This window comes from Cenococcum geophilum, assembly GCF_001692895.1.
Source record: "Cenococcum geophilum 1.58 unplaced genomic scaffold K441scaffold_31, whole genome shotgun sequence".
Classification (NCBI taxonomy): Eukaryota; Fungi; Ascomycota; class Dothideomycetes; order Gloniales; family Gloniaceae; genus Cenococcum; species Cenococcum geophilum.
In genome coordinates, this window is record NW_027137589.1 from 464,813 (window position 1) to 536,901 (window position 72,089).

General features: G+C 37.6%; 9 protein-coding genes across 9 annotated transcripts; 3 read left to right on the forward strand and 6 right to left on the reverse strand.

Annotated features, from left to right (window-relative positions):
* Positions 1 to 34,638: 34,638 nt before the first annotated feature.
* K441DRAFT_569670 (uncharacterized protein) lies at positions 34,639 to 34,905 on the reverse strand (the record flags this gene model as incomplete). Its single annotated transcript, XM_067643875.1, has 1 exon — positions 34,639 to 34,905. A coding segment is annotated over one exon (267 nt), but the record flags the coding sequence as incomplete, so codon positions are not given.
* Positions 34,906 to 34,913: 8 nt separating this feature from the next.
* Positions 34,914 to 35,851, reverse strand: K441DRAFT_175418 (uncharacterized protein). Its single transcript, XM_067640340.1, has one exon. The coding sequence runs from the start codon at positions 35,425 to 35,427 to the stop codon at positions 34,948 to 34,950; it is 480 nt and encodes a 159-aa protein (XP_067502096.1). The 5' UTR covers positions 35,428 to 35,851; the 3' UTR covers positions 34,914 to 34,947.
* Positions 35,637 to 37,053, reverse strand: K441DRAFT_569412 (uncharacterized protein; the record flags this gene model as incomplete). Its single annotated transcript, XM_067643862.1, has 4 exons — positions 35,637 to 35,801; positions 35,868 to 36,150; positions 36,200 to 36,687; positions 36,748 to 37,053. 4 exons carry the CDS (start codon positions 37,051 to 37,053, stop codon positions 35,637 to 35,639), a joined length of 1,242 nt encoding a protein of 413 aa, XP_067502097.1.
* A 3,379-nt stretch (positions 37,054 to 40,432) lies between these two features.
* Positions 40,433 to 40,717, reverse strand: K441DRAFT_726329 (uncharacterized protein; the record flags this gene model as incomplete). Its single annotated transcript, XM_067654142.1, is given in 2 exon segments — positions 40,433 to 40,615; positions 40,628 to 40,717. Coding segments are annotated over 2 exon segments (273 nt in total), but the record flags the coding sequence as incomplete, so codon positions are not given.
* Positions 40,718 to 42,557: 1,840 nt separating this feature from the next.
* On the forward strand, positions 42,558 to 44,210 carry K441DRAFT_662696 (uncharacterized protein). Its single transcript, XM_067649083.1, has 2 exons — positions 42,558 to 43,076; positions 43,131 to 44,210. Exons 1-2 carry the CDS (start codon positions 42,794 to 42,796, stop codon positions 43,835 to 43,837), a joined length of 990 nt encoding a protein of 329 aa, XP_067502099.1. The 5' UTR covers positions 42,558 to 42,793; the 3' UTR covers positions 43,838 to 44,210.
* A 1,009-nt stretch (positions 44,211 to 45,219) lies between these two features.
* On the reverse strand, positions 45,220 to 45,384 carry K441DRAFT_570017 (uncharacterized protein; the record flags this gene model as incomplete). Its single annotated transcript, XM_067643891.1, has 1 exon — positions 45,220 to 45,384. A coding segment is annotated over one exon (165 nt), but the record flags the coding sequence as incomplete, so codon positions are not given.
* Positions 45,385 to 45,602: 218 nt separating this feature from the next.
* K441DRAFT_726332 (uncharacterized protein) lies at positions 45,603 to 47,105 on the forward strand (the record flags this gene model as incomplete). Its single annotated transcript, XM_067654143.1, has 4 exons — positions 45,603 to 45,760; positions 45,862 to 46,011; positions 46,059 to 46,315; positions 46,440 to 47,105. 4 exons carry the CDS (start codon positions 45,603 to 45,605, stop codon positions 46,808 to 46,810), a joined length of 936 nt encoding a protein of 311 aa, XP_067502101.1. The 3' UTR covers positions 46,811 to 47,105.
* K441DRAFT_662698 (uncharacterized protein) lies at positions 46,345 to 47,348 on the forward strand. The gene has a single exon (XM_067649084.1). The coding sequence runs from the start codon at positions 46,826 to 46,828 to the stop codon at positions 47,084 to 47,086; it is 261 nt and encodes an 86-aa protein (XP_067502102.1). The 5' UTR covers positions 46,345 to 46,825; the 3' UTR covers positions 47,087 to 47,348.
* K441DRAFT_662699 (MFS general substrate transporter) lies at positions 47,331 to 49,034 on the reverse strand. The gene is made up of 2 exons (XM_067649085.1): positions 48,120 to 49,034; positions 47,331 to 48,045 (listed from the first exon to the last, which is right to left on the reverse strand). The coding sequence occupies exons 1-2, from the start codon at positions 48,937 to 48,939 to the stop codon at positions 47,411 to 47,413; spliced, it is 1,455 nt and encodes a 484-aa protein (XP_067502103.1). The 5' UTR covers positions 48,940 to 49,034; the 3' UTR covers positions 47,331 to 47,410.
* Positions 49,035 to 72,089: the final 23,055 nt, after the last annotated feature.

Below are 72,089 nucleotides of genomic sequence, written 5' to 3' on the forward strand. Positions count from 1 at the left end.
GGGTAGCCGGCTACTAGTAGATTATATACATGTTTAAGGAGCTTAAGCTTAAGTTTGTCGTGGTTAGGTATAACTAGGCGGTTATAGTAGTATAAGCGGTCTCTACAAGTTTCGCATTTACTTAGAGAGATTCTTTTAGAGCGTCTAACGCTATCTTAAATTAGCTTAAGCGTCTCTTAGATAAACTCGTTATTTAGGTATTCATTAATTATAATCTGTTTAATTAATTAATTAGTTATTTTAAGGACGTATACCGTAAGATCTTTGGTGGGAGGGTTGAATAGTTTAGGACGAAGTAGGGTCTAATTTCGGTAAGAGCGTGCTTTTTCCAATGCTGGCGCGTCTTGTGAGCGTTAAGTTAGGGCATTAAGCTTCTGACCTTAAACGCCTGGATAGTACGTAATTAAGAATTGGAAATAAGACAGGTATTCTAACTAGCGGGCCTGTTAATGACTTAACTGCTTTATGGTCGTGAAGTACTATAGACTCTTATAGTTGCTAAGGACCTTAATTGGAAATCTAGCGCCTTCTAGTTTAGGTCGCCATTATTTAAAATATTTAATAATAGCTAGCAATTCCTTATCGTAGATCTCGTAGTTATATTTAGCTGGACTTAGTTATTTTAAGAAGTATGCTATAGGGTATAATACTCTATTCTCGTTATATTGAGACAGAATACCTCTAGTAACGTAGTTAGATAAATTAGCTTCTATAACACTTATTTGGTTTAGGTTAAAGTGTTATAGTATAGGCGCGGTAGTAAATATAACCTTTAGATAAGTAAAGGCCTTTTTATATTCCTTATTAAAGATAAAGGCTTTATCCTTTTAGGTTAAAGCTATAAGGGGCGAGACTAGGGCGGAGAAGTTATTAATAAACTATTAGTAGAAATTGGCAAATCCTATAAACGCTCTTATATCCTTAACGTTCTTAGGTTCCTACCAGTTTATAATTACTTTAACTTTCTTTAGGTCTATTTGTATACCGTTTATAAAAATAAGGAGTCTAAGGTATAGGACTTCCGTTTTATAGAACTCGCATTTATCTATATCTAATTATAGACTAGCTCCGTATAGGGCTTATAGAATAAGGTTAACGTGTTTCCAATATTTAGTTAGGTTATTACTGTATATTAGGATGTTATTAATATAAGCAGTATAGAAGATGTCCAGGTAGGGACGTAGGGTGTTATTTATATAATGTTGGAACAAGCTCGGGGCATTTATAAGGCTAAATAGCGTTACTAAATATTTAAATAATCTATACTGAGTACGGAATGTAGTAAGCTATTTATCTCCTTTTGCTATATAGAGGCGGTTAAATGCAGAGATAATATTAAGCTTTGTATAGTAGCGAGCCTTACTTAGTTAGTTTAGTATCTCCTGTATTAATAGGATCGGATATCGGTTCTTAACGGTAACAGTGTTAAGAGCTTAGTAGTTTACGTAGAAGTATAGACCGCCGCTAGGTTTCTTAACGAAGATTACTAGTATAGCTATAGGCAACAAGCTTGCTTTAATAAATCCTTTGCTTAGGTTTTTATCTAGATACTTCCGTAGTACTTAGAGTTTGTTTTAGGATATCCCGTATAGGGGCCTAAATCTAGGCTGCTTTTCGTCTTTAAGTACAATCTTATGGTTGTATAATTGGTGTTTTAGTAGCTTATCGGCTTCCTTCCGTAAGAATGCCTCTAGGCGGTTATAGTACTCTACTAGTACCTTTATAGCAGGGTTAGTATGCTTCTTCGGTGCTAAAGCCTTTTTAATATTAGCTATAGTAACAGCAAAGATCGTATATTTAGGTTTCTTAGCAAGTTATACTAATAGAGTAGCTCTAATTATATAGATATCTAGGGTGCCGAGCTTGCTTAGATTGTCTATAGTTTCTTATTTAGGTTCGAGTTCGGTATTAGGTATAGAGTTAGTATTAGATTTAGGTTTAGGTTCTTTAAGAATCCTTTTTATAGTAGAATACTAGTCCTTCTAGTATTTTCGCATATTAAGCTTAAGCTTCTACTTAGCTTAGGGCGGTATAGTGCTTAGTAATAGCTTATGGAGTTTAGTAGAGTTTTCGGATCCTTAGTGGATATCAGTGGAATTCTTATATTAGTAGAATTCGGTAGAATTCCTAGGTTGGTAGAATCTGGTAAATTCCTTAGGTATAGGGTAGATAGTCGTAGAAATTTTAAACTGGTAGATCCTAATAGATTTTTTAGATTTTAGTTCTAGGTCTAAGTAATAAGTAATAAGGCACTTCTACTTATAATAGGAGGCGGTAAATAGAAGCTTAAGGTTATTTTAGTTAATAGTTACCTTATATAGCTTTATCTAGGGCTATTTAAGAATTACTAGGTGACCTAGGGTAGTAACAAAAAGCTTAATTAGTTCTTTGTGGTTTAGGTATTAGAGTCTTAGGGCTACTATATAGGTAATATAGCCTAAGACGGTGCGTTTACTATTAAATCTAAATACGTTAATATGCCGGTTAAGGGGGGTTAGGGTAAAACTATTATCTTATATAAAGACCTTGTTAATAAATCCTATGCCGCTAGCTCCTATATTAATTAGGATTTAAGTATTAGCCTATTAACTATTCTACTAAAGACAATAGTTAACGGTTATACTACGATCCTAAGAGTTAGAGTTTGTGACATCTAAAGCATTTAATAAGATCCTAAGGCGGAGCCGTCTTAGAGAGCGACTTAACTCTAGGATATGCCTTTTAGTGGTAAGCAGGAAGGGGTTCCTATAGAACGTTAGTTATAGCTTTACCCTTATAAGTAGTACTTACTAGACACGGGGCTAGAACTAGGTAAAGATTAGGGGCAGTAACCGGAAGATTAATGCGGTAAATAGTTGCTAGTATTAGCCGTTCGTAAATCGTTTTAGGGCGTAGATAAGGGGACGAGATAATATTTCAAGATATAGTCCTTACTTCCGCACTTAAAGTAGAGGCCTAGCTTAATGCGTCTTTCTTATTTAGGGGACTCTAGTAGGGCGTACTCTAGGGATTTAGTGTTAATATCCATGGCGTCGGGGTGCTTAGGCTAAGATAACTTAGTGGACGTTTATGGGGCTGTTATATTGTATTAAGAAGCGTGTTTTAGTGTTAGGCGTAGTATATCATTATACCGTTTATTAACGACGTTTACGCAGGCGTTAAGGGCTCCTAGTAGGTCTACGCCTATTAAGGAGGTTTTTAGTTTAGGGCTTAAAGATTTAATAAGGCTGTTAATTAGTGCGGAGTTATTCTAGCCTATTTCCCTTGCGTAATGGTTAAATTTGGAGAAGTATACTAGGAAATTTTTTGTTCCTTAAGCTATGTAATTTATCTTTCTCTAAGTAGTAGCTTAGCGGTTTGGGTTACTGTATAAGGCTTTAAGAAATATAACTAGGCTTTATACTAAGGTTGGCTAAAGAGGTTTAATAAGGTTAGCTGCCTCTCCTCCTAGTTAACTTAGGGCGTAATAGAGTTAGTTAGCTTTGGTTAGGTAACGGTTAGCGTTACCAATTAGCTTATTTTTAAGCTGGCTTAGGAATAATTAGAGTTTTTATTGTTTACTAGTAAATACTAGGGGATCTAGTAGTTATTTGGATCGTTTTAGTATAGTAGTTAGTTTAAGGTGGACAGCTGCTATAGGTTTGGGGCTTATATTCCGCGTGTTTATCTCTAAAGATGGTATTCGGTCTTAAGGCTTTAACGTAGGCATTTTAAGTATGCGGATTTCTTCTTAGAGGTCCTCAATTAATCGCTAGTATTGTGCTTCTTGTTTGGCTTATCGTTAATTTAAAGTAGCTTAGTTTTGTGCGAGAGTATCTATAGAAGACTTCTATATTTCTGCTAGTTATTCTTAGAGTGTGGATATAATATTGGTGGCCGTAATAGAGGCTTCGGGGTCGTTCTGCATTTTAGAGGTGGTATATAAAGTTAACATAACGTAGTGTTACGGAGTAAGTAGAAGCGGCGATAATATATAGCGAGGTAGATATTATTAAGCTATGTATATAAACTGTATAAGAAGTTAAGACGTTATATAAGGAAAGAAGGTAAGGAAATGGGAAGAAAGGGTATATATTATTAGCTTAGTTGCTTAGTTAATACGTATACAGAGTAGAATAGGATTCTAGCAGTAGTCTTGGCAGAACTTAGTAGGATTTAGTAAAACTTGGCGGAATATAGTAGGATTTAGTGAACTTGGCAGAATATAGCAGAATATGGCAGATTGCTGTTAGGTTGCCGCAGATTGCTATTAAATTGCCGTTTTAAGGTCGGTGGAAATAGGTGGACGTATATAAGGTGTTACGGGAGTGTCCTATAACACTAATATAGCTGTAATAGGATTCCCGCTATAACTCTATTAGAAGCGTCCGTTTCTAATATTAATTTAAGGTTTAGGTTATAGTAATAAAGGATTATAGAAAAGACAAGCCGCTTTTTTAACTCTTTAAAGGCTTTTATATAGTCACTATTAAAGATAAAGGGCGTATCTTTCTGAGTAAGTTATATAAGAGGCTTAGCTATAACTTTATAGTTATGGATAAACTAGTAGTAGAAGTTATAAAACCTAAGGAAGGACTAGATCCCTTTTATAGTATAAGGGGGTTTCTAGTTACGGATTGCTTTAACCTTTTTAGGATTAACTTTAATTCTTTTTATAGTAATAATAAACCTAAGGTACTTTATACGTTTTACTCCAAATTTATATTTCTTAATATTAACTTATAAGCCTACGTTCCGTAGTCTCTTTAGGACCTTCTTTATATAAACTTTATACTTAAGTTCGTTGTTTAAGTATATAAGGATATTATCTAGGTATACTGTGTAGAATTTATTAAAATAGTTAAAAAGGATATCGTTTATATACCTTTAGTATATAACTAGCCCATTTATTAATCTAAAAGGAAGGACTTTATATTTATAGGACCTATAATAGGTACGGAATATTATTAAAATTTTAGATATAGGGTCTATCCTAATTTAGTAGAAAGTTTAGCGGATATTAAGTTTAGTAAAGATTTTTACCTAGCTTAGACGTATAAGGGTCTCGTTAATTAAAGAAATAGGATACTAATCCTTTTAAGTAATAGCGTTTAGCTTTTAATAGTTAATACAAAAATAAAGGCCTCTATTAGGCTTTTTTATAAATAGAATAGGGGAAGTAAAAGGGGCTTAGCTTAGCTCGATAAACCCTTTATTAAGGTTCTTAATTAAGTACTACTTTATTACTTTTAGCTTATCCGTTAATTATTAGTATAAAGGGCTATATTCTAGCGAGTTATTAGCTTCTAATTAAATCTTATAATTATACGTCTAGTAGGGAGGTAACTTATCTAAAGCCGCTCTTAAGAATGCATTTTTATATCCCGTATAAATAGTAGGGAGGAGGCGTTTAACTAGTTCCTTATTAGTTTCCTTAGCTGGCCTTTCTTCCCTCTTATTAATAATCTAGTTAATTTCGTATAAGCTAGTTATAAAAACCTCGTTGTCCCTCCTATATATATTAAAGTAGAATACTATAGCGCTGATTGCCGCGATATCTACTATAGGGGGGTTATGTAATAATGGGGGTATATAGGACCTTAAGGGCTTCTGGGGTAAAGGCGTTATTATTACTCCTTTTAGCTTCTATCGCATCTTTTAGAGGTTATCTATAAGCTTTGCAGTGCGAAGAATTAAATAAACGACTTGATTGTAAATGTAGCTCTAGAGGCTCTATATATACACAAAGAAGGTAGAAGTAATGGGGTAATAGATAGCTGAAATAGGAACGGTAATCTGCCACCAATATTGATCTACAACCACTATATTGGGTGGCGTTAACGCCATCTCGGAGCCTTCCAAGCGGTGATCTTATGTCTTAACGCAGTGTCGGTAGTTAGTTACACACCCCCCTAGATTTAACGGTGTAGTTAAAGCTATAGAACATAAAATAAGGGCAGAAGCTATACCAAAATAGGAAATTTAGATACAATTTAAGAGTAGCAAAGGGTAGGGTAATTAAAATAGTATATTACGAATATTGCAAATATTACGGATATCGCGGACATTATAAATGGAGTTAATTGATCTAATGTCAAATATCCACCAAATTTAGTTACTTTATCTATGCCTCATACTTTTAACGGGGTAAGATCTTAGTAAGGCCATCGGTAAGCATCTTGTCTATAGGGACCTATTAGACGTCAATTTTTTTGACTTAGACTTCCTATCTCAGCCAGTGCTGATAGACGTCAATATATTAAAGCTTGGTGTTAAGCTTTAGTATATCCTATCTTAGGAGTCGTACAGTCTATATATTGTCGCAGAGTACGGTAAAATCGCGTTCTAAATTAAAGCCTATTGCTTTAAAGAATCGTTACCACTAGATAATTTTAACGGCAGTAGTAGATAGGGAGAGAAGCTCTGCTTTAGTAGTTAAATAAGTAACTAATCGTTATAAGGTAGCTTTCTAATTAATTAGTCCTCCGAATAGCATAAATAGGTACCCCTAAAAGCTCCATTTAGTCTCCTTATCGTCTATAAATACTATATTAAATGCTCCGTAAAAGGTAATATCTTCTCCTTTTAGGTTTCTGTAATAGACATATACTCTAAAGGCTTCGCTAGAGTATTTAATAGCTATTAATTTTGTTCCAAGGCAGTAGGAAATAGCTTGGTTTACTACATTAAGGTGTTCTTAATTTAGATTAGTAAGAAATTCAGCCAGCTTAGAATGCGTCTTAGTAATATTAGGTCTTCTAAATATAGCTAGGTGTGTAAGAGAACCAACCTATTACTAATAGGCTAGTGTTCTTTAAGGGTTCGTCTGCTAGTTAGACGGAATTAGTTTAGCAGGTAGTAGAGATTTAGGAAATCTTCCTAGTTAAATATTAAATTAATTAGCTATCCTTTTAATATAGGAATCTTAGCAGAGCCAGAGCTTTTAATTTGGTCAATCTTATTCAATTCAAATTCCTAGAAACCACTATAGGTCTCCTAGTATACAGATCTTGTATTAGTGCAGCAATTTTACTTTAAATTCTTTAAGTCTTAAAAGGTCCTTTTTAGCAAATAGGACAGCAATATTATCTACATAGAAGAAGACAATAAGTCGTCCGTTAGTAAATAGGTAGTTAGTACCTAGTACTAGTTCTAATCTAAATTTAGCTAGTATATTAGTAAGCTCTTTATACCAAAGTAGTAATAAGATTTTTAATCTATATAGCGCCATAAGTAGCTTTAGGACATATCCGTTTTAATTAAATCCTTCTAGGCAGTAGCAGTAGATTAGTTTACTAAGCTTAGCGTTTATAAATGCATTTATAGCGTCATACTATTGAATTTCTAGGTCGAATGCGGCTGCTATAGCTATAAGAGCACGGAATATTTAAGCAGCTAGGGTTACTGCATAGGTCTCTTCCTCTATAATCTATAGGTCTCCGCGGACATATAGTCGAGCTTTAAGCTTTTAAAGATAACCGTTACTGTTAAGCTTATATTTAAAGACCCATTTTAGTAAAAGGATCTGCTCGTTACCTACTTCTACTTTTAGTACAGTCTTAAATGTCCCTTAGCGTTTTAGGTTGTTATATTCTTTTTCTATAGCCTTTTAAAAGCTAGTAGTCAAAGGGTACTTTTTTAGATCTTTAAGATGCTTTAGTTTAGGAGGAAGGTTGTCCTAATATAAAGATAAGGATCTAGTTCGGTCGATGTCCTTTACTAGTCCTATAGCAAATCCAGCGTAGTAACCAAATAGGGTAGATAGATTAGTTAGTGCTGCTGTATACGCTTAACATTAAATTCATTTTAATCCTTCTGGTAGGATAAGGTCGGCAGAAGGTTTAGCTAAGACTTCATTAGCTTATAGAGCTGTATTAATTGCTCTATTAAATAGTTCTAAAGAGCTTAGCTAAATTAGAATTGTTTCAATTATATCTAGGATATCGTCTTAAAGTCCTTATAGTAAGGTATTCGATTCTGGTAAATCTAAAGATACCGTTCTGCTAGGTGTTAGTAACTGCTTAGTATCCTTTATACAAAGCTTTGCTAAATCATTTGATTTAAATGTAGTCGTTTAATCTATACCTAAGGTAGATCTTTAAGGGTCCAGATTAACTGTATATAGGATTGATTCATCCTTAGATTCGTCCTTATGTAGAGGTTCTAGTAGACTAATCGTCTAAAGGGTGTCTTCTAATGCTTCCCTTAGTAGGTAGTTAATGTTTTAACCCTTGGGGTTATAGAACGAGGTCTCGTTAAATATAACGTCTTTGGTTTAAATAACCTTACAGAGACTTAGAATCCAAATTCAATAGATATTAGTTAAATTGTAGCTAACTAGGTGTCTAATTAATACACAAGGAGCTAGTTTATCTCCCCTTTTACTTTATTTGTCTAGTGTATAGGTTTTGCAGCCATATACGTGTATATAGGTAAGTAACGGTGGCTTACCGTAGGCAATCTTATATAGAGTTTTCCATCCTAGTTACTTATTTAGGGTTTAATTAAGTGCATAGCTAGCAGCAAGAAAAGCCTCTAGTCCTAAAGATAGGGGTAAGGATACTTCTAGCTACATAGCCCTTAATTAATCCATAAGGGTTCGTCTAGATTATTTAGCTCCGCTATTTTATTCTTCTATATACGGGGCTCGGTATTTAAAAGTAATGCCTTTGTCTACGCACTATATATTTAAGGTGTCTCCTATTTATTTAAAAGCTCGTTTATTATCACTCCAGAAGAAGATTACGTCTTAATAGAATTATATTTTAATTAAACGGTGGGTCTTACGGATAGTAGGTAGGACGGTAGCTTTATCCTTATTTTTAGCGGTAAATATAAAATTAAATTTGGAATACGTGTAATAGAAGTATATTACGTATCTATCGCCATTATACCCTAGTTCTCTAAGGGTAATAATATTAAATACTACCCGCTCAAATGGTTAAGTGGCTGGAAATTTATATTATCGTCTTTAAGAGATCTGCTGCGTATGCTTTGCTAATAAGTAGACTTCACATTCGATTTTAAGCGGTACTCATTCGTCGATTAGCTCTTTAAGCTCTGCGCTATTAACATGCTTAGGAAGCTGCTTAATAGCGTTAGGTCCTATATGGCCAAGTATTTTATGCCATTTTATAGCTATAGCTCTGACTAGTTTACGGGCTATTTTGCTTAGTTAATGTCTTCTTAATAAGAAGGTTGATTGAGTTGTTAAATCTAGGGTATTTATAGGCTCTTAGTGCATTAGTGCCTAGTAGCCCCCTAGTTGTTTCGTATAGCATACTATTTCGCTAGTAGCTAGACGGTATAGCAAGTTTCATCCTAAGTTAAAATGGATATCGTTATCTATAGCCCTTAATAGTGCTACAATATTTATAAATATAGTAGGTACTAATGCTATATAGGATAGCTTCATTTTTAAGCTCCCAGTAGGTATATTAATAGTAATCGTTACTATTCCATAAGCCTGTATCTTTTTATAATTTCCACCAGTAATTAGGTAGTCGTCTTCTACAGCTAGGTAGGAGAAGGTAAAGTCTTCTTAGTTATTATAAATGTGGGTATCTACACCAGGGTTAAGTATCCAGGTGTTCTAGAGTTTAAATTAAGTTTGGCTAGTACTAAACACGGCAGTATAACTAGTTGGGGTTTTAGAAGGTAGGGTTTTAGAATTAAAATTAATTATAGATTCTTTCTTCTTTACTTCCTTTTCTCTTTTTAAGATAAGGTTAATAATGCGTTTAATCTAAGGCGTAAATAAGATTACTTTTTCTACTTTCTTTTAGATGTCTAGGTTTAGTTTCTATCCTTAAGGGCGCTTCTACTTAACAATATAGTAACAGCTACTAAATCGATATTTAAAGCCGCATATGCATTCTTTATTCCATTTTAAATCTAAATTAAAATTACTATTAAAATCTAAATTAGAATTAGAATTGCCTAGGGTTGTAAAGGCAGAGTTATTAACAGGGGTAGCTAAGGATGCTGCTTACTGCATGCGGTAGTGCTCCTTAAATTCCTTAATAAGATTAATAATAGATAGTACAGCTTTATCCTTATGTTCCTTATAGATAAGGTCTACTTTTAGAGCTCCTATAAAGCTAGAAGAGATAGATTTAATAGCTTAAATAAAGTTATAGTATGGCCTAAATCCTTATATATCTAGTAGCTTTAATTACTCCGCAAGCTTATAGACATTCCGCTAGTTATTTAACCATTTATTAATGCTCTGCTTTTTATTATAGACTTTTAAAGCCGTATACTAATTTAGGATATCTTGTTTTTAACCTAAGGTAGTAGGGGCTAGTGCAGTCTTAAGTGCTTAAAGCCATTCGTATACCGTATTAAGGTCGTTAATAAGTAGAAGGTAGGCTACCGATGTAGTGCGAATAATATAGTTACTAATATCGTTTATAGCCCGTTTTTGCTTCTTGTATATATAAAGATCGTCTTTATATTTAACATAGAGCTGGTTATATGCGGTAAGTTAACTTAGGTCTAGCTTTACTATTAATATAGCCGTAGGTAGTATATCCCTTAGTGTAGGACGACTTAGTTATACTAGCTTTAGACGCTTGCCTTTTTTAAATAGGTTAATATGCTCCTATACCTCGTTAGTTTTAGCTATGTCTTGGATAATAAAGAACCACTATATCCAATTAGAAGGCTAGTTAAGGATTAGGTTAACTTTTAATTTGCTCATAGTTGTCATTTTTAGGATTTAATAGGTTAGGCAGGGTCTAATTAGCGTCTTGGCAAAACCCTTATTTTAATGTTTTAAACTTTTGATTTAATTCGTTAGTTTGTTTGTTAGTCGGGTACGTACGTTAATAGGGGTCGATTGTCCGTTCGTTTAATAGGTAAAGAAGCTTAAGACACTGCAAAGGTAGAAGTAATGACTTCTTGAATAAGGTAGTAGATTAATTGGTTAGTAGGTGGTGCAATCCAGGCTTATAACTGTAAGCTTTGCAGTGCGAAGAATTAAATAAACGACTTAATTGTGAATGTAGCTCTAAAGGCTCTATATATATACAAAGAAGGTAGAAGTAATGGGGTAATAGATAGCTGAAATGGGAACGGTAATCTGCCACCAATATTGATCTACAACCACTATATTGGGTGGCGTTGACGCTATCTTGGAGCCTTCTAAGCGGTGATCTTGTGTCTCAACGCAGTGTTGGTAGTCGGTTACATTATCTCTTATATTCTATTAGTATATTCTCTTCTATATTAGTTAAATCTATATAACTTAGATATTATCTATATTACTATCTATTCTACTACTATATATAGAGTCTTTATTAACCGTAGCGCTCTAGGGGAGTATCTTTATTAGTATAAAAGAGTTCCTTCCGGCCTTATAATAGGTATCTTCTTAAGTAAAGGCTAGGTCGCGGTCTCTAACATCCTACTAATAGGTAGGGTCAGCCCTTACAGCTAGTGTTTTACGGTTAGTTTAGATTTCCCTAATAAAGGAAGGTAATTTTAGTCTATCCTCTAGCTAGACAAATTGTCTTTATTATATATTTAGCCAAATATTAAAATAGGACATCTATTTTCGGCTAAGGATTATATTATAAGACCCTAGGTCTAGGATGCAAAAGGGGATACTATACTAGCGTCGTCCGTTAAAAGCGATATATAACTTTAGGATATAGGTAGCCGGCTTACTATCCTAACCGTTATATTCTCTTACTTAAATAGGCTTCTCTAGTCTAGTGGCTTTTATATTTAGAAACTTAGCACCGTTATTTATATAGGTAGTATTTATAAAGGCAAAGCTATAAGGCAGTATTGCTAGGGTGTACGGTAGGGAGCAAGCAAGCCGAGCATAAGTCACATAGGGAGTCGATAGAAGAGGACGATATAGTAATGAGGGTAGGCAATAGCCTAAGTACTGAGACGAACCGATGAGGAGGGAAGGGCTACAAGCCTGAGGTGCTTATAAGGAGGTGCCAAGGGCTAGCCGAAGGCTAGCCTTAGCGACCCCTAAGAGCCCCTAGGCGATGCAGCCGAGTAAGGGCCAAAATAACCCTTACATTACCCCCCCCTTAGTTAGGGCTGGCCCCCAGCCCGTATACCCAATAGATTGATTTCTATGTATAGAAAAATGAGCAGCGTCGAAGCTTTGCTTATATAGGGAAGTAGGAAATAGGGAGCCAAGCAGCCTCGATAAAAACCTTAACCTATAACCAAAACCCAGTGGGAAAAAAGGTCTAATTTAGGAAGGAAAAGAGCGTCTGCTAGTAGGTAAGACTTGATCGTATACGATCAGTCTTGGAGACAATCGCCTATAATTAAGTCTCAACAGCTCTATGGCTGATAGCCAGATAGTCTCTACTTGGAGCCGGCTTGATCACGTAGGATCTTTAAGCTGCTGCCATTCTCTTGGGTAAGCTATAGCTCTTGATGCAAGCTGGAGCTCTTAGAGCGACTAAAGCCTTATAGAGAGATCGCGTATGATCTTTAAGCCGTAGCTCTAGGAGACAACCGCCTGCGGTTTAGTCTCGGCAGCCTTTTAGCTGATTGGGCCGTAGCCCTTAGTTGCATTTAATCTGGAAGAAAGGGTAGTAGCTATAACTTTAAAAACTAGCCGTTAGTTCTTCGGATAGCCATTAAATAGCAATCGGATAGCCTCTAGGGTAGCTACATCTAGGGTAACTAAGCCTAGAGTATTGCAAGCTAGCGCAAATCGTGTATGATCCCCATCGCATACGACACCCCCTTAACTCCTACTAGAAAGCCTTCGGATAGCAATCGAATTACCTTCGGGTCGCCGTTGGGGCAGAGCTGCACCGCTGCACAACTGATCGTATGCAAGTATACCAATCGCCTTTGGAGATAATCGCGTACGATCTGAATAGCCCTGACCTTTGGCCAGGTAGCTACCGTCTTCCTTGTCTCCTAATCCGTATCTATCCAACCGTAATATGCGGATGCGATCTGCCAGACGTCTTGCTGGTGTAGCTGCTCTGCAGCATACGCGATCGTCCTAGGAAGGTAGAGGACCTGATCCGTATTCCAACACCGTTATGCGGATGCAATCTGCCAGGCGTCTGCTGGTGTACCTGCTGTGTCGCAGTGAACGTGATCGTCCTAGGTAAAAATGGAGGATCGTGAAATTGCTCGAGGGCGAAGCCCTCGGCTTGCTGCGGGCTACCACCCGGAAGGGTGTAGGATCGGTTCGAATGTGAGGCAGTATTGCCAGGGTGTACGGTAGGGAGCAGGCAAGCCNAGCATGAGTCACATAGGGAGTCGATGGAAGAGGACGATATGGTAATAAGGGTAGGCAATAGCCTGAGTACTGAGACGAACCGATGAGGAGGGAAGGGCTGCAAGCCCGAGGTGCTTATAAGGAGGTGCCAAGGGCTAGCCGAAGGCTAGCCTTGGCGACCCCTGAGAGCCCCTAGGCGATGCAGCCGAGTAAGGGCCAAAATAACCCTTACAAAAGCTATTTACTCTAGTATTAATAAGGGTAGTTATATTAATATTATATCTATTTTAAGATACTATATATAGAACCGTAAAGTATTTCCTACCTATTAACTAACTTAAATTAATCTCTTTAAGATTAATAGGGTACCCTAGGGGGGAGTCTTTCCCTAGGGTTCTTTTTTTCCTGACTTATTAGATGTCTTTTCTTCCTCTATCTCCTTAATATTACCTATATCCTTTAGCTCTAGGCAAAATAAGGCGAAGTAACTATCTTTATCGCAGTTATAGCATATAACCATAGCAGGGTTAATTAGAGTATTACAGCGATTGCTAGTTAAGGGCGTAGTATATAGTAGGTTAGGCGAGGCTTATAGATATATAGTAGTAACCGCTTTTAGAGTAGGGACCGTAATAGCTTATCTTCCTACTCTAGCTTCTATAGGTGTAGTTAACGGGTTCTAGGGTCGCTTTTACTAATTAGGGCGGGCGTTAATTTGCTTTAGTTTTAAATTTAATAATAGGCAATAAGCCGTAGGTCTTTTATAGTTTAGTAGGTCGTCTAAGGTTACTATAATCTTCTCTTACAGCCTAATTATTAGTTTATTATATAGGTCCAATTAGTAATTTTTAAAGGGGACTTAGCCTTTTTCTATAAGGTATAGGAATTAAGTCTAGAATTTAGCAAAGGGTTAGTTTGGTTTTATTATTAGGCAATTATAGTTATACTAGGTATCCTATACTTTGTTTAGGTTAACGTAAATAGCAGCTAGGTGCTATAGCATCTTATTAATAGATATAAATTAGATAGAGGAATTGTCCTTAAACTTGGCTTAAAGGTGCTATTAGGCGTCCCCTATGGTTCGACTAAAGAGGTAGAGCATTTTGGCTTCTTTAGAAAGGAAATATTTATAATTAACGCGGAGCTTTCCTTGTACTTAAATTCTCTAATTCTTAAAAGTAGGGTTTATCCCATTAGATAGTAGTTAGGGGTTAAGGAGCTTAACGGACTTTAATTACTTTATTATTATATCCGTACTCTCTAGTATATTATATTTAGTTAAGTAAATAGGACGACTAAGACTTTTAGAAGGGGGAGCTAAGCTGCTTTATAGGGCTATAAGGCTATCTAGGATCTCTTATAGGGTCTCCTATATACTTTAAGCTTAGAGACAGTTAGCTTCCTAATTAGCCGTTAAGGCACGAATCTGTTTATATACATCTATAATATTATTATTATTTTTAATTTCGGATCCCAATTAAATCTTATATTCTTCTTAGGTTAGGGCAGCTCTTTTAAATAAGCTTGCTTTAGGTGCCATTATTAGCTTCCTAAGGTTTATTAGTATCGCATGCTTTGGTTTTAATTCTAGGGGTATAGGTCCAGTCCTATTTAGCTAATAGAGTGGGATATTATAAGGGCCTTTCTAGGTAGTATAGAGTTGTTTTAGTGTCTAAGTATAGCGCGTTAACGCGTCGTTACAGACGAAGTTTCTTTTAGGGTGGGATATTATTAAGGCCTTCCTAGGCAGTGTAGGGTAAGCTTAGTATAATATAACGGCTCGTATAAATGCCTCTAAACTAAAGCTTATAGAATGCTATCTTATAAAGATACTAAGCTAAGGAGAAGAGGATAGGTGTGTGTAGAAGGTAGAGATGTAATATATACGCGTTATAACGCCAAGTCCTTAGCCAAACCCCTAACTAGGCTCCCTATCTAGGTTACGCGTTATAGTGCCGTAATAATAATAATGCTAGCCGTAAATATATAGCTGTTACTAAACTTAAAAACCTATAATAACGGAACTAAGACTTTACTAGCTTCTTTTTAGAATTTTTAGGCCTTATTAGTGAGCTAGACTAGAATAAAGCCGCTAAAGTTACTGCCCTTTAATAAGCTATTTTGGATAAGATTAGAGCCTAGTTAGTAGGTAGAGAATTGCTAAAAGACCTATCCAAATTTGCTATAATATATTAACGAATTAATAAGGACCTTTAATATAATAAATAGACTTATTCTCTAAAGCTAACTATACCTTATATTTAAAACTCTACGAAACTAGTATATACCCTAAAGCGCGATCCGTCTCTAAGACCTAAAAGCCTTATATATAATCCTATAGACCTTAATGCTACCTAATTCTATATACCCTTAGGAACTAATAAATAAAGAACTTAAACTGTAAATAGAGAATGCTTTAGATATAGTAAAAAGGGATATATTTAAAGGAATTATTAAACTTACCCTTTTAAAAAGGTCCGCCGTAGTTCCTCCTAATCCTTAAATTATACTTAGTCGCCGTAAAGTATTTTGCCTTTAATTAACTTAAAAAACGAATCGTCTTAGGGCTAAGTTACGCCTTAGGATAGAAAATAGAAGAGTATAAGTGTCTAGGCTTTTTTAGCGCTAACATATAATACAACTCCCTTAATATACTTAGCAAAATTTAAATATTAAAAAAAATAGAAGGAAGTATAAATCCTAATAGATAGCGGAGCTACTAGTATAGGCTTTATTAATATAAACTATATAAAAACTTAACGCCTAAATTTAAAGAAACTTAATAAGCCCTAAGGCCTATAAGGCTTTAATGGTAAACCCTTAATATATAGCAAACTAATGTACTACGCTCTTATAAAAATGTGGATAGGTAAATACCTTAAATACGTTTCCCTACATCAGGATTTTTTTTTTTGGGCACGTTGTTGCAAACGAAAATCGGGGTCAGCAAAACCTGCGTAAGTCGCAATTTTGGCAATTTGCGGCGATTTGCAGCAATTTGCTACAAACACATAGGCTACCTATGCACGCGCCTGCCCTATCTATGTGTTTGTAGCAAATTGCTGCAAATTACCAAAATTGCGACTTACGCAGGTTTTGCAGACCCCGATTTTCGCTTGCAACAACGTGCCTAAGGAAGAAATTCCTGATGCAGAGGCTCTGCACGAGGCTCTACACGGGGCTCTGCACGAGGCTTTACACAAAGCTCTGCACGAAGCTCTGCACGAAGCTCTACACGAAGCTCTATACAAAGCTCTGCGCGAAGCTCTACACGAAGCTTTGCACGAGGCTCTACACGAGGCTCTACACAAAGCTCTGCGTACAGAGGCTCTGCACGAGGCTCTACACGAAGTTCTGCACGAATTCGTGCACGAAGCTCTGCACGAAGCTCTACACGAAGCTCTACACGAAGCTTTGCACGATGCTCTACACGAAGCTCTGCACGAAGCTTTATACGAAGCTTTGCACGAGGCTCTACACGAGGCTCTACACAAAGCTCTGCGTACAGAGGCTCTGCACAAGGCTCTACACGAAGCTCTGTACGAAGCTCTGCACGAAGCTCTACACAAAGCTCTACACAAAGCTCTACACGAAGCTTTGCACGATGCTCTACACAAAGCTCTGCGTACAGAGGCTCTACACGAAGCTCTACACGAAGCTCTGCACGAAGCTCTGCACGAAGCTTTATACGAAGCTTTGCACGAGGCTCTACACGAGGCTCTACACGAGGCTCTACACAAAGCTCTGCGTACAGAGGCTCTGCACAAGGCTCACACGAAGCTCTGTACGAAGCTCTGCACGAAGCTCTTACACAAAGCTCTGCACAAAAGCTCTATATGAAGCTCTACACGAAGCTCTGCATAAAGCTCTACGAAGCTCTACACGAAGCTCTTATATATAGAGGCTCTGCCACCGAGGCTCTGCGCAAAGCCTCTACACGAGGCTCTGCGCGAAGCTCTGCATACGGAGGCTCTACACGAAGCTCTACACAAAGCCTTTGTGTGCGCCGCGACACACTACTATCGGTCCCCGCTATATTCCCGATAGCCTCTACACGTGCCTCTGCCAAGTATACCCCCTATATACACCTAGGTAGCCACCTCATTTTTACCCTTCCTTTAATCCTCCCTACCTAGGAAGACACCAGAACGACAGCCAGCAGACGACCGTCGCCAGAGCTAGACGACCGTCAGAGCTAGACGGACCGTCAGAGCCAGACGACCGTCGTCAGAGCCAGACAACTGTCGCCGGAGCCAGATGACCGTCGCCAGAGCTGGACGACCGTCATCAGAGCCAGACGACGTCGTCAGAGCTAGACGACCGTCGCCGGAGCCAGATGACCGTCGCCAGAGCTGGACGACCGTCGCCGGAGCCAGATGACCGTCGCCAGAGCTAGACGACCGTCAGAGCCAGACGACCGTCGTCAGAGCTAGACGACCGTCGTTAGAGCTAGACGACCGTCGTCAGAGCTGGACGACCGTCGCCGTCGCCAGATAACCGTCGCCAGAGCTAGACGACCGTCGTCATCGCCACACGACCGTCGCCAGAGCCACACGACAACCGTTCAAACGACCAGCCAGCGAACACGATAAACGATTCAATCGATCGATCGAATCAAGGTGACATAGACAGGTAGGCACAGACAGGTAGGCACAGATAGGTAGGCATAGACGGGTAGGTATAGACAGACAAACAGGTAGGTAGGTAGGCAAGCAGGCAGGTAGGCAGGCAGGTAGGCAGGCAGGTAGGNAGGCAGGCAGGCAGGCAGGTAGGTAGGCAGATGATTTAGAGCCTCCGCGAGAGGCTTCCCCCTTAACGCCTAAAGTAGATAGCTCTACATTTTATATAGTTATAATATAAATATATTTAAAAGTATACTACAGAAATCTATGGAAATATGTGATAATTTGGTTATTATATAATATAATTATAATTTATATAGTTGCAATTTGTACAGTTTTTACAATTTGTACAATTTGTACAGTTTGCGCACCATTTATTTATAGGGTAGCGTTTTGCCGCAAATTGCTATTAGATGCTGCAAATTTGTTACAAAACACGCAAATTGCTATTAGGGTGCTGCAAACTTGTTGCAAAACGTGCGTTTTGCGCAAATTGCTATCAACCATATACATCTGCCGCGATCGTACAGTTTGCGGCAATTTGCCGCAAACCGCAACAACGACCCCAAAAAAAAAAATCCTGATGTATTTATAACGCCCTTAAAGTAATATAAAGTTATACTTAGATATAGATAGCTAAAGTAATATAACCCTTTAATTAGCTAGGTTAAAGAAACACTAAAGTTTTATATAACTTACTGCTGAAGTTATTACTTAAAATACTATCCCTTATATAGATAATAACGCTCTATAAAATGAGGCCCATGCGCACTAATTAAAGAGGTGTATAAATAGGCGGCAAGTCGTTCTACCGCATCACTAAACCAAAACTCTTAAAAGTTTTAATGTTTTCGCGCATGGGCCACAAAATATAGCGCCCTATCCGTGTAAGGGATATGCCTTATAAATATATATATAACTATTTAAATTTAATATAATACGAATTACCCCTACTATAAACTTTAAAATAAAACAATAAGGCTATAACTGCTAACTATAGTAAAGAAAATAAAGATGTTATACTAAAACTTTTTAAAATTTGTATAATATAAGCCGTACCTTTTATTTTATTAGTAAGAAAACGAGACTATAAAATCTTTATTATAATAATAGAAGATATTAAGAAAGCGCTAGAACTAAAGTAATATATTAACCCTTAACCTCTTATACCTAAAGAGTACTATAATTTAATTAATAAGTTTAAAAAATAATTCGTAGACTAACTGCCCCCGTATTAGGATAAATATAATTTTAAGATAAAACTTAAACCTAGTACGTTACTAAAGTTTGGTCCGCTATATAGACTATTATAAGAAGAGCTACTTATAATATAATAATACCTTAAGAAACATCTAGAAAAAGGATTTATCCGCCCTAATTAATTACTATTTACCTTATCTGTACTATTCGTTAAGAAGCTAAAAAAGGCTTAAGATTCTGTGTTAATTACTAAGCTTTAAATATAATTACGATTTAAAACTAGTATCTAATTCCCCTAATTTAAGAGACGCTTAACCGCTTAATAAAAGTATAATATTCCATAAAGCTTAATATAGTCGCTGCCTTTAATTAAATTCGCGTTTATAAAGGAGATAAAAAGTATATAGCCTTCCGTATATAATAGGGACTCTTTAAATACCTAGTAATGCTATTTAGTATAGAGAACGGTTCCAGTATATTTTAGCAATATGTTAATAATACGCTTCGTAAATTCCTTAATATATTTATTACCGCATATATTAATAATATTTTAATCTACTTATCTTTGCTTTTAAATATTAAAAATATACCCAAATAGTTCTTAAACGCCTACGAGACGTAGGCCTATAATGCGATATTAAGAAATGCAAATTCTATACATTTAAAGTTCTATATTTAGGCCTAATTATATCCCATAATATAATTAAAATAAACCCTAAGAAAATTGCTATAATTGTAAATTAGGAAAGTCCTAGTAACGTATAAGATATTTAAGAATTTCCAGGATTTATATATGTATAATTATAGCACCTAGTACACGAACGCGTATTTACGCGCTCGTGCACCAACCACCTATATGCTAACTAATTAGGGGGGAGGCGCGTCAGTATATAGACCACGTAGTCTACCTCAATAGAATCGACAGTCACCACTATCCCAAAGAGTATACGATACTATACGTATTTCGTGCCCTGGGATATAACTTACTTATACCATTAAATTGGTACAAATACTAATTAGTAAGCGCGCACAGATTAGCAATCACTTAACACCTCCCCCTAAGCGATCACGACAGCGACCACCCGTTTAGACTCCTAGTACGACCTACTAAAAGGTCGGAAGTCGGGGATTACGGACTTATTACCAACTCCGTATACTTATTTAAGTCTTAGTACGGTTTACTAAAAGTATAATAAACGTAAATATAGACCTGTATAGAACCTCTTACCCTTCTACAAACCGTTATAGACTTATTAATTACCTTTACGGACCGTTACGGAGACCTCCTACTCCTTTACAAACTACTACGGACCTGTTAAGACCCCTTACGGACACCCTCACCCTTCTATAAACCGCTACAGACCCATTAACCAATTTTACGGACTACTATAAGACCTCTTCTACCTACTATATACTACACTATATATATAGTATAGCAGACATTAGCAAGCAAGTCAATAAAGGTTAAAAAAAAAAAGTGGAGGCAGGGAGTCAACCTTACGTCTATAACCGATGTCAATAACTATATTAAATTTAAAGTTCTCAAATACAAATATTTTAAGCTTATAAATAACGACCTATAGAAGTAATATTAGGAAGACTTTACGGACTTTACGGAAGCCATTTTTAAGGCCTACAACCCTACTACTATCCGTAACCTACGAACCCTTTTACGTCACTAGGGCGTATAGGTTAAAAGAGATAAATAAGTTACTATTGTATAGTCTTTATATAATATAATATATAAGAAGGACCAAACAGAATAGACTAAAGAGGAAATCCTAAACCAGGTTAAAGCCACTAAAGAACTCTTTACTTCTTCCAAACTTAATAGGATTGCTAGCCTTATACCTAACCCACTTAACCAAATTCGTCCTATAAACCTAAGCAGTTTTAGAATTAATCTTACGGGCTAAAGTACACCTAGTACTTAAGTTACGGACCGTAATACCCCCGTAAACCAAAATACGAACTAAAATACTTCCGTTACTTAAGTTACAAATCTATAAACTACCTAAGTAAAGACCTATAGCAAGGAGCTAGCTAACCTAGCTAAGCTCTATACCGATAAATCTAAGTATAGCGGTGAAAACGATAACTTTAACTTTAAACTAACTATCTTTACGGACCTTTATTAGAAGGCCGATATTCCTAAATAGGAGTTTAGCTAAGCCTACTCTACCATACTACGCGGCCTAGCACTTAACTACTACTATATTAACCTTAAGAGCAACCCCCTTAGTATTCCCTTTAATAAGCTATGCAAAGCTATATATAACTACTTTAAAAAACCGGAATATAAGCGTAATATCCTTACCCAATAGAATGCGACTAAGTTACGGACCGTAATAAATAAGAACACTAAAAAATCAACCATAGAGTGCCTACAAATCCTTATTAAAGACCTCCGCTACCTATAGCATGGTCTTAATATCAAGCTTTAAACGGACGACTTCCTGCATAATAAACTTATTACGGCTTGCTAGGAAATAAAACCCTACAAATACGCCTATTATAAGCCCGCAGATACCATAGCTGGCCTTATTAACAATTTATAGTCCTCTATTATAATGTATAAAGCCTTAAACCCGCTAGGCAGCACTTAAACCTTTATTATAAATATTTAATATCCGCAAACAGACTTAGACGTCTACTTTACGGACCGCCGCTACCGCTAGTAGCACTTATACCGACTAAGTCCTACCTATAAACCCCATAATAACCCCCGTACAAAAACATACCCCTATAGATAAACTAGCTAGAAGTACTTTGTATGCGGTAAGGAAGGATATTAGTTTATAAGGCATACCTAGAGAGAATGTAATAAGTCTAGAAAGAGACTTAATAGCCGTATTAACTAGTTTATCTCAGAGTATAAAGGAAAGGAAGTAGAGGAGTCTCTTAACAAGTTAATAGAAGCCCTTATAATTAACTTTAACTTAAATACTTAGGAATAGGAGACCTTAGAGACATTTCTAACCACTTTTAGACCTTTTACGGACAGCTAAGCCTTTAATACTATAACCGTATTAGCCGACCGCTCCTTTATACACTTAATTATACCCAAAAACTGGCCCGTAAATACACCTACTAAACCCGTTACGGACATTATAGACCGTAAATAGGACCTATTTATATATATTACTACGGAACGCTATACCCCTAAAGAATTCTATAGCGTTATAATCAATATAGGTGCCTCTAAAAAGTCTACTATAGGTTACGGATAATACCTTATATATAAGACCACTACAAATAATAATACGGATATTAATACTATATAAACTGGGGCCGTAAACGTCTAATTTGGCATTAGCTCAACCACATTAATTAGATTAGTTAAAGTTAAGACTCTAATTAGCCTAGTTAACTTCTATATAGTAAAAGCGGACACCCCTTTCCTACTCTACCTTATAGACATAGATAGACTATAGGTTTACTATAACAATGTTACGGATACCCTAATTGGCCCCGTAACTGCCCTAAGAAGTAAAAATATTACCCTACCAATTATATAACGATTTAGACACCTATTCCTTATATAGGGAGAGACTTTATAGACCTATATTTAGAAATCTTTTAACTATAACCCATACTACCTCACTAGTACGGAAATCCACCGCCTATACCGCCGTTTCGGCCACCTATTAGCCGAAAAGCTGCATAGAGTCCTTAAACATTCTAGACATAATAACGTTAATAGGAAGGCAATTAACCACCTAACTAAATACTACTCCTTCTGTTAGAAATACGGGCGTTCCCTAGGCCGATTTAAGTTTACTCTTTATAAAGACCTTAATTTTAACCACTTAGTATACGTAGATATTATGTACATTAATGGTAGTCTAGTATTATATATAATTAACGAGGCAACCCGCTATTAAACCGCCTGTTAGTTACAAAATATATCCACAAAATATACTTAAGACATTTTATAGACCTGCTAGATTAACACATATATTAAACCCCCTAAGTACATTACCTATAACGCTAGTAGGAACTTTATTAGCAAGGAATTCTAACAGTACGCTATAGCTATAGCTATTTTAATAAAAGCTGTTTTAGTTAAGGCGTACTAGTCTGTTAGGCTTATTAAGCGAGCTTATTTAGCTCTATAGAGAGCTTACTAGATTATTATAGACAAGTATAAGGACATCTAAAAGGAACTAGCTTTATAGATGGCCGTAAAAGCTATTAATAATACCACTGGCCCTAACGGACTAGTATTTACCCTCTTAGTTTACGGAGCCTACCTAAGAATAAGCAACTTAGGCCCTTCTACCCCGTCTATTATAGAACGAGCAGCTGCAATATGGAAGGCAATAGCCGAAATAGTTAAATTACGGGCTAAACAAACTGTTAATAACGCCCTATACTACTATAACTGTAACCGACTACTGACACTGCGTTGAGACACAAGATCACCGCTTAGAAGGCTCCGAGATAGCGTCAACGCCACCTAATATAGTGGTTGTAGATCAATATTGGTGGCAGATTACCGTTCCCATTTCAGCTATCTATTACCCCATTACTTCTACCTTCTTCGTGTATATATAGAGCCTCTAGAGCTATATTTATAATTAAGTTGCTTATTTAATTCCTATATACTGCAAAGCTTACAGTTATAAGCCTGGATCGCACCACCTACTAACTAATTAATCTACTACATTATTTAAGAAGTTACTACTTCTACCTTTGCAGTGTCTCGAGCTTCTTTACCTATCAAACGAACGGACGATTAACCCTAGTTAACGTACGTACCCGACTAACGAACGAACTAACGAATTAAATCAAAAGTTTAAAACGTTAAAATAAGGTTTTTGCTAAGACGCCAATTGGACCCTGCCTAACCTATTAAATCCTAAAAATAACGACTATAAGCGAATTAAAAGTTAACCTAATCCTTAACCAGCCTTCTAATTAGACATAGTGGTTCTTTATTATCTAAGACACGGCTAAAACTAACGAGGTATGGGAGCACATTAACCTATCTAAAAAAGGCGAGCGTCCAAAGCTAGTATAACTAAGTCGTCCTATACCAAGGGATATACTACCTACGGCTATATTAATAGTAAAGCTAGACCTAAGTTAACTCACCATATATAACTAGCTCTATGCTAAATATAAAGACGATCTTCGTATATATAAGAAGCAAAAACGGGCTATAAACGATATTAGTAACTATATCGTTTGCACCATATTAGTAGCCTACCTTCCACTTATTAACGACCTTAATACGGTATACAAACGGCTTTAAGCACTTAAGACTGCACTAGCCCCTACTACCTTAGGTTAAAAACGAGACGTCTTAAATTAGTATACGGCTTTAAAAGTCTATAATAAAAAGCAGAGCATTAATAAATAGTTAAATAACTAGCGGAATATCTACAAGCTTACGGAGTAATTAAAGCTACCAGATATATAAGAATTTAGGCCACACTATAACTTTGTTTAAGCTATTAAATCTATCTTTTCTAGCTTTATAGGAGCTCTAAAAGTAGACCTTATTCGCAAGGAACGCAAGGACGAAGCTGCACTATCTATTATTAATCTCATTAAGGAATTTAAGGAGCACTACCGCATGCAGCAAGCAGCATCCTCAGCTACCCCTACTAATAACTCTGCCTTTATAACCCTAGGCAATTCTAATTCCAATTTAGATTCTAATAGCAATTTTAATTCAGATTTAAAATGGAATAAAGAATGCATATATGGCTTTAAATATCGATTTAATAGCTGCTACTATATTGTTAAGCAGAAGCGCCCTTAAGGATAGAAACTAAACCTAGATATCTAAAAGAAAGTAAAAAAAGTAATCTTATCTACGCCTTAGATTAAACGCATTATTAACCTTATCTTAAAAAGAGAAAAGGAAGTAAAGAAGAAAGAATCTATAATTAATTTTAATTCCAAAACCCTACCTTCTAAAACCCTAATTAGTTATACTACCGTATTTAGTACTAGCCAAACTTAATTCGAACTCTAGAATACCTAAATACTTAACCCTAGTGCAGATACCCACGTCTATAATAACTAAGAAGACTTTACCTTCTCCTACCTAGCTGTAGAAGACAACTACCTAATTGCTAGTAGAAATTATAAAAAGATATAGGCTTATAGAACAGTAACGATTACTATTAATACACCTACTAGGAGCTCAAAAATGAAGCTATTCTATGTAGTATTAGTACCTACTATATTTACAAATATTATAGTACTATTAAGGGCTATAGATAACAATATCCATTTTAACTTAGGATAAAACTTGCTATACCGTCTAGCTACTAGCGAAACAGTATACTATACGAAATAACTAGGGGGCTACTGGGTACTAATGCACCGAGAGCCTATAAATACCCTAGATTTAATAACTTAATCGACCTTCTTATTAAGAAGACATTAACTAAGTAAAATGGCCCATAAACTAGTCGGAGCTACAGCTATAAAATGGCATAAAATACTTAGCTATACAGGACCTAACGCTATTAAGCAGCTTCCTAAGCACGTTAATGGCGCAGAGCTTAAAGAGCTAATTAACGAATAAGCACCGCTTAAAATTAAATGCGAAGTCTGCTTATTAGCAAAGCATACGCAGCAGATCTCTTAAAGACAATAACACGAATTTCTAGCCACTCGACCATTTAAGCGGGTAGCATTTAATATTATTACCCTTAGAGAACCAGGGTATAATAGCAATAGATATATAATGCACTTCTATTACATATATTCTAAATTTAATTTTATATTTACCGCTAAAAATAAGAATAAAGCTACCGTCCTACCTACCATCCGTAAGACCTACTATTTAATTAAAATACGATTCCACTAAGACATAATCTTTTTCTAGAGCAACAATAAATAAGCTTTTAGATAAATAGGAGACACCTTAAATACATAGTACGCAGATAAAGGCATTACTTTTAAATGCCGAGCCCTGTATACAGAAGAATAAAATAGCGGAGCTAAACAATCTAGACGAACCCTTATGGATTAATTAAGGGCTATACAGCTAGAAGTATTCTTACCCCTATCTCTAGGACCAGAGGCTTTCCTTACTACTAGCTACGCACTTAATCGAACCCTAAATAAGTAACTAGGATGGAAAACTCCGTACAAGATCGCCTACGGCAAGCCACCGTTACTTACCTATATACACGTATATAGCTGCAAAACCTATACACTAGATAAACGAATTAAAGGGGGAGATAAACTAGCTCCTTATACATTAATTAGATACCTAGTCGGCTACAATTCAACTAATATCTATCGAATTTGGATTCCAAGTCTCCGTAAGGTTATTCAAACCAGAGACGTCATATTTAATAAGACCTCGTTCTATAACCCTAAGGGTTAAGACATTGACTACCTGCTAAGGGAAGCATTAGAAGACACCCTCTAGACAATCAGTCTACTAAAACCTCTACACGAGGACGAATCTAAGGACGAATCAATCCTATACACAGTCAATCTAGACCCTTAAAGATCTACCTTAGGTGTAGATTAAACAACTATATCTAAATCAAATGATTTAGTAAAGCTTCATACAAAGGATACTGAGCAGTTACCGACACCTAGCAGAACGGTATCTCTAGATTTACTAGAATCAAACACCTCACCACAAGGACTTTAAGACGACATCCTAAATACAATTAAAACAATTCTAACCTAGCCAAGCTCTCCAGAACCATCTAATAGAGCAATTAATACAGCTCTACGAGCTAACGAAGTCTCGGCCAAACCTTCTGCTAACCTTATCCTACTAAAAGGATTAAAACGAATTTAACATCAAGCGTATATAGCAGCACTAACCAATCTATCTACCCTATTTAGTTACTACACTAGATTTGCTATAGGACTAGTAAAGGACATTAACCGAACTAGATCCTTATCTCTATATCGGGATAACCTTCCTCCTAAACTAAAGAATTTTAAAGATCTAAGAAAGCACCCTTTAACTACTAGCTTTTAAAAGGCCATAGAAAAAGAATATAACGACCTAAAACGCTAAGGGATATTTAAGACTATACCAAAAGTAGAAGTAGGCAACAAGCAGATCCTTCTACTAAAATAGGTCTTTAAATATAAGCTTAACAGTAACGGTTATCTTTAAAAGCTCAAAGCTTAACTGTATGTCTGCGGAGACCTACGGATTACAGAGGAAGAGACCTATACAGCAACCCTAGCTGCTCAAATATTCCGTGCTCTTATAGCTATAGCAGCCGCATTCGACCTAGAAATTCAACAGTATAACGCTGTAAACGCATTTACAAACGCTAAGCTTAGTAAACTAATCTACTACTACTACCCAGAAGGATTTAATTAAAACGGACATGTCCTAAAGCTACTTATAGCGCTATATAGATTAAAAATCTCACTACTACTTTAGTATAAAGAGCTTACCAATACACTAGCTAAATTCGGATTAGAACTAGTACTAGGCACTAACTGCCTATTTACCGACGGATGACTTATTATCTTCTTCTATATAGATAATATTACTATCCTATTTGCCAAGAAGGACCTTTTAAGACTTAAAGAATTTAAAGCAAAATTGCTGCACCAATACAAGATCCGTGCACTAGGAGACCTACAGTAGTTCCTAGGAATTTAAATTAAACAAAATCGACCAAATCAAAAGCTCTAGCTCTGCCAAGATTCCTACATTAAAAGGATAGCCAATCGATTCAATATTCAACTAGGAAGATTTTCTAAATCTCTACAACCTACTAAACTAATTCCATCTAACCAGTAGACGAACCCTTAAAGAACACTAGCCTATTAGCAACGGGTTAGTTCTCTTACACACCTAGCTATATTTAGAAGACCTAATATTACTAAGACGCATTCTAAGCTGGCCAAATTTCTTACTAATCCAAATTAAGAACACCTTAATGCAGCAAACTAAGCCATTTCCTACTACCTTGGAACAAAATCAACAGCTATCAAATACTCTGGCGAAGTATTTAGAGCACACATCTATTATAGAAACCTAGAAGGAAAAGACGTTACCTTTTACGGAGTATCTAATACAGCATTTACGGACAATAAAGAGACTAGATAGAGCTCTTAGGGGTACCTATTTATGCTATTCAGAGGACTAATTAATTGGAAAGCTACCTTATAACGATCGGTTACTCGTTTAACTACTAAAGCGGAGCTTCTCTCCCTATTTACTGCTGCCATTAAAATTATCTGGTGGCAACGATTCTTTAAGGCAATAGGCTTTAATTTAGAACGCGATTTTACTATACTCTACAATAATATACAGACCGTATAACTCCTAAGACAGGATATACTAAAGCTTAATACCAAGCTTTAACATATTAACGTCCATTAGCACTAGCTAAAATAGGAAGTCCAAGATAAAAAGATTAACGTCTAATAGGTCCCTATAGACAAGATGCCTGCCAATGGCCTTACCAAGATCTTACCCCGTTAAAAGCACGAGGCATGGATAAAGTAACTAAATTTAGTGGATATTTAACATTAGATTAATTGACTCCATTCGCAATATCCGCGATATCCGCAATATCCGCAATATTCGCAATATACCATTTTAATTACCCTACCCTTTACTACTCTTAAATTGTATCTAAATTTCCTATTTTAGTATAGCTTCTGCCCTTATTTTATGTTCTATAGCTTTAACTACACCGTTAAATCTAGGGGGGTGTATAACCGACTACCGACACTGCGTTAAGACACAAGATCACCGCTTGGAAGGCTCCGAGATGGCGTCAACGCCACCCAATATAGTGGTTGCAGATCAATATTGGTGGCAGATTACCGTTCCCATTTCAGCTATCTATTACCCCATCACTTCTACCTTCTTCGTATATATATAGAGCCTCTAGAGCTACATTCACAATCAAGTCGCTCGTTCAATTCCCACACACTGTAAAGCTTACAATAACGGACCTAATACAACCTTAGTATACAACCTCCCGCTTAACTCGGAAGTCCTTATATAGCGTAAAAGCGGTAGCTAGAATAGACCCTATTATCTACTAGCCGTAGAAAACGAGACGTACTGCGTATAGCTTTCTAGCGGGCTAACTAGCTTTAAAAGCACGTCCGTAAAACCCTACCTTCGGCCTAAAAATACCTATAATATTAAGCTAGATAAACTAGAAGCAACCACTAAACTAGATAAACTAGAAGCGACTGCCAAATTAGACGAACTAGAAGTACCCTTACCTACCCTAGAAGTCCCCTAAAAACCTACTAAACCTATTAAACCTACTATAAAGCGTGGTTAAGGACGCCCCTAAAAGCACCCTATAACTAAGAACCCTATAATAAAGAATTACCTAACCTCTATAGGAATATCCGTAAGGTAATCTCCGCTTACGGATATATTAGTTTTAGTATAAGAAACCCCATTTACGGACTTACGATATAAAGAGATTAACGGACTACTTAAGAAGGGTATCTTTGCGGTTATAACGGAGAGAGACGTTCCGCAAGGCGTCCGTATATTTAACTTATACTTTATTAACAAGATTAAGCACCCTAATACTAACAAAGCCTTTAAGAAATTAAGGCTTATTATATAAGCTTATAATGACTAAGGAAAGGACCTAGTCCTTATGCAATTGCCTATAATTTAACAAGTTAGTTAACGGATTATACTTACGCTTACGCCTAGACTATAGCAAACTAAGCCCGTAGCCCTATACTTACGGGATATCTCACAAGCCTATGTGCAGTCTAATACCTACCTAAGTAGGGATATATTTATACGACCACCCTATAAGCTTAACCTATAACCAGGAACAATTTTATAGATTATAAAACCTCTTTACGGAGTACTAGAAGCCGGAAACCATTGGTTTAAAATATACTACTAGCATTACATTAATAAACTTAAAATAGAACAGTTAACCTACGACCTCTACCTCTTATACACCCTATTAAACGGCCTCGGTATTATTAGACTCTAAACTAATAATACCCTCTTCCTAGTAGACCAAACCTTTACGGATACTAAAGAAACTAAATTATAAAAGGTAAAGTTCTTAGCAAAGCCGTAAGAGTAGTTAACTAAGCAGACTCTAATTAAGTTTAATAAAGGCTTAATTATATAAAAAGGCAACTTAATTAAGCTAACTTAGAAATGCTAAGCTTAAAACCTAAAGCCCGTTACAGCAAAACCTATAAACCTTACTAGTTCCCGCGGAGAGACCCGTAAAACTATAAATATAAAGGACTAATACGCTGTATAGCGTATAAGAGGCGCCTATATTGCCATAGTCTGTCAACCTAAATCTACCTATAATTTATCCTTTGCGGCCCAGGCAGTAAATCTATAAGAAGAAAATATTAAGCAGCTTAATAAGCGCATTTAATGGCAAATTAATAACGCGATAAGAGGACTTACTTTTATACCACTAGACCTAAATTCCCTTAGCGTAATAGTATTTACGGACGCCTCCTTTACTAATAACAGGGACCTATTATTATAAATCGGCTTTGTGATTATACTTACGGACTATAATTAAGACGTAAATATACTATACTAGTCTTTAATTAAGTGTAAATAAGTAACCCGCAGTATACTAGCTTCTAAACTATATACACTAGCTTATAGATTTAATATAGCAGCCGCAATTAAATTAACGGTCCAGAAGATTCTATAACTAGAGCAGTTACCCCTAGTTTTATACACCGATTTAAAGTCCCTCTACGACTGCTTAGTCAAACTAGGTACAACATAAGAGAAGAGGATTATAGTCGACCTAATATGCTTACATTAGGCCTATAAACAACGTAAGATTACGGAGGTTAAATGGATCAGCAGCAAAGACAACCTAGTGGACGCTATAACTAAGGCAAAGCCATACTAAGCTCTTAAAACCCTAATTAATATAAATAAGCTTAACCTAAAGGTTATAAAATGGGTAGAGCGAGACTAACGGAGTATTTATAGTTTAGTTACGGCCCACCGGAAAGCTATATAGTTTACTTACGGCTCGTTAAAGGGCCGTACAGTTCATTTTACGGACCATAAGCAGGACTTACGGCTAGCTTAGAGCACCATTTAGAAGGCAGCCCAGAAGGCACCTTGGGAGGGATTTCCTATGTATTTCCTTACGTATTTTATAGTTCTATTAAGGCAATTACGGAGGCTATATATAAGTGGTTTCATTTTCCAAGTACCGCTAGTGTATAATTACAGCACCTGGTATACAAACGCGTATTTACACGCTCGTGCACTAACCACTTACGTGCTGACTAATTAGGGGGGAGGCGCGTTAGTATATAGACCACGTAGTCTACCTTAATAGAATTAACAGTTACCACTATCCTAAAGAGCATACGATACTATACGTATTTCGTGCCCCGGGATATAACTCACTTATACCACTAAATTAGTACAAACAATATATTTTTACTATTAATTTATTAATTACTTCTTAAAAATTGTTTAGCTATTAATAAACTTAATAAGGAAGAACGTAAGATTTAAATAGACTACTAAATATAAATAAGCTTTTAACGACCTAAAATATCGTTTTACAACTACTCTGATTCTTGCCTACTTTAACCCTAACCTTAAATATATTATTAAAATAGATTCGTCTAATTATATACTAGGAGGAGTGTTATTGCAATATAATAAGAATGGCGAGCTACGTCTAATAGCCTTTCTTTCTTAAAAACTTGCTCCTATTAAGTTAAACTATAAAATATACAATAAGGAACTGCTTATAATTATTAAATACTTTAAATAATGGCGCCTAAAACTTAAAGGATTGTTATTCCTAATATAAGTATTAACGGACTATAAAAACCTATAGTACTTTATAACTATAAAAACAATTAATATAGCGCTAAATTCGTTAGGCCAAATATCTCTTATAATTTAACTTTAAGATTATATACTAACCTAGTAAACTTAATTAAAAGCCTAACTTATTAATATAATAATTATAGAACTTACCTATAAACGCCTCTAACAAACGGATTATAAATTAATTATAAATTCTACTGCCCCCTAAACGCTTTAAAAAAACTACGCCCTATATTCTTAGACTTAGAGCTTAATAAAAATAAATTAGAAGTTAATAAATAGGAAATAGAAATTAATAAGCTAATGGAATACAAATATAAGAATAATATATAGATAATAGATGTAATAAAAGCAATTTAAATAGGAAAACGATAGTATAGGGATATTACACTCGCTAAATGCGAAATTAAAAATAACCAATTATACTATTAATAGAAGATAGTAGTTCCGAATTCCAACCCTTTATAATTTAAAATACTTAGATTTATATATAACTCCCTAGTAGTAGGATATCCTAGCCGTATAAAGACTTATAAGATTGTTTAATAAGTATACTACTAGCTTATATATATAACTATATATAAAAATACGTTTAAGTATATAAGATATGCGTGCGTGGAAAGACCTCTTATATAAAGAAGTAAGGAGTACTTTAACCGCTACTAATTCCAATATAAAGATAGCGCGATATCTTAATTAACTTTATAGTTAACTTGCCTAGCAGTAATAGGTTTATAAATATTATAGTAGTCGTTAACCGTCTTATAAAAATGCGATATATAATCCCTATAGACTTAATTAATACAATATTAGTAGCCGAATGTTTTATTAAGTACGTCTTTAAGCTATGCAGACTTCCTAATTTAATAATATCTAACTATAGAAGATAGTTTATTTTAGACTTCTAGTAAGCTCTATATAAACAATTAAGTATTTAAATATAACTCTTAACTGTATTTTATTTAGAGATAAATAGTTAAACTAAAGTTGCAAACGCGATTATAGAATAATACCTATAAATATACTACTCCTACCTATAAGACGACTGGGAAAAATGGCTGCCTTTAGCTAAGTTTACTACAAATAATATAAACGTATTAATAGGCGTAACGCCGTTTTATACAACCTATAGATAAAACCCTTAACTTGGGTTTAAACTATAACCTAAAATTAATATAATAGGACCTATAATTAAACGGATTTAGTTAATTAACGCGTATAACTTTACTAATTAAATAAAGTGATTAATGGAACTATTATAAAGTAAATTAACGTACGCTTAAATAGTATAGAAATAGTATATAAATAAAGGACGAGCTCCCTTATAGGACTTTAAGGAAGGTAATATAGTTTACCTAAATATATAAAACCTAAAGACTTAACGGCCCTTAAAGAAACTTAATTGGAAGTTTACGAGCCTATACTAAATTAAGAAGAAACTAAGCCTATACACTTATAAGTTTAAACTACTAACTAAGATATAAATATACTCGACGTTTTATATAAGCTTACTATAACCTTTAAAAGGTAAACCTTTAACTTATAAAGTGCCGCTGCTACCTCCTATAATTATTAATAATAGTAACGGTTCTTACTTTATTAACTTAATTAATAATATACAATTATTGGTCTTATAAGGTAATATCACATAGCTACGGTTCGTAGATAGTATAATAATTGTTCTGTTCTTATATAAAAAATAAGGGAGGGCAAGGAGCTTAAGGCTCCTCACCACGCTAGTGCCGCGGCGACACGTAACGGCAACTTACCACACGTAACGGCAATATGCGTCAGATAGTAAGCGCTTGCCTTTATTCCCAATACTAGCAACTCTTCTTTTATGGTTGCCATCTATATATATATACCGCTTAACTAGCGGAACAAATATTAATCCTCCTTATTTACTATTGCCATTATAATATAAGTCTTGCTGTCCTAAAATTTGCCTCTTAGCACGTGGTGCTTTCTTGCTTATAAGTTGTGGGTAGGTATCTTATTAGTAGGGGGGAGTAGTCTTGGATAATATCACTTTTGGCCCGTTGACGCCGTGGGTGAGAGCGGAGCTTCAGAGGCATCGCAACAGCAAAAGGGAGCCCGAATTATTTTAAGAGGACCTGCTATCCTCTCATCTTAAGGCGACGAGATTCCATTTCCTGTTCTTCAGTCAAATCCAATCTTCTTCGGGAATACTAACAAATCCATTTCAAATTGCTATACTATTGTTCCAACTCACAGACAAAGCATGTAACATATGCCCATTTCCGGATAGCCTAGATATTGTTCCCGCGCCCACTAGAGCTTCACCCCCGATAATTACCAGGTCGAGAATTGAGATTTAGTGGTCGGCATCTAGATCATCACCTTGTGCGGTCTTTAGGCTTGAAGAGCAAGGTATTGCTCTTAGAACGTCTCCAGTGCCGATAAACAGGTGTGACGAGGGGGGGCCTCGCCTATGCGGATTTGGACGTTCGATGAAGAAGTAGATTGTAGCTAACATTGGAGATTGCTTCAGTTTTGTGACTGTGCTGAGGCTTGTACGGTGGTCACGTGTATGCTAAGCCTTAATCTTGCACAAAAGCCTCATCTCGGTGACTTACCTTCGCCGGTTTCGCCAACGAAGGTGACTGCCTTAGCAAGAATCGCCTTGAAATTGACCCATTAGCCTCCTCCCCTTTCGCGAGTTGTATAAGAGAAATGCACGTCGTTGAGTTCGGCCTTGTCTGCTCCGTCCAAGCTCGCAGATATCGGGCCCATCTGATTCAGCATCAACTCAATTACTTCCGTGTTTTTCTCAAGGGGTAATCTGCGGCTGCGAGAAAAGGCGAGCTATGTTAAGCCGCGTAATTCAAAGATCGCCCGTTGCACCTCCCTTGCAAACGCAGAAGATCCCCTCGTTGCTTAGCCAAACCTCCCTCCAATCCTCTCTTCCTCTTCCGATTTGTCGGGACGACACCCAGGATAGTTCGTGGCTCAGCAACCCCAGCCCGCTCGAAATCAATCACCATGACCTGACCAGTCTCCTCATTCCACAGTATGTTGCGAGGCATGAGGTCCTTGTGCAAGACCCTTAGGCCATGGATTGCTCGGACTGAGCGGTTGACCTATTGAGCGACGCATGGCCTATTCTCGGTAGTAATGTGCTAAGAGATGATATCATCGAACGGATAACCCTTTTTTTCAGCCTTTCCCCATCTTAATTTTAGAGTCAGCGAATCATGTTGAAGTTCCCCGGGTACTGCAGCGGATGCAGGTAATATCCGCGAGCTCAATCTCACCAACGTAGCAAAGCCATCTGAAATCAAGTTAATATTTCCTATTTCGTAGAGCCTGAGAGTCCGGCAATGAGAATAGAAAAGAAACCAGCTCAATTGATAATATTCATGTACATTGAATCGGGAAAGCAAATATAGGAATGGATCTCTGAGATATCTGAGGGCGAAGCCTCTGAAAAGTAGCCCAGAGCAGAATTGAAGGAATACGAAGAGAATTGATTCACCTATAGCATAACTCTGTATAATCCTAAGCCAGTACAGGAGCCTGAAGGGCTTCAAGAACCCGAAGAGCCCGTCGAGCCTGTCGCAGATGATCCCGCTCCTGAGCCCGAACATGGGCACGAACATGAGCAAGATGCTCCAGTTCAAGAGGAGCCACAACCTGAGCCGGAGCTTGCGAATGAAGAACCTGACCTGTCGTTGATACGGCCGAGACGGCTGAGACGATTGAGACGATTGAGGAGGTCAAAGCAAGACTCCCAGCCTTCCACATACCCATATCGTAGGACCTTGGAGAAAGGAAGTTTTTAGAAGAACGGGGTGTTGCGTCTTGGGTATTATAACTTTTCTCTTGTCGTTTTAGGGAATGTGACAATGAATGCTTCGTATGAGATGCCTCGCAAAACCAGCTCTCCTGAGCTGCCATCGGTGGTATAAAGTTCTGGCTTAAAGCCTTGCACTTTTGCCCAACCGTCGAAAAGATGTCGCCAGTAGCATGTGACCTGGGTAAATTAGCTATTTCTTCTATAGTGGTAAGCGAAGTGATTAAAACTAAAAGAGTTACGTACGGCAGCAGGAGTAAGATATCTTTGGTTAAAGAGGTTGTAGCTTCTTTTAGCAATTTCTTTTGTCTCGCCCAAGTTTCCAAGATGGTGGTCCATTTTAACTGAAAGATCTGACCAGTCGCGCTTAGTTTCAATAAAGTTCTGCGTTGGACCGGACGACTCCATTAGATGGGTGTGAAATTCTAGCCATTCTAGTTTATGCGCTACCGTGACACTATTACATAATAATAAATACTTTAAACGTCCAGAGTACGACGTGCCTTCGGTTTGGACAACAAACATATAGCTGACCAAGAAGTTAGCAGAGTAGAGAAGGCCGAGCGTACGTTACATACTTGCATAGTTCTTCAACGGTAAGATAAGAATTATTACTGCGATCAGAATGATCAGCATGCCTGATATCGCTCCAGGGCTTATCCTTTGATACTTCGATCAACTTTTCGCGAATTTGAGGTGCGTTCTTTACATTTCCACGCCATACAGCTTGCTTTAGTTTCCTTTCCCATGTGCTTTTGCTGTTAACTGTATTGATTTTGCGCCGAATAATTGAGTAGCTTGGCAGTCCTACCGATTCCCAGCCCCAGTAGCCATAGTCGGGTATAAGCCAAATATTAGCCTCTTCTGTACGTCGCGCAATGCCCCATTCCACAGCATTATTACTACGCGTCGGCATATCGTCATAGGAGACGGAGAACTCGATGTTGGGTACGTCCTCCGGTGCGGAGACGATGGCTTTGTGTATGGAAGCCAGGGTGCCAACGATTCGCTCCCTGTAGGTTGGGACATAACATGACTCTGGATCACCAGCGTCGATTACATATAGCTACATGACGCACATGTTAGTTCGCGGGTCCTCCCAGGCTCGATACGCAGGGCAGCCTACCTCCTTTTCGTAGATGAGCGCGCGGAACATGCACCGTCCCGCGGGGATATCGAGCTCTGGTAGCTGCACATGGTGGTTGGCACGAGTTGCAACGGCTTCATCGATAGGCTGGTAGAGGCGTGGGAAGGCCGTGTCGCATTGTGCCCGGGTGAAGGTGCTCGTGGCCGCGTCGGACGTTGTAAACTGCCAAGACGCCAGGTGCTGGAATAAGTGCGACTGCGGAACTGTCCGAAAGGCAGGGAAAGCCAACAAGAGAACAAGCACCACGCCCAGCACGATGAAGATGAGCGTCGGTTTCCGTGACATCGACATTAATCGCATCAATATTTCGAGAGACGGTTCGTGATGAACAGACGTTGAAACGGGAGGGAACCAGCTCCCTAAAAGTACATGCAGCATGCGTCGGCAACCTGCACGGGCTTCCGCTTGGCCACTGCACAGACAACGGCTTGCAGAGGCGTGTAAGATAGATATATCGCATAAGCGGAGGGTTATCTATAATTCTCTAGATCGATTTTTATAATAACGTAGGTAATAGGGTTATAACGGTCGGCATACTAACACCGTTATAACCATACCGACCGTCATAACCCTACCACCTACGTTACGTTAGGCTATATTTCAATTTTTATCCCTTCGTCTGGTAAAACGGACTTTTCGTATTGGGCGCTTTAGGCGCTCCTGCCTGGGTTAGCATGCTGCAGGCACCCTAGCTAGCGTGATTTTCTTAGCAAGCCTCACCAAAACGCGTCAATATTGCGATGCTGATGAAATACTGCAGAAGGCCACCACCAAAAACACCTCTATATATATTTTTTTAAGGAAGTTGGGCAAAAAGTCGCGATATATGACGTCATGACTGTAGGTTTCCGCCCTTCCTCCATTAACCAGCTGCTGACTACATAGGAAAATCCCCCACCAGAGTCCTCCCCTAAACCACCGCCACCTATCCACTTTATACGCGTTCTTGACGTCAAGGACAAGCCAGTAAAGGACCAGCTTAAGGTTATAAGGGAGGACGTGCAGTATACGTTAAATAAGATGTATCAAGTGCTACAGGTTATTAAACGGTTCAGTTAGCGGTTATTTAGCATAGAGGATCAATTAAAGGCGGTAGAGAAGGACTTAAAGGAGGCTAAGCAGGACGCTGCACTAAAGGCTCAATTAGCTTTAGAGTCTTAATATTAGGGGCGTAAGGAAGTAGAGGGCTTAAAATAGTTACCTAGTTGTCGCCTATTAAATAAAAGTTGTTAAAGCACTAAAGGCACAGAGGAAGCCTACAAGCCTCGCATTTATATATTATTTGCCTAACCTTTACTATAAGCTTCTTTGCCTCCTTCTATCTATATATCTAGCACTTTAGTGGGCTTTTATAGCCTTACTTCCTTATAAAGCTTTTAATAGAACGGTAAGTTCGCGTCTTATACCATCAAATTACAGGTAGTGGGGTTTTAGCAGTAATATAGGTGGTTTTTTAATTTATTTTATTTTTATAACTAGGCCTAATACCAGGTTAATATTGCCTATATTTTAGTAAGCTTTAATAAAAAAGACGCTTAGTATCGTACTTATTTAGGCCCATTTTTTAACTGCCCATAATAATAAGGTTCCATACCAATTATATACGGAAATGGTAGTGGGTTTGGAGGTACTTCCTTAATATTAGAAAGATCTTCTTACTAATAATATAGGCGTTAATTATAGCCGTATTAAGCGCCTAGAAGAATAAGGGCAGCTAGGTGCGCACGGTAGTAATCTAGGTGGTATAGTAGCTTTAAAGCTAATTATAAATATTAACGCCGCCTATTTAGTTATTGTAGTCAATAGAGAGCCTAGGTAGCGTTAACTTCTTAATTAGATTATCGCCCTAAACATTAGCTACCAGCTTCTTAAGGAAGGAATTATATGCCCGCGGCCGACGTTAATTAACTTTATTAATGTCCTTATCCACATAGGGCCCATGCTTCTAGAGGTCACGCCTACTATACACAGCAGTTGTCTGGCCAACTATGACGTATAGGTCCAGTATTTGGGCCATTGGAGAATCTGAGAAAGGCCCCCCTAAGTCGCTCCTTAAACCACTCTAAAAGGTCCAAATAGCCTACCTCTGGAGTATAATAGGCGGATATAAGCGAACGGCTACAGCACTGCTTGAAAAGGAAGCCAATATTCCCCCCCTACAACTATATATTAAAGCCGCTGCAATATAAAGGGCCTAAAATAAACGCAACTCTAATGTTATAAAGTATATTAAGACACGCCTAAATAAACTATAGAGGGACCNTAGGGCGCCNNNTAGGAGAANAAACNAANAACCCNAAAGTAGGGAAGATATATTAGAGAAATAGGTAAAGAAAGCAGAAGAAGAATGGTGCTGCTTTAGGGCCTAGGCCCATATAAAGAAGGAAGGGAGACGCGTAAGAGGCCAGTAAAGATAATAGCAAGAGAGAGAAAGGAGCCAAAGTAGAGCATAAAAGAACGCTAGGAAACTATCTACCGTAATATAATACTGGTTAGACTAATGCTAGAGAGGTATATAGAAGTTAAAGGTATAGAGGCTGACTAAGGCAAGAGGAACCTAAGCTGTAGCATAGTTAACGCTATAGGGGGTAAATACTTTAGGGCTCTAAGAAGGCCTAACGAAGGCAGAAAATATAATAGCGATACTCTTAAGAATAGGAATAATAGGACTAAAAGACTGGCTCTACTGGGTAGGTGTCCTAGTAGGTAGCCTAAGATGCGAATATAGCTGGCTAAAACAGACACTAAAATATGTAATACTATTATGCCCCTTACGCACTAACTAAAAAGTAATGCTTTTAGTAGCTGGCATAGAGAACTATAATACACTGCTCTTAATATAAAAAGGCCTTAAGACGGTTACCTAGTGGCTTATTAGCTAAAATGTACTAAACCAGTTCCGGGTTGCAAGGGAAATAGTAATAAAGGGTGGGGGGGCGAGCAACGGGCGCCCCCTGGTGACTCTATAGTAGTAGAGTAAAGTTTACGATACTAGCGCGTCCGTAGGCTTATTACGGCAGCAGTGGTTCCTAAGGAGGTTAAAAAAGTAAGGTAGTAGGAGCACTATAGGTGACTCGTAGGCGCCTCGCAGGCGCCTTGTAGGCGAGTCCTAAAAGGCGGGGAGATGGATTACGGGGTTTTCTTAAATGGAGTTTTCTCCCTATATATACATAAGGAGTAGTCCGCGTAGGCCTAATAGGGATCTAAATCGGACGTTAAGCAATAAATTATTATTATTATTATTAATGTCCTTATTGCTATATAAGTAAACTATTATTAAAAACCGTACTAAATTCTTGTCCTACTATATAATTAAAAGCACCGAATTAACTACGCTAATAACCACTTCTATAATAAAGTTAAACGGTAGCCTTTCCTTCTTTTTATTAGCCCTTTTATGTACCTCTAGATAGTCCTTTAAATTTAATTGAGCCGTGCTAGCTGTAGTAATTCTAAGTTGTTAAAGCACCTGGAGCAACGGAATATTTATAAAGTAGTTATCTAAAAATAGGCAAAATTAACGAGCCTAAAGAGGAAGCTATTAAGTAAGGTAGAGGACACACTTAGAGGTATTTAAGAGAACGATATCTTAATAATCTGTTTAAGAAGAAAGCCTAAAAAAGTAGCCAGGCGAGGTAAATATAAAGCTATAGTAATATCCATATTAACAAAGGCTTATTATCTTAAAGCCCTCTAGTATTAGCTTACTAGGCAATTTAATTATAGCTATAGATTGTCTAGTAAACCTTACCATTATCTTATTAAAGCTAACTATAGATCTAGGTATAATATACTTTCTAAACGCCTCGCCTAAAGGAGTTATTAATGGCTTAATTTTCTTAAAGACCTAATATTTAACGCCCTTTAGTGGAGGTAGTAAAATATAAAAGAAGCGCTTAAGTTGCTCCCATCTTTTTAGGCCTATAAATAAGCTAATTAAGTGTCTAGGATATTTAGGATCTATGGTCTAAAGGTCTAATACCTAAGTACCTTTAAAGACGCCTATATAGATAATAACCTTTACCTAAATTATTAATTTGCCAGCAGAGGTCTCCTTCTATACCCGTAATCGTTTACCCGCATATTGTCCCGATTGGTAATATCCGCCGGCATTTTAAGAGGCTATATATAGGTTTATACTGATCGCGAGCTTCTTAAATATACTAACACTAAAGAATAGTAGAAATACTCGAATCGGCAGGTCCTATCTAAATCTATATCCGCCAGACGCTATACCAATCTAATCTGCCAGCGTATAATAAGCATAGCGTTTACTATCCTCATTTTAATTAGAAAGGTCATTAGATTTAACGTCCGCGTTAATGCCACTAATAGGCTTACTAGTACGCCGAGCGGCGAATATTAATTTATCTAGAAGGTTAATAACTTTAAGATCTAGTTCAGGAACAGTGGCCATAGGCTCCCATGAAGTAGGAACAGCAGGAAGGCCCATTCTTATAACTTCTTCAGCTAACAGCTCTGGTAGTTTAGTCTCATCTACCTTATCTGCCTTATCCTCAGCAGTCTCGCCACGGGCCTCAAAAGAGGCTCCTAACTCGTCCTTAATATCCTCCGTCTAGCTGCTTGGCCAAGCTTCCACTGCCTACTACGTAGCTACTGCCGACACGCTATCGTGTGTATACTGCGTTACTTAAAAGGATTGTGAATAGGACTCCTAGGCTTAAGGTACTTTTAGAGGCTTTGGAGGCTTCAGGGCCGAAGGAGTATAACGTTTTTTAGGCGGCATAAGGACAATATTTTACTGACAATTTAATAATCAAATAGACGGCGACAATATTTTAGATTAACTACACCAAATATTATAGGCTTCCTGGCCACGTCGGTGCTGTTCACCGCAATATTCAAGCGTCAATGAGGCGCCAGCGCCCTTGCTACCGCACTGACCAGAGGCTTCAACACCAAGCTCTATATAGTATAGAGCCTCTAGATTGGCTTATGAGGCGTGCATATACGAAAAGTCCATGAAAACTTGCCAGACGAAGGGATAAAATTCTATTATAAGGTTGGTGAGGAAAACCGTGCATTGAGTGGGACCGTGCACGCAGGGAACCCGTGCGAAAAACCTTAGGTATTTAAAGGAACGCACAGGCACGCGTAACAGCCCCCTCTTGAAGCGCGCGCCTTGGCCCGCTCGCCCCCGCGGTGGGAACTGTGGCTTGTCCGCGGAAACACAGTACAGTAAAATCTCTTTAGTACGGTACCGTTTATTTGGCCGAGCGTGTCGTAATATCAATGGTATTGTTATCCCTTCGGCTGGTAGCGTCCTACGAGAGTTGGTCCGTGCGCGAACACCAGAATCAAAAATACGCGTATGGTCACGGAGCCTTGATCCCATTGACTCTATTGGCTAGCTCTTATCGATCGATAACCGTAGGACTAAATCTACCAGCCGAAGGGATATTAAGAGTCATGTGTTGGGTGAATAAGTAGGGAAAAAAGGAGCCTAATACCTAAAAAGGCTTAGGATGTCTACCTCGCGGGCTAAATAGGGCCCTCTCCCATACAAATTCTCTACTGGTTATACCGATATTAGTGGTAGGTGCTTAACGATATTGCCGAAAGTTAGGTCGTCGTAATATTACACCGAAAAAGGCTTGATCAAGGAGTGTAGATCGTAATGTAGAGGTTATCGTTATACACCCCATTATTAAGGAGATTTTACTTTAGCAGGGTTTACGACCAACCAATGAAGTTAGATCGAGGTTTCAAGCAACGCTCCGAGATTACGTCTCCACCGTGTCCGCTGTTTCCACTAGCCACCGGCAAAACTTTCCCTGTACGCCCGGCGTCTACAAAAAGCCGTCCTGCATCAAAGCAGCGCAGAAGAGACGGGCAATGTCAGAAGTGGTGATTGCGGCACAGCAGCAGACTGTTGCTCGCCCGGAGTACAATACAAAGATGGGAACTGAACAAACCACCCCCAAATCACTCCTTGTCTCTACTCCATTGCTTGTGTTTGTACAACCTCTACTTCATCAAGCTTATTTCCCGTCAGTTCTGTACTATGTTGCCGCTCCTTGCTCCATTACTCAGCATTCCGCTTGTCTCTGCACAAAAGACATGCTATTTCCCTAATGGGCTGCCAGCAAAAGATCTCCAAGGAATCGACAATTGGATCCCGTGCGATCCTAATGCAGAGCACAGCTCGTGCTGCCTAGTCTACGATCAGTGCCTCACCAATGGTCTCTGCAAGCAGCCTCACCAGTGGAATTGGGTCTGGCGTGACGCCTGTACAGATCCTACATTTCAAGATCCCTCCTGTCCTAGATTCTGTTTCACTAGTAAAGGTCAGAACGGCTCTCCCGCGATTCCCTCTTAGGGTCAAGTTAACAGGCGCCCAGGCGATAATGGAACCGCTCGTTTAGCATTTATGTGCGACGACGCCAATACTTACTGCTGTAGCACGGGGCCGACCGGTTCATATGATCGGGCACCTAATGATACCTGCTGCAGCATTCCGGAGTTAGTTTTCAAAGCAGAGAGCGCCTATCCCTTTACCAGTCTCAGTGTCAACCCCTCATCTACGCTGACAGTCTTATCAGGCTCATCAAGCGGGCCAGCCTCAGCGACCGCCACCACAACAGACAACCCCAACACCGCTTCAGCCTCCAACACCACTTCAGCCTCCAACCCGAGTTCCTCACATCATTCCAATACTTATTCTATAGCTATTGGTGTTGTTGCCGCTATAGCAACGGTATCTCTCGCAGCGCTTTGCTATATGCTTTGGAAGATTCGTCGCCAAAAAGCACAAGTTGCCGCTGCCGCACAGCCCCAAGAGTCCTACCAAGAACACCCGAAAGCTATCCCCGAATTGGAGGCGAAAAATGACAATACTCCCCTCTCGCCACGGGAGATGAATACCACATATGAGGCCCAGGAGTTGTATGGAGACGTCGTCAACCCCGTAGCATCCGTGGAGTCGCTAAAGCAGACTTTAGATGTTCACGAAGTAGACAAAAGGGCGCTCAAGAATACGTTGGAGATTGATGATCAATCTCTCAAAGCAGAGATGCCTAATGTTCGCTCTCCTAGGAAGCCAAGATAGACTTGATAGATCATTGGGTTAGCGATTAGGAATGTCCATCGGCCGGCCATGGCGTTTTAAATGCTGCTCCTCGACGTTAAAGGGGATTGAGAGAGAGGCTGGTCGCAGCACATAGTCGCGAAATACTTTAGTTTTAGATACTCGAAAACATGCGAGATATAAGGTGCAGTGTACATAGATTGCCTAAATGGTTCATTCTAATCGGTTAATCTTTATCGATGAGTTAATCTATACTTGAGAGTGCTTCGCGGGCCATCTTGGTGGTAGGTGGGGGTAGGTTGGTGTGTGTGTGGTGTGTCATGGCACTGCTATGGACAGAATTGCTTGAAGAAGTCATATGGCTCCTAAGATTAGAGGAGTCAATATTACGGTGTACCAATCAAATAGAAAGATCACTAATCAGTCACAAACATAACTCGTTCCAAGTCACCATTAAAGCACCTTACAGAAGGAGGTGGACACGAGCAATCTCAAGGCTCAACCCATTCTTCTCAGCATAAATAGCGTTCAATGACTCGTCCAGTACTGCTTGATAGCTAGTCCGTCAAGCACGCAGAGGTGCTTAGTTCGAACACTGCGCATCCAGCTCTTGCAATGACGTCTCTCGTCCCTCATGTTGATCGACCAGCATAGATTCTCACGATTCTGAGCCACCCAATGTAGTTTGATCCTCACCCCGTTCAATAGCAAACTCCGATTCATTCGAGGCGCCGCTACTGGTACAGAGGCGATATGGGGGGGGGAACTTAACTGATCCCTCGCGGGAGCCGCCAGGATAAGGTCTCCGAACGACGCAAGGGCCAGGTGCCTTGACAAGCTACCCAGCTAGGGCAGCATGCTCCCGATCAAGGTTGTTTTAGCTCTTGGTGCGAGTCTAACTAGACACGCACGCTCCAGCTTTAACTTTGATGGAGATTTCAGAACATGAGCGGACACTTTTCCTCATTGAATTTTAGCATTTCCTCTCGTTAAATAAGCTTCATTTCTGATCCACCACAAAGCTATGCGCGATATCACGAGACGTGACAGAAGATATTTCTGATACGTACGTCGGGATTTCTTAGGATCTGGCCCCTGGCCCCCTCAACTGTCATCTGATGGTTTCACAGTAGAGACACCTGAATTGAGCTTCAGCTGGTCGTCCTGCTAATGGTGTCTTAAAAGAGGTTGTGCATCAACGACACAACGTTTCTCAGAACACCCGGACTAGAAAGAATATACGAAAGGTATTTTCCCTCAGACCTACGATGACGAGCTGGTAGACTACATGGCTCTCACACGGTGGCAGCTTCCCTAGCACTCGTGCCAGTCCCAAATGCCGCCACTACTAGTCCACGTCGTGTCCTGGTGACAATGCGTTGCAATTCCAGCCGCTATCCACCTCACGAGGCCCCGGGCCCGTCTGCCGTCTCCATTGTAGCATCGACCATACCATCTATACCTCTGTTATAATCCTCTTGCAACAGATATCCAGCATCGCTCAGTCCCTTCAGGACGGCCTCAACCCAGGTCTGGCAGTTGAACTCTCGATTGGAATTGTCAGGAGGAGTTTAAAAAATAAGAGCAACGAACTGAGATTGTAACATAGGGGTTCGAAGCCACCCGACCGGAACATCCTTTGCGAAGCTCGCGCTTGTGGTGGGATTGTAATTATTCCTATCCTGTATTTGAAAAGCCCCCGGCCCTCCGACTACTCACACCACCATGGCTTCTCATTTATCCACTGCTCATACCACCTAGTTTCGTCGCCACATGTCACCGTCCTATGGACCTGCTCAGCGTTACGGCCAGCATCATCGCTATCCTGCAGCTCACGAGCAAAGTGACCGAGTATCTAAACGCCGCTAAAGACGCCCCGAAAGAGCGCGAACAATGTGCAATCGAAGCATTGAATCCCCTCTCTTCTTTTCAAACTGAAGGGCCGTGATGAAGAAGGAAGCTCCAACGAGCAATGGTATGCGACAGTCCGGGAACTCGGTGTCCAAAATGGACCGCTCGATCAGTACAAGCATGCACCGGAGAAGCTGCAAGGCTAAGGGAACAAACGAAGGTGGAATGAAGAAGATTGTCCATATTCTTCTATGGAAGTTTATCAAAGAGGAAGTTACAGGCATAAGGGCGAGGATGGAACGCCTAAAACCTCTCATGCAGATTGCCCTGGAATTGGACCACTTGTCAGGCCCCTATCAGATACCGAAGGTGAAATTGCTCACACTCTCAGCAAACCGTCTCAAGCGATCATGAATGATACCAGCTTTGTTAGGAAGTCGATACCCGCTCTAGAAATGGGCGTCGATGCAATTCAGCAAGATCAAGACCGTCACCGGCACGACAAAATCTTAGAATGGATATCTCCGACCGATTTCCCAGCTCAGCAATCCGATTTCATTGCCCGGAAACAAGAAGGAACTAGTCTGTGGTTCCTCAACTCTCCCAAGTTTACTAAATGGTTTCGTGGAAAGAAGCAGACTCTGTCCCGTCCCGGCATCCCGGAGCAGGCAAGACAATGATGGCCGCAATCACGATTGATCACCTTTTAAGGACCAAGCAAAGCAACACCATAGGGGTGGTCTATATATTGTGCAACTACAAACGTATGCAGATCAAAACACCATTAGTCTACTTGCCGCCATCCTAAAGCAGCTGGTGCAGGCCCGGCCATCCATCGCGGAGCCCATATCACACCCGCATGACAACTATACCAACCGAAGGACGAGGCCGTTGCTCGAAGAGATTTTCCGTGTTCTGCAATTCGTACTTAACCATTACCCGAGCGTATACGTTATTGATGCTGTAGATGAGTGTCCGGATAAAGGCGGCACCTACAGTCAGCTTCTGGCCAAGCTCCGTGACTTACAATGTAAAAGAGATCTGCGTCTAATGGTTACTTCCCGCTTCATTCTAGACATAGTAGCCGAGTTCAAGCTGGTGCCGATGCTGGAGGTTCGAGCAAGTGACGCGGACGTGGAGTAGTTCGTGGGGGCCCAGATGTACCGGCTCCCCAAATGCGTCCAACGCGATGACGAGCTGCAAGTATTTGTGCAGGATAAAGTTGTTGGGGCAGTAGAGGGCATGTCAGTATTTCGCGTCCATGTTATCACTGCTAGCTCACGACTCTCTCAAGTTTCTTCTCGCCCGTCTCGCTTCTTGACGGGAGAACCAAGACCAAAGGTCCAGTTAGCGTTGGAGGATCTTTCTAAAGGCTCCAAAGCGCTCAATGAGATTAAAAATATGATTGAGCAGAAGTGAGAGGTGCTCGTGGTGTACTCGCTCTCCTGCCATTAACCTTCATTCTCCCCCCCGTACCATCCGCGCCTTACGCCAGCGAGGCCCAGACTTCTGTAGCACGAGGAGTATTGGCGTTAGCAGAAGAAGCACCAAAGCCACAAATGTGAAGCACCACCCACGGCCCATGCCATCGATCATCAGGATAATAAGCGCGCCACCTGCGCCACCCATCCAACAGCGCACAAGGTTGTTCGAGGCAGTAGCGGTCGCGGGGTTCGTGGGATCTGTTTTTGATATCACTTGTTAGTTTCTCTTTCTCGTGAAGTATAGCGTAGAAACAGAAAACTACGCACGATAGTCCACAATCATGACATTCATGACCTGAAAGCAACCCGTAACGCTCAAACCAATAACAAATTGCAGCACGAGCGCGGCCGCCAGCGGCCCGTCTATCTCTAAAACCCACCCGTAGCATATCAGAGCTGCAGCGCCGATGACGGCCATCGGCAGTGCGATTGGCACACGGGCGCGCTCTACCGGGAAGTCCGTCATGCTCTGCGCTCGCTGCCTGTCCACGGTAATACCGGCTTGTGCTGCAACGCGTCGGAAATTCCAGTCGAGAAGGGGCCCGTTTAGTAGCGGTGCTAGGAAGCTTGCCATGCCGAATGGTATGTAGCAAAGTCCGATCTGGAGGTCATTGAAGTGGTAGACTTGGCCGAAGAGGTAGGGAGTTGATGCAATGATGGTATTGAACGTTGTATAGACGATGGCGTTATAGAATAAGAGCAGGGCTACATCCTTTTGGGCGATTAATTTGAGACTGTTGAGAGGGTTTGGAAAGTGTCGACGGTGATTCTGTGTGAAGGGAGAGGTGCTGGAAGAATCTCGTTTGAGTGAAGTTTGGAGTTGAGGGATCGTGTCATTTTTGATTTTGATTTTGTATCGGGTGGTGAGGTCCGAGAGGAGAGGTTTATTCCATTCTTTTCATGACTACATCAGCAGCTACATAAATTACAAGGAGATGTGAGTTTTATAAGGGAAGTTCAAGACATACTCTGAGGCGTAATGCTTCCATTCCCAACAATATTCCTTCCAGTCTCAGGGAAAGCAAGCACTAGCGGGACCATATAAACCCCAACGAGGATGGCTAAGAACCAGAAAATGCTCCTCCAGCCTAGAAAGTGCGAAAGTAGACCCCCTAACACAGGCCCTACTGCAGTTCCCATCGCTGTCCCTGAAGTAACCAAGCCCATGTACTTACCTCTCTCAGAATGCGTCGACACATCAGCGGCGACGCTCACTGAGATAGCCACTGTGCTGCTCGTGCCTGCGCTCTGCAAACACCGCAGCACAAGCAGTGCCGCGAATGAATTCTGTAGCGCAAGGCCTATACAGGCGCCAATGTATACAACAAACCCGATGATAAACACCGGTCGCCGTCCGATTGTGTCCGCTAGGTCCCCGAATACGGTCGGTGCGAGCCCTTGGAAGATCATGTACGTCGTCAGAGTCAAGTTGATGCTGGAGCTGGATACTTTCAGGTCCCGGGAGAGCACATTGAGCGCGGGAAAGTAAATTGTTGCTGAAAGCGGGGAGATCAGGCCTGCGAAGGCTGCTATGAAGATGATAAAGCGCACTTCACCCTTACTAAAGACTGTATAGAGCGGAGCGGACTCTGAAGGAGAGTCTGTAGGTGCAGTTCGGGGCTCGTTTTCCATGTTTTGTTCCTGCCCCTTCTCTTTATGTTCACTATTCGTTATTCCGTTCTTCGTCGCTGAAATTGTTTTTGTTTGTGTTTCGGCAATTTCTTCTTTTGGTTCTGACGTGACTGCCTTAGAGATAGAGGCCTGTTTAAATCCACTCGGCTCAGACATATTGCGTTTTCCTTTTGAGATTGGAAGGGACAGAAAAGTCCATGAAGCACAGAGGATCAAGTTTCGGTTCCGAAATGCATCCTTGGAGAACTGTGCCTCTTCAATTTCACTTTACTCAGATATTCGGGGGTTTATCCCTTTAAAGTCGAGTAAAATGGAAAGGTGCATGTGCGCGTGCTGTAGGACCGTGCATGCTAACACAGACCCATTCATGGACCTTGCATGTAAGCTTGTACCAGAAACTGGCTTTTGCACGGCTCGCGCACGTCCTACAAGCCTGCTTGGTTTGCTTGTCAGCAAGTCTGGTCAGTGACCCTTGAAGAACTGTGCCTCTTCAATTTCACTTTACTCAGATGTTCAGCGTTTTATCCCTTTAAGGTTAAACAAAGCGGAAAGGTGTATGAGCAATACTGTGAGCTAGGCAATCCTACAAGCTATAAGCTAGGTAATTCTGCAAGCTAGGCAATCTTACAAGCTATAAGTTAGGTAATTCTGTAAGCTAGGCAATCTTACAAGCTATAAGTTAGGTAATTCTATAAGCTAGGCAATTCTATAAGCTAGGCAATCTTACGAGCTAGGTAACCCTATAAGCTAGGCAATCCTACGAGCTGACAATGGTTCTGGAAGAGTCCTCTACATGCGTCTACACGCGTTTCCTGCTTATATAAGCAGACTCCCTTTATACATGTTTTGGTTTGTCCCCGTAGCAATTACTTATTAATTGCTACACCATATAGGCCTATATAGGGCCTATATTCTTTATAGTTAGATCTTATTTATTCTAATATCATTTAGTTTATCACGAGCTAGATATATTAGAAAAAGTATATAGCCTTCTGTTAGTACTATTGGGGACCTAGCGGGGACCCAATAGCGCTGACTATCCGATTAGGCCCCTAATAGGGTCCTATTAGAAAATGGAGTATAAGTTGTCTTATGGCAGTCCTGCTTAGTTCCGCATAGGTTCCTAGCAGGCTCCTATTAGAAGGCTCTAAGAGGGCTCTAAAAGCTCTAAGGTCTTAGCACGCATACAATTTGCTAATATAATCCTATAAGCTAGAATAAAATTTAGGTAGTAGTTTTACTAGAACTTAATAAAATTTAGTAAACTTAGTAGAATCTAGCAGAAATAGTAGATTATAGTAGTTAGTAGAAATAGGTAGGTGTATATAAAGTGTTACGGTATCCTATAATAGTACCCCCTTTTTAAACTTAAGCTCCTATAAGATAAGATTATAGTAGTTTTAAGTAGAGTTTATAAAAGTCTTTTTCGGCTTATATAAGTTCTATAGAGTTAATAGATTCTTATAAGGGCTTAATATAGCCTTTCTATTTTATAATATATATATATTAACATTTCCATTTATTATACTTAATATTATTAATTCTTTTAATAAAGTACTTATCTTTACCGTCTACTTTAACTAGTAGGGGAGGGTTTTAGATCTATTTAGATAGAGCGTTTAATACGAGAGTAGTAGGGTAAAGGATTAACGTATAAAATATAAGGTAAATTTTAACCGTATTAAGGAGCTTTAATTAGTAAGTATAAGGAGAAATAACCTTCTTAACCTTATAAGGACTAGCGTTCTTTTAATTAAGTTTCTTATATCTAGCTAGATAAAATTACTAACTTAATAGGCTAGTTCTAAGGTTTAGTTCTTATTTACTCCGGCTTTATAGATAGATTAGGCTTATATTATCTTATTAGTAAAGAACTATTATAGTTCTTTTATCTTCTTCTATAACTTATAAGCCGTAATACACAAGGCAAGGAATATTACTTAAGGGATTAAAACCTATTTATAGATACTAGCCATAGTTAGCTAGAAATAGAGTGTTACGGAACCCGACCGTAGGGGCCTCCATAGGAGAACCCCGTGCTCTTGTATATACCTCACGTATAGCTTATATCAGCTACGCGAGGGTATATTACCTCCTTACGCCCTCGACCCTTACGATCGATTACGTAACGTCTTATAGACTCCCCGAATACATACGCTTTATAGCCATTGCCCGCGTTCTATGACATTATATTACACCTTTTTCTTCACCAACGCTTAGCCTACGACTAATTCTACGTCTTTACGATACCGCAGACGCTGCCAGAAGTAGCGTGTCTACAAGTTACCTTACTTTATACTCCTAAAGAATTAACAATAGTAAGATGAAATTCCTTACTAGCTATTATATTAAACTTAAAAAATAACCTAATACCTATATCGAAACCACGACACTAATTAGTCCTAGAAGGATTTAATTTATTAGTCCTAGCCTTAACCCCTAAAGGGAAGCTTAGTGGCTTAAAAAACTACGACGACTATAAGGGGGACATTAATAATATCTTATCCTTTATTAACTATATAACCACGGATAAATAAGCCGAAGGGCTACTACCTATTAAGATTAAGATACGAGATGCCGAGATGTTTACTAAAATGGTAGTATAAAAACCCGATAAATACTACCGCCTTTTATAGAACTACTATCTAAAGCTTATATAAGCTAAGATGTATACTGCTTAAGATTATAATATTATCTAAGACCTATAAGCTCGTGAGGCGCTCGCTAATAATATATGCTAAGAGATTGAAGACGACCTCTACGCGTCTAAACGCGACATTTAACGATTAAAGAAGGCCGAGATTACACTTATTACTACAGTTACTAAAAGAGAGGGTATAATTAAATACCTATAATCCCAGCTTAACGAGCACATTTATAATAATATTAGATACCTTTTTACTATATATAACGCCACCTAAGTCTCTACGCCCCTAGCAACCTTACCTACTTAACGCTTAACAAAAGGTTAGCGCTAAGCAGCTTTACCTAACGGGAACCTTTACTATAGTAGCGGCGATAATAAAAGCCATAATAATTAAACCTAAACTACTACTATAGGGTCTAATACACGCTACTCTAATCCCCTAATCTTTAAGGGTGACTATAAGGAATATAGCCACTAGAAGATATAAACCCGCGAAAAACTAACCTAGAGCGCCTGCCTTTTCCCTATAAAAGATACTAAGATTAGCTATATTATCGGACGAATAAAGGGCATCTCATTTAATAGGCTTTTCGCTTAATAGGAGATTAGCAGTCCCTAGAAGTGGTAGTCCTACTAGGAAGTCCTTAATAACCTTAACTAAATATACCGCGACTATAACCTAGTGGCCACTAGTTAAGCTAAACTACGCTCCCTAAAGATAAGTTCTACTAAATTATTTAATAAGTTCTATATTAAATTCTAAGAATATACTAGAGTCCTCGCCTAAGACAACGCTAAAGACTAGGAAGATCTCCTTAAAAAAGTCATTTATTGCCTTAGTTACGCAGCCGCTAGCCATAACTATAATAACGTTTATAATATAGTAGCAGCCCTATAGAAGATTAAACGACGGCTAAACTAGATTACTACTGTAAACCCCCGCCCGAAGACCTCTCTATAGAAGCCCTCCGGACCTACTAAACTACTAACGCCTACTACCCTAAGTAATACTACTAGTCCTAATATCGACCTCTTTATACTAGCCTTCCTAAAGAAGCCACTAGATAGAGAGCGCGAGCTACTTTAGAAGTTAAGGCGTTGCTATAAATGCCGTTAAGAAGGCTGTTATAGCTATAGCCTAAACTACCTAATAGCTAGGTTTAGCAGCCGCCATTAAATACTTAACCCTATACCCTAGACACTAAATATATTGCTATACGCCGCTACCATATAAGACAAAGATATAGTAATAGTAGTAGAATTAGACGCGGAAGCGGAAAACGTAAAGTTCTAGCCCTAAGTCGTAGGTTGGGACACTTTAACGATAGAGGGATCTATATATCGGCTTATTTAATAAATAGCTTAGTAAGAATAGAAGGATAGAAGTAAATAGTTTTACCTATAGAGGGAACTACCGCTAAGAAATAATATAAAACCCGTTCTATAATTAACTATAGAGCTACTAATAAATTTATAAATACCTAATTTGTATATATTTATAACCTACCTACCTTACCCCTTACCAAAGCCCGCGCCCTATAACTCGCTAACAGTAGTTATACTACATAAAAGATTACCTATATAGTATAACTCTACCTAAATATAAACGGACACTAGGAGAAGCTCTAGGCCTATATTATACTACTTATAAACTACCCTATTATCCTTAAAATAAACTAGCTTAAATAACACANCCCCGCCATTAACTGGTAAAAGAGAGAAGTAACCTTTAACTCTAAATACTATAGAGAGACTTACCTAGGGTATAGCCTAGCCGCCTTTATCTACTCCCTAGGATATTAACCTAAGGAAACCCTTATTACCCTACCTACGACTAACTACTACTATATAAGCGCCGCGGCCTTCTACTGCATAGTATATAGGAAAGGCTAAACTGTTACTATAGCCTCCTAATTATAACTATATAAGCTTAATAAAGATTAGAACCACGTTCTCTATAGTAATAGAATAGATATAGTTAATCTTTTAGAAAATAATGCCCCCGCAAAACTCTATGGACTTTTACCCTTAGACTTTAAGAAGTTTATAAAGCTTAAAAAAGGACTTACTAANNANGAACTCNNNAAGCTNCTCNNTAAGANNTANTATNACTTTANTAANNTATNCTTATAAAAGNGNNNAGATATACTCCCCCTATATTAACCTAATAACTATACCATTAATATTAAATAAGGAAAAACGCTGCCCTATAAGAGACCCTACCTAATATTAAAAGATAAACTCCTAGTTATTAAAAAGTATATTAACGAACACCTTAATAAAGGGTTTATTCGTCCTAGCATATCCCTAGCAGCCGCCCCTATCCTCCTTACTAAAAAGCTAGAAGGAGGTATTTAATTCTACGTTAACTATAGAGGACTTAACGCTATTATAATTAAGAACTAATACCCCGTACTGCTTATACGCGAGACCCTTAAACAGCTTAGCTAAGCCAAAATCTATACTAAACTTAATATTATTACCACCTTTAACTGCCTCTAAATACGGGAAGGTAATAAATGGAAAACCGTATTTATATTGCGCTTCGGCCAATTTAAATACACTATTATACCTTTTAGCGTATATAACGGCCTAGGTAGCTTCTAAAGCTATATTAATAATGCCTTATGGGATTACCTTAACGACTTCTACTCCGCGTACCTGGATAATATACTTATTTATAGCAATAACCCTTTTAAGTATACTAAGCACGTTTAAAAGGTCCTATAGCGCCTTAAAGACGTAGGACTTTACATTAATTTAAAGAAGTGTGAATTCTTAGTTATAGAAGTAAAATACCTTAAACTAATTATTATTACTAAGGGTGTCTATATAGACCCCGAAAAAGTATATATAATTACCAGATAGTAAACCCCTACCTATATTAAGGATATATAAGCCTTTCTTAGTTTTACTAACTTCTATCGGAAATTTATATATAACTTCTTAGGTATTATAGCACTACTTATAGCAATAATGCGAATAAAGGGCCTTTCCGCGAAAGGAAGAAAAACATATCTATATTTTATCTAGACGCCTAAATACAAAAAAGCGTTCTAAGACTTAAAAGATATATTTACTAAAGCACCTATTCTAGCTTACTTTATACTAGGATAATAACTCTATCTTAAGACTAACTTTTTAGATTACGTTAACGCGGGCGTCCTTTCCTAGATAGGTAATAACGGTCTCCTCTACCTAGTCGTATTTTACTTATCTAAGCTTATATTATAAGAATATAACTATAAGATCTATAATAAGGAACTCCTTATAATTATATAAGCGTTTAAGGAATTCTAATTAGAACTCTCTTTAGTAGAACCTAACTAGCTAACTAAGGTCCTTATAGATTATCGTAACCTTAAGTACTTTATAACTACGAAATAACTAAACTAACGCTAAGCATATTAGAACGAGTTCCTCTCTAGTTTTAACTTTAAAATTATATATAGGCTAGAAGTATAAGGTACTAAGCCTAATAGCCTAATACGCTATTCGTAAGATTTTCCTTAGTTAGAAGATAACCCTTATAATTAATTCCAATAATAAATAATCCTAAAAGTATAAAACTTAGCCCTAGGTATACTACCTAAGACAGAACTAACTGCCCCTTAGCTTTATACTACAGAACTAGAGTTACCCCCTAAAATTAATAAACTTATTACCGCAGTATATAACACCCCTATTAACTTATTACTATATTAACTAATTACCGTAAAGATTGTTAGCACCTATACACTGCCTACTAACCTCTAAAGCTTAGGCTAGATTAATATAGCAGCCTTAGAAGTAAAAGAGAACAGGCTCTATTATAGAGGCCGTCTATTTATCCCTAACTTAGAAGACCTATAACAGCAACTAATCTAAATAGCCTACGACCTCCGATTAAGCGGCTACCTAGGTAAAAGAGGAACCTATAAGCTCCTTAGCCGATACTACTTCTAGCCTAAAATAATAGACTTAGTTAAACGCTTTATAAGCGCCTACTATGGCTATAAACATGCTAAAGCATTTATATAAAGTACTAAGGACTACTATACCCTCTACTAGTACCTATACGATAATAGGCAGATATTGTTATAGATTTCGTTATTAACCTACCGCCTTATAAATGATATGGCCGAACCTATAAAAACATCCTTATAATAGTATGCCGACTTATAAAAGAACGCCACTACGTCCTAACTAAAGGCGTAGCCATAAGCGATGTTGCTAACGCCTTCCTTTATAAAGTTTACCGACTATATAGGTTACCTAACTCTATTACGTCTAACTAAGGCACGTAATTTAACTCTAATGTATAAAGGCGGATCTGCTAATGCCTTAGTATCTCCATTAAGATGTTTATATCCTTTTACTATAAAACTATAGGATAACTAGAAAACGCTAACGCTAGTATAAAGGCGTACTTATAATAGGTAGTCGCCTATAGTTAGGACGACTAGGTAGACTACCTTCCGCTAGGTAAATTTACAGCAAATAATTATATCTTAGCCACTATAGGACTTACCCCATTCTTCGCGAATAAAGGATATTACCTATAATCCGGTATAGAGCCACCAGAGCCTATTGATAAGAAACTGCTATATAGAAAACACCTTAAGATGCTACTTGCCAATTAATATATAGACCGTATAAAAGACCTACTTAACTACTATAAAGGAGAGATGGCCTAGGCCCAAGCGAAATAAGCTTACTTCGCCGACCGCTATAGAACACCACCACCTAAGATGCGTATTAGCGACTAGGTATAGTTAGATATATATAATATCTCTACATAGAGACCTATAAAGTTACTTAATTATAAGAACCTTGGCCCCTACTAGATTAAACGAGTTATTAATAGAGGAGCTGTATATAAACTAGAGCTCCCACCTACTTTAGCCACCCGTAGGATATAGCCCGTGTTTTACCTATAGCTACTATACCTTTACTAGCTTAACCCTCTACTAGGATAAATATAGCCTAAACCCCTACCGGTACTAATCTAAGATAAGAATAAAGATAAGAACTATAAGGAGTGGACCATTAAATAAATTATTAACTCTAAATACTCTAGCAAAGGTAGAGGATAGCGGCTCTACTATAAAGCTACCTATATAGGATTTAATATAGATTAGCCGGAATAGTAACTATAGGAAGATTTTAAAAATGTAAAAGATCTAATTAGCGATTTCTACTACGCAAACCTATAGAAACTAGGCCTAAGCAAAGATTTTATACCTAATCCCCTATAGGAGCCGTCACAGCTAAATTATTGTATATTACCGTTATGTAACTACTCTAATAAGATATTAAGGAACTTTAACCGCCGGTTAAAGTTGTCTAATTAGTTAGATTCTAGACGCTAAGGAGAAGCTAACTAATTAGGATTTTCTATCCCCGGGATAGAAAATTGCTATTAGCTCGCTTACTACTAGCGCCTTAGCGACACCCTCGCACCTTACTAAGTCCCTAACAGCCTCCTTCCCCTCTATAGCCTAGTACCTTCGCATAGTAGCAACCTATAAGCTTTAAGTTAGAAGCACTTATACGAGCCTATTATACCTATAATAATATTCCTTCTTCTAGATACCCTAAGTATTTCCCCCTATATATATATAGCAACCACAGCGTCGCCGGAGCTCCGCCTTAATAGGAGGGGGGGTAGTGTTACGGAACCCAACTGTAGGGGCCTCCATAGGAGAACCCCGTGCTCTTACGTACACCTCGCGTATAGCTTATATTAGCTACGCGAGGGTATATCACCTCCTTACGCCCTCGACCCTTACGATTGATTGCGTAACGTCTTATAGACTCCCCGAATATATATGCTTTATAGCCATTGCCCGCGTTCCGTGATATAGAGAGACCTTTACAGTTTCTAAGTTAGGGTTATTTATAGTAAACTCGGTAAATATAGGTTAGTTAATTTAGTTGTCCTATAAGTATAACGTATATATTTAAATATACTATTTTATTATAGCATTTATGCATTCTATTTAACTATCCGTTTATAGGTAATATATAGTAGATAATAATACTTTATATAAAGCTAGGTTGTTAGTTCTTTTTAAAATATATAAATTAACTAGTAGCCTTTATTAGAGATAATCATTTTAGGGAGTCTATAGAGTTTCTATATATAATTTAGGAATAGTTAGGCGACGGTAAGTATATTTAATATTTAAATTTTTAGTATTCCTAGTAGAATGCTAACTGTCTAAAATAATAGCTTTTTAATTGGTTGCAAATGGGCTATAGCCAGCGTGGCTAATAGGTAGCGTCGCTAGCAGCTCGCTACTAATATAAGCGGTTAGTTAGTGTACATAGTTATAACAGCTAGTTAGCGTACATTTATGTGGCGCGCTGACAGCTCACTGCTTAAGTGGTAAGGAAGGATTAATTTGGTGGTATTTTAAAGCTTTTTGTAGAAATTAAATATCTTCAGATCTCCGGTTAAAATTAGAATGGGAAACCCTAGGATATTTATACTAAATTATATATATAATAGCTCGTATAAATGCCTCTAAACTAAAGCTTATGGAATGCTATCTTATAAAGATACTAAGCTAAGAAAAAGGGAAAGGGGTCGCTAGAATTAATATAAATAAATATATAGGGTAAGCCGCTAAGGCGCTAGCTTTGGGCGAGCTAATTATAGGTTAGTAGAATATAGTAGAATTTAGTAGGTAACGTGCGATAGCNCCGTTATATTACCCCCCTCTTTAAAAAAAAGCCTACCCTTAGGCTTAGTTAGAAATAGGACAGCACTAGGCTAAAAAGGATAGCTGCTAAAAGTCTTATTAAGGATTTAACTAATTAGATAACTTTGACCGGTAGTTAAAGTTCCTAGATATCTAAAGTTTTATAATATTGGTAGAAAACAGTAAAATATAGCAGAATTTGGCAGATAGCTATATTAGGGCTTTAAGGCGTTCTTATCCCTATACTCCTCTAGTAATTTATTATCTTTATCTACTTGTCTAGGTACTTTAGGGGTCTAGGTGCGTTAGGGTATTAGTTATAAAACCCTTTAAACTTTAAGGGGCAGCCTATAAAGTTTTATATAGGGTACTAGGCTAGGTCTAAGTCGTAGCCCTTTTATTAAATACGGTATTTTAATATTCCCTATACTATCTTATAGGCCAATATTTTATTAACTTCCTATTTATTATTACCGTTTACTTAAATTAGTAGGGGAAGCTTGTTCTTTTATCTGGGTAATAGGTTGTTTATAGCCTTTTATAACTTATCTAGTAAGAAAATAGAGTGCACCCTAATTAAATCTAGGAGCTTTACCTTATATAAGTTGTCTATCTTCTTAAGGACCTTATACAGCCCTACTATTTAGTAGTCTAGCTTATAGCTAGGTTATTTAGTTTTTCAATTCCTTACTATAACCTAGATTATATTACTAGGGGCAAAGTTAGGCTTTTAATAGTATTTATTTACCTACTATTCCATTAATCTCTAGGCTTTTCTTAGGTTCTTATAGGTAACTATTTAGGCTTTCTTCAAGCGTTTAGCGTACTATTAGGCCTTACTATAGGATAGCCTTTCTTATATAGTCTGGGGTTTTTTTTACCCTTTTCTAGTTAAAGTTTATATAGGGTAAGTATCCTATTTCTAGCTAAATTAGGGCAAACCCTATAGGGTTATAAGGTAGGGTTACTTAGGCGTAGTCTATTAAAGGTGGTAATTTAGACTAGTTATCCTAGAAGTAGTTAATAAAGGGCCTAAGCCTCTAGTCCAGGTACTAATTTATAACCGTCTATCTAGGGATAGTAAGCCGTAAAAAGCTTTAGCTTAATACCTAGGATCTAGGTAAACTTATTCTAGAAGGCTAATATAAACTATAGTTTATAATTATAATAGTATCTAGTGGTCCGTAAATTTGGTAGATATAGTAGACGTATAGCTAGGCTACCTCTTTAGCATTAATATTCTTATAATAGGGAATTAAAAACAGGCGTTTACTAAAGCGGTTAATTATAACTATAACCATATCATATCTATTACGGTTTATAGGTAGTTTATAAAAGTCTATAAAGATATACTACTAAGGGCGCTCTAGTATTAAGAGTAGCTTAAGTAGTCCTAGGGTTTTATTTCATGGGGTTATAGCTCTCTAGCAGTTCTTACAGTTCCATATATATTAATTAATATTCGCAACTATTCTTAGCTAGTAGTAGCGGCAGTTAATAATTTTATAGGTTTTATTCTTGCTGGAGTATACTATAAAAACTTAGTAATAAGCTTCACGGATTAGTTCCGTCCGTAAATTATTAACATTAGGGACTATAAGCTACTTTTAGTATAGAAGTAACCTATCCTCTATTTTAAACTTAGGGGTTTCTTTTATAGCTTAATCGCGGAGGGCCTTTAGGGTATTAGCCATACGATTTACAGTTAGGAGGCGGTTAATTAGCCCTACTAGTTTATCTAAGGACTCCTCTATTAGTACTAGCTCGTTTTACTAGGAGTTTAGCTCCTTAAGGATCTATAGGTTAAGCTATTTAGGATAAAGGAGGGCACGCGTTTAGTATTAGGTCTTTAGCTTATTTTAGAGTCCTATATCTTATTCTCTTTAGGTTAAAGTATTAGCCTTAGAGTTTTACTTACTAGAGTAATATATAATTATAAAGAAGAATTATAAGAGTATTTTAGCCTACTAGGCTTATTATTTAGTAAGCTGCTTTATAATCTATATATATCTTAATCTAGGAGTTTATACCTTTAAGCTCTACGCGCTATTAGGATAGTAATTAAATAATAACTAGTATTTCTTTATTATATACTTTATAGTTATACTTAGCTAGGTCTATTATTTTAGAAAAGAAGGTAATAGGGTACTATTTACCGTTTAGGTGTAGCTATAATAGGATTCCCGCTATAATCCTATTAAAAGTATCTATTTCTAACATTAATTTAAGGTCTAGGCTATAGTAATAAAGAATTAGGGAAGAGATAAGCCGATCCTTTATCTCTTTAAAGGCTTTTATATAACTATTATTAAATATAAAAGGCGTATCCTTTTTAGTTAGGCGTATAAGGAGCTTTACTATAATTCTATAATCGCGGATAAATTGGCGGTAGAAGTTATAAAAGCTAAGAAAGAACTAGATCCCTTTTACTATATAAGGAGGCTTCTAGTTATAGATTGCCTCTACCTTTTTAAGGTTAACCTTAATTTCTTTTATAGTTATAATAAACCTAAGGTATTTTATACGTTTTGCCCTAAACTTATATTTCTTAATATTAACTTATAAGCCTGCGTTCTATAGTCTTTCTAAAACCTTCTTAATATAAACTTAATACTTAAGCTCGTCGTCTAAGTATATAAGAATATTATCTAGGTATACCGTATAGAATTCGTTAAGGTAATTAACGAAAACGTTATTTATATACCTTTAGTACATAGCCTGTCCGTTTATTAGTCTAAAAGGAAGAACTTTATATTTATAGGAACTATAATAGGTATAGAACGTTATTAAATCTTTAGATATAGGGTCTATTCTAATTTAGTAGAAAGCTTAATAGATATTAAGTTTAGTAAAGATCTTTACCTAGCTTAAATATGTAAGGGTTTCATTAATTAAAGGAATAGAATACCGATCCTTTTAAGTAATAGCGTTTAGCTTTTAATAGTTAATATAAAAATTAAGGCCTTTACTAGGCTTTTTTATAAATAGGATAGGGGAAGTAAAAGGGGCTTAACTTAGTTTAATAAACCCTTTATCTAGGTTATTAATTAAGTACTACTTTATTACTTTTAGCTTATCTGTTAATTATTAGTAGAGGGGGCTATAGCCTAGCAGTTATTGGCTTTTAATTAAAATTTATAATTATATATTTGGTAAGGAGGTAACTTATCTAAAGCCGCTTTTAAAAATATACCCTTATAGTTTATATAGATAGTTCCTTATTAGTTCCCTAAGCTAGCTCTTTTTCCCTATTATTAATAATTTAATTAATCTTATATAAGCTTGTTATAAAGACTTTATTATCCTTTTAGTATATATTAAAGTAGAACGCTATAGCGCTAATTACGGTAATATTTGCTACAAGGGGGTTATATAATAATGGGGGCGTATATAACCTTAGGGGCTTCCAGGGTATTAGCGTTATTATTACTCCTTTTAGCTCCTGTCGCATCTTTTAAAGATTATCCCTTATATCCTACTAATACGTCCTTTTCTATACTAATCGGATCTACGTAATTTAGATATTATTTATATTACTATCTATTCCGCTACTATATATAAAGTTTTCTTTAAATATAGCACTTTAGGAGAGTATCTTTACTAATATAGAGTTCTTTTTAGCTTTATAGTAGGCATTTTTTAGGCAAAGGCTAGGTTACAGCTTAGACGTCCTACTAGTAGGTAAGATTAGCCTCTATAGCTAGTATCTTATAGTTAGTTCGGATTTCCCTAATAAAGGAGGGTACTTTTAATCTATCCTCCGGCTAGATAAATTGTCTTTATTATATATTTAGCTAAATATTAAAATAGGACATCTATTTTCGGCTAAATATTATATTATAGGACCTTAGGTCTAGGATATAAAAAAGGATACTATATTAACGTCGCCTATTAAAAGTAATATATAACTGTAAAATGTAGGTAACTAGCTAACCGGCTTAGCTGTTATAGCCTTTTACCTAAATAGGCTTCTCTAATTAGGTGGCTTTTATATTTAGAAACTTAGTAATATTATTTATATAGGTAGTATTTATAAAAGTAAAGCTATTTACTCTAGTGTTAATAAGGGCGGTTATATTAACTCTATATCTATTTTAAAATATTATATATAAAACTATAAAATGCTTTCTACTTATTAACTAACTAAGATTAATCTCTTTAAGATTAATATGGTACCCTAGGGGGGAGTCTTTCTCTAGGGTTCTTCTTTTCCCGACTTATTAGACATTTCTCCTTTCTTTATCTCCTTAATATTTCTTATATCCTTTAGCTCTAGGCAAAATAAGGTAAAGTAACCCTTCTTATTATAGCTATAATATATAGCCGAGGTAGGGTTAATTAGGGTATTATAATAAGTACTAGTTAATAGTATAGTATAGCTGGTTAGGTAAGGCTCGCTAGTATATAAATATAACCGCTTTTAGTATAAGAGCTACTATAGCTTATCTTTCTACTCTAGCTCCTATAGGTATAGTTAATAAGTTTTAACTGCTATAAGCCTTTTTTTGTTAATTAGAATAGGTATTAATTCGCTTTAGTTCTAAGTCTAGTAATAAATATTAGGCTATAAGTCTTTAGTAGGTTAGTAGGTTGTTTAAGGCTACTGCGATCTTCTCTTATAGTTAAACTATTAGCTTGTTATATAGATCCAAACGGTAATTCTTAAGGGGAACCTAGTGTGACGGCTCGAACTATCAAACAAATGTCTCGACAGAGACTTGAATGAATGCTTGCAAGGAGAAGCGAACGAATGCTGTATTACGAAGATATTAAGCTAAGGAGCAAGAGAAGGTGGTGAGGCCACGTCCATATACACATGCCAAGTCCTAAGCGAACCCCTGACTAGGTGACGCGCCCCAGCGCCGTCACACCTAGCCTTCGCCTATTAGGTATAAGAATCAAGTCTAAAACTTAGTAAAGAATTTATTTAACTTTATTATTAAGCTATTATAGTTATAACGCATATCCTATACTTTATTTAGGTTTATATATATAGTAGCTAAATACTATAGCATTTTGCTAATAGATATAAAGCGAATAGAGGAGTTATCCTTAAATTTAGCTTAAAGGTAACGTTAGGTATCTTCTATAGTTTAACTAAAAAGGTAAAGTATCTTAGCTTCTTTAGAGGGGAAATAGTTATAGTTAGCGCGGAGTTTTCCTTATACTTAAATCCTCTAATTCTTAAAGGTAGGGTCTATTTTATTAGATAGGGGTTAAGGGTTCAGGAGCTTAAAAAACTTTAATTACTTCGTTATTATATCTACACTCCCTAGTATATTATATTTAGTAGAGTAAACAGGTTGGCTAAGGCTTTAAAAGGGGGAAGCTAGGTTATTTTATAGGGCTATAAGGCTTTCTAGGATCTTTTATAGAGTCTCTTATATATTTTTTACTTTAAAATAATTAGCTTTCTAGCCGGCTATAAAGGCGCAAATCTACTCGCGTACGTCTATAATATTATTATTATCTTCAATTTCAAATCCTAATTAGATCTTAGGTTCCTCTTAAGTAGAGGCAGCTCTCTTAAATAAGCTTACTTTAGGTACTATTATTAGCTTCCTAGGGCTTATTGGTATTATATACTTCGGTTTTAATTCTAGGGGTATAGGTCTAGTCCTATCTAGCTTATTAAAGTGGGATATTATTAAGGCCTTCCTAGGCAGTATAGTTTTATTTAGTGTCTAAGTATAATATATTAACGCGTTATTGCAGACGAAGTTTTTTTTAGGGTAAAATATTAATTAAGGCCTTCCTAGGCAATATAAGGAGAGCTTAGTATAATATAATAGCTTATATAAATGCCTCTAAACTAAAGCTTATATAATACTATCTTATAAAGATATTAAGCTAAGGAAAAGGGAAAGGGGTTACTAGGACCGATGTTAATAAATATATAGGGTAAGCCGCTAAGGCGCTAGCTTTGGACGAGCCAATCGTAGGTCGGCAGAATATGGTAGAATTTGGCAGGTAACGTGCGATAGCGCCGTTATAATATAGTTTTCTCCAAATTTCCCATCGTGTCTATATACGCGTTTTATCCACTAAATATTAACCTTTATTACGCTAGGAAAATGCAATGGACTTTATATTTTACCTATTAGCAATATAATAGAGTTTCTTCCTCCACTCCTTCTCTATCTAATTCTTAATCTATATATCTATTAAGCTTTTTAATAGCTTATAAACCTCGTAGATCTACTACTTCTATATCCCTTATAATTAAAGATACGTCCGAACTAAATAAGTAGAATAACTATATCGCGAGAACCTCTACCAGCTAGCTAAAACTATAGCTATATATTCCTAATTAACTAAAAAAGCCCTTTCCCTAGGTAAGTATAGTAGGCTTACTAGTTATTATAAATACTAAGTTACTAATAAGCGGTCGCTTTAAAGATAGCCTTTATATTACCTATATAGAAGTATAGAGTAGATCTATTTTAGAATAGACTAGAGAAAAGAAAGAAACTCTAGCTATATAAGACCTGCTATCTAGCTTAAAAACTAGCTATACTACTTATAATTAACGGTACGGATTATATTATTAGCCATTTAAAATTAAAGTATACTATTATATTAAACCTAAAAGGCTATAGTAGTACTCTACGTTAATTAGCTACCTTAGGCCTAATTAATTTAGCTACTTAATCCTCTCTTATACCTAGTGGTAGTAAATAGCACCTATTTTAGGCAGCTGGCTATATAATAATAATTCATTGCTTAACGTCCGATTCAGATCCCTACTAGGCCCACGCGGACTACTCCTTATTTACATATGGGGAGAAAACTCTATTTAAGAAAAATGAGAAAACCCCGTGATCCATCTCCCCGCCTTTTGGGACTCGCCTACTTAGCGCCTACAAGTCGCCTGTAGTGCTCTACTACCTTACTATTTAACCTCCTTAGGAACTACTGCTGCCGTAACAAGCCTACGGACGCGCTAGTATCACAAACTTTTACTCTACTACTGTAGAGTTACTAGGGGGCACCTGCTGCTCGCCCCCTTGCCTTTTATTACCATTTCCCTTACAACCCAGAACTAATTTAGCACATTTTAACTAATAAGCCACTAGGTGACCGCCTTAAGGCCTTTTTATATTGAGAGCAGTGTATTATAGTTCTCTATGCTAGCTGCTAAGAGCATTATTTCTCAATTAGTGCGTAGGGGGCATAGCAGTATTACGTGTTTTAGTATCTGTCTTAGCCAGCTACATTCGCATCTCGGGCTACCTACTGGGACACCCACCCAGTAAAGCCAATCTTTTAGTCCTATTATTCCTGTTCTTAAGAGTGTTGCTATTATATTTTCTGCCTTTATTAGGCCTTCTTAGAGCCCTTAGATATTTACCCCCCATGGCGTTAACCATGCTATAGCTTAGGTTCGTCTTGCCTAAGTCAGCCTCTGTACCTTTAACTCCCATTCACCTCTCCAGCGTTAGTCCAACCAGTATTGCATTGCGGTAGATGGTTTCCCAGCGTTCTTACGTGTTCTACTTTAGCTCCTTTCTCTATCTTACTGTTGTCTTTACTAACCTCTTACGCGTCTCCCTTCCTCCTCTATATAGGCCTAGGCCCTAAAGCGGCACTATTCTTCTTCTGCTTTCTTCACCTATTTCTCTAATATCTCTTCCCTACTTTGGGGTTATTGGTTTGTTCTCCTATAGGGCACCCTAGGGTCCCTCTATAGTTTACTTAGGCGTATCTTAATGTACTTTATAACATTAGAGTTACGTTTATTTTACGTTCTTTACATTGCAGCGGCTTTAATATATAACTGTAGGGGGGGAATATTGGATTCCTTCTTAAGCAGTGCTGTGGCCGTTCGCTTATACCCGCCTGTAATACTCCGGAGGCAGGCTGTTTAGACCTTTTAAAGTAGTTTAAGGAGTGATTTTGGGGGGCCCTTCTCAGTTTCTCCAATGGCCCAGATACTAGATCTATATATTATAGTTAGCCGGATAACTGCTATATATAGTAGGCGTGACCTCTAGAAGCATGGACCCCATATAGAATTAACAATCCTAGATAAAGCAATAAACTATACTTGGCCTTTACAGGCCGCTTACGCCGCATATACGCTCTACCGGAGCTTACTATCTACCCATACTCCTAATACCCTTAGGCCCTAAACTAGTTAACCCCCAAAGCCTTAAATGCGAATTATATACTAGAGATCTGCAGATTGGTTACGTTTTCTTATAAAATGGATTAGCTAGTATTTCTCTAGTAAGAATTGGACTCTATAACGTTTTGCCTACTCTATATAAGTGTTATAGGCTTTCTCTAGTGTTCTACAGTTCTCTGCGGCTGTTGGCCCGTATATAATTAGGTTTATATCGTCAACAAAGCCTATCCCCTAGGTCGCCCCTTCCTTAAAGGAGTCAAGCAGGTTGCTTACAAAGAAAAGGAAGAGTATAGGCAAGAGGGGTGATCCTTGTGGTATTTCTGTTACAACTGCAATAGGGGGGCTCTAGTATCCGCTAAAGACCAGTAATATTTCTTTCTGGCCTATAAACCCTTAGACAAATTATATAATCCATTCTAAAAAGCCCTTTACCCTAAGGATATACAGGAGACGCTCGTGGGGTACATTGTTGTAGGCACCACTAATATCTAGGCTAAGCATTAATACTACGAAGTCCTTTCGCATCGCCTATGCAGATTTAATGGTGGCAGCGAGTAGCGTAAGTGCTAATAGTGTTAAGCGGTTCTTTCTTACCCCCATTTAGCTTTATGGTAGTAGGGCGTGTTCCTCTGCCGTGTCTACTATACGTTCCGCTATTACCCTTTCTAAGATCTTGCTAAGGGTGTTTTCTAAGGCAATAGGGTAGTAGCTTCCTAGGATTAAGTAATCTGCTTTGCCTTCTTTTTATAAGACAACCGTCGTTATAAATCTTCCGAGTCGCGGGTAGTAGCCTATAGCAAAGCATACTCTAGCTACATCTGTAAGCCAAGGTGCTATAAGTAGCCCACAGGTTTTTAAGGCCTCATTTAGAATCCTATTTAGTCCTAGTACTATATTATTTAAAAGGCGGCTAATGGTTCTAGCCATTTCCTCTGTTATTATGTCGCTGTTGACCCGCAGGCAAGTCACCGGTGTTTCGCCCGTAATATTACTAAGGTCTGCTAAAGCTGGTTAGGGGAAGAACCTTTCTATAAGGATCTTTGCCTTCTTATCATTGTCATTTATAGCCTATAATTCTCCTACTCTTCGTAGGGGTAGTAGGTATAGGTCTTCTACTAGGCGCCCTGCCTTTTTCTTTGCCCATTTCGCTATATTTTAAAGGCCCTTGTTATAGGGGAGGCTCAGGTTAAAAGTATACTCGTTTATAAACCGTCTCCAGTTATTCCTTACTTCTTTTTTTAGGGTATTCTTTAGCTAGTTTCTTATATCTTTATATCGTCTCTCGTCTTTAGGGTCGTGGCTGCTTATATATTTCCTTCTTACTCGTCGTTAGCTAGCAACCAAAACTGCGCATTATATAGACCATACGTATCGCGCGTAGGGGCCCGGTTTTAAGATCGGGCAGTGCTCTTCCAGCCCATTTTTAATTGCTACCTAGATCCTTTTTAGTCTTCGGTCGATTTCCTTAGGGGTAATTAATGGGCCTCGCTTATTTAGTATTAGGTGGATTTCTTCTAGGTCTTAAAGTTGTTATTTAACTACATTAAGGAAACTGTCTATCTTAAGCTTCCTTATTGCGTATCTTTTTCTATTTAGTTACGCTTTAGTATCTAAGTCTAGCTATATCTAAATAGGGATATAGTCTAGGGTAAGTGCCTATTTTTCTTTGGGGTTGCACCTTTCAAGTCTCTAGTATAGGCCTTCGTCTATAAATATAAGGTCAATTATACTTCTAGCGGTGCCTCGTTGCCATATAATTACTCCTAGGGGGGTGGTTAGCTTAAGGCCCCAGATATCTATAGCTCTTAGTAGGCACTCTAACTATTAGTCTGCAGCAATATAGATACCCCCCTACCGCGGGTAGTAAAGGTTTATATCTCCTAATAGGATAGACTCTGTACCTTCGGTTTCCAGTAAGCTTATTACTAATATAATATTCTCTGTTTATAGGACCCCTTCGACCCTAGGGTTATATATATTAATAATTTATACTAGTCCCCTATATATTTAGATTATTATAACTGCAATATCTAGGTTAACTACCTACCATAACTATAAGGACAGGCTGATAGCCTTACTAATTATAAAGCACACACATATGGCTACTTTTGGTTCGTATAGGAGCTGGAATCCTCAGGGGCAGTATGTCGATTATATAAAGGTATTATAATACGGCTCTTGTATAGCAAGGATATAGTATTTCTCTAGGTCTAAACTGTCTAGTAGGGGCCTTGCAAGGCAGTAGTTTGTGTTACCGCAGTTATACTATATAATGGATAGGTAGCGGACCCCCGGTAAGGGTCCTTCAACTCTCCTTCATTCCTCACTTCTTCTATTTCCACTTTCTCTAGGATATTCAGAGCTTCTATCTCTTATATCTACACCCTAGTTACTACTCATTTTATATAAAGCTTTCCATTCCTATATCTTATGTTCCTATTAGCGCTTCTATATCTAAATCTATTATTATCACCAGTTCTTCCCCTATTCTTACTGGTCGGCTATATACCCTTTATAGGTCGGCTGCAAATGTTATATTTACCGCATTAAGTCTAATTCTTAATTGTCCTAGTCTTAAGCCTGCTATTACTGTCCATAGGGGTCTTCCTACAGGGCGTCCTCTCCCTTATATCCCCTGTAACCCTTATATCCCTAATCGGTCTAGTAATATCACGCGGCGTCGCTTCTGGCCCGTTAAGGCTTAGGATAGCTAGCCTAGCCCTCCAGTATTAAAGGTAGGAAACGCTAAAAAAGCACCTACGTCCCCCTAGCTTATCGCCTGTTGTTTCCATTCATATAACCTAGCGTGCAGTTATTCCCACAGCTGTTAAGCCCTTACCTTCCATCTCCTATATTCAATGCAGTCTTCTCTCTCCTACGCCTTATATATACTTCAGTGGCAGTTCGCGCATTTTATTTAGTCTTAATTTAAGCAATATCTCGTATCATAGGGGCCTGCACAGTGGCCGCAGCACACCTATGCTGCGCATATAGATTAGGTGTGTCCCTATTATATACAGCAATAGCATCGTTCTAGGCGTAGTCTGTGGTTATAGAGCCTTGTGTTGTATATAAGGCCATTTATAATTATTCCTTTTTAGATAAGGAGTTTTTGCATTCCTAGTGTATGTATACTAACGATAAGGGAGCTATGCGTTCGTCCAGCGTCTCCCTAGCAAGTCTCCAGCGACCCTTATATCCTCTCGTTGTTCTTATTATATACTTAGTTTACATTTTCCTATTAAAGCCATTAGATTCAGGTGATTTCAAGTCCTAATATAAGGCGTTCCATTTATCTTACTATCTCCTATATAATTGCTGTGTTATCCGCCTAGCATCCCTTTTCTACCCTAAGGCTTATAGAAACCGCTAGGACTTCAACTAGGTAATCCTCACAGAGTACTTTTATACCAATACGTTCTCCTAGCCTATCCCCTACCCTTACAGCTCATTCCTTTACCTATTAGTCCTTTAGGGTGACTCTAATGTCTCCACTCTTAAGGTGTCAGACTATAACAGCGTTATAGACCTCTTTATGTATCTCTATAAGGACTTCTATTTCTAATTATCCCCTAAGCCCCTCTGCTTATTCTATATTTAGTCATATTATAATTATATACCCGGTTGTTAACTTAAGGGGGGTAGGTTCCCTGTGCTATAAAAGCACAGCTACGGCGGCCCAGGTACGGTTCGCCGGTAAGGGGGGATTATACTTATTTTTAATTTTACTTAGCCGTTAGAGGATTTAATTAAGGGTTTGCTAGAGGGGCGCCTAAGGTTCGCTAAACTAGCGGAGCCATTCTACTAGCTGCATTAGTTCGTTATAGCTAACGGTTACTCTCCCGCAATTTTAAATACTAGACGCGTCTAATAAGCTTTATATTTTATCAGATGCCTTCTTAATAGAGGTATTTCCGCTTTATAGTGTNGTATTCNCCCGTCTTTATTNTGNAGGGCNATTGCTNGGCNTAGTTCTAGCGGTCGCGCGCGAGTGCGAGCCACCGTCGTTTGACGTGTGCCTCCCCTGCGATGCATGCATCTCAGGGGGATTCTCTGGGTGTTTTTCAGGGTTCTTTTGGTTGGTTTTGGTCTTTTTGGGCCGGGTGCAGCAAGAGCTCCAGTTCCGTTAATCTTCGACATTTCTTTACAATTCGCAGCTGGCTATATATAAGCCTACGTTAATTAAAAAGTTCTATAGAATATTATATTTTAGTAGGCTATAAGTACTTATACTTGCGCGTCACTAATATTTAACTGCCCTTATATATAAGAATATCTGGCAAGCGTATATATATTATTAAGTAGCTAGATAAAATCTACCTTTAAACGCCAAAAGCCCTAATATTAAAGACCTTTTTATTATTTTATAAAGTAAAATTTACCTTTACTCTAATATCTAGACGTTAACGAATGGTATATCGCTACTTAATATAGTAGCTTACTTAATTAATAAAGGTAATAAGCTTTAATTAATCGTTATAGGACTTATATAGATATAAGGCTTATATATTACTAAGAATATAGTAATAGCTTTAGTAGTAGTTATTTAAAAGTATTAATTTAAATATAAGCTTAGCTACTTAATAGCTAATAATGCCACTAATAATAATAAACTTTATAAGCATCTTTTTAAAAGCCTCTTTATACTAAAAAACACAACTTTCGTATATTAGGTATATTCTAAATCTTACCGTTAAGGCTTTAATATATAGTAAAGGCGTTAACGAGCTTAAACGCTTATTAATTAGTATAAGTAGTAAGGCTAAATTTAACCTTATATAATAGGGGGGCGCCGTTAGTAAGGTTTATAATATTATTTAATATATTATACGATTTACGGCTTGCTATAAAGACTTTACTAAAAATTAAACCTAAGTCTATATAGAGGACGAGCTCTTTAATTAAGCTAAACTTATACTTATTAAAGATAGAGGTAATTAATAGAACTTTACCTACTATATACTTTACTAGGCGCTATTTCTTAAGAAAGGAATTAATAAACATTTACTTTTTTTAGAGGAAGTTTATTGATAATAGTTATAACCTTATATAGGACTTTCTTACTATAGAGAATTAGGTAGAAGTTAAGCAGCTTATTAAGATCTTAAAGCCCCTTATATTAGCTACTAAATATTTAAAAGGTAACGCTAATAACTCTAGGCTTAAGGGCTTATATAGAGCTCTATAGAAGTTAATTATAAATATAGAACTTCTTACTAGGTCCTTATATAAACTTAATAAAGCCTTAAAAATAAAAACAATTTCTTTATTAAATTTAACGTTAATATAGCTCAATAGAAGCTTAATAAGTATTTTAATAAGATAAGGCTTAAAAGCCCGTACTACTTTATTATAGTTATTCTCTATTTTTCTCTTAAACACGCCTACTTTTATAATAAGTAGAAATAATAGCTATAGTAGTAGAAGTATACCGAGTGGTATATAGAAATAGTATTTAATAACTATATTAATAAGTAAGTAAATAAGGAAGATAAGGAGGTAGTTAAGCTATAATATAAAAAGGTCCCTTGTATATTTAGCAATAATTTAAGTAATAAATATTTATAGTTTTTACTAGTTAATAAGCACCTTACTTTCTTATATTCGCAGAAGTAAATTAAGCTTACTGCTAAGCTTAATCGCTACTATAACGTAGGCCTTTAAATTATTAAGATCTATAATAAGAATAGTAATAATATAATAAAGCCTTATAGGAAATACTACGGTAGACTTATTAATGAGCTAGGTATATAGGTAAATAAGAAAGCTAATAACGTAAATATAACTAGTAGAGTAGGTTACCTAATAAATTAACTCTAATTATATTTTAAGATTTACTATAAAG

Coding starts and splice junctions, on each gene's coding strand:
- K441DRAFT_662699 (XM_067649085.1), bottom strand. CDS start 48,939: ATGTCTGAGCCGAGTGGATTTAAACAGGCCTCTATCTCTAAGGCAGTC. Junction 48,046..48,119: donor TGGAAGCATTACGCCTCAGA/GTATGTCTTGAA, acceptor AGTCATGAAAAG/AATGGAATAAACCTCTCCTC.
- K441DRAFT_662696 (XM_067649083.1), top strand. CDS start 42,794: ATGTTGCCGCTCCTTGCTCCATTACTCAGCATTCCGCTTGTCTCTGCA. Junction 43,077..43,130: donor ATTCTGTTTCACTAGTAAAG/GTCAGAACGGCT, acceptor ACAGGCGCCCAG/GCGATAATGGAACCGCTCGT.
- K441DRAFT_662698 (XM_067649084.1), top strand. CDS start 46,826: ATGTACCGGCTCCCCAAATGCGTCCAACGCGATGACGAGCTGCAAGTA.
- K441DRAFT_175418 (XM_067640340.1), bottom strand. CDS start 35,427: ATGTTCGTGCCCATGTTCGGGCTCAGGAGCGGGATCATCTGCGACAGG.